Source organism: Sinohyriopsis cumingii, chromosome 8, assembly GCF_028554795.1.
Source record: "Sinohyriopsis cumingii isolate HCF-2022 chromosome 8, ASM2855479v2, whole genome shotgun sequence".
Lineage (NCBI taxonomy): Eukaryota > Metazoa > Mollusca > Bivalvia > Unionida > Unionidae > Sinohyriopsis > Sinohyriopsis cumingii.
In genome coordinates this window covers 45,798,352-45,870,440 of record NC_142968.1, presented here as the reverse complement: position 1 = coordinate 45,870,440, position 72,089 = coordinate 45,798,352, and the positions used below count along the sequence as shown (strand labels likewise).

Below are 72,089 nucleotides of genomic sequence, written 5' to 3'. Positions count from 1 at the left end.
AGAGTCATAGAATTTAATTCAATTAGTCGTTCTGCTACGCAGATGAAACAAAATTCGTCATATAATCAAGTGAATGATCGAACTTAAATTGCCGGCATGTCAGCATCACCTGGTTGCTTCCGGTCTTTTCTAAACCCTTGCTTGCGTTGCTGAATCTCTCTCTCTCTCTCTCCTCCCCTCGGGTCATCAACCACGCCTTGGCTGTATGCTGTCTTTTTCCAATAAGTTGTACACAGGTATGGAACTATTTCCAAATCAAATATAATGCTCAACCTAAATATTTTTAGGCTTTTCGTTCTGGGCTTGAACAATATTCCCACTCATTTTACGTCATATACCGTCTTATCGTAATTCAAGAGAACTAAGCTAATATGCACAATCGTGTCAACATGAACTTTATCTCTCTTTCCTACAAACATATCTGTCGGACCGTTATCGTAGTGGGTCCTAATTAAAATCCAATCATGCCTCCGTAAATGTGAGTTTAACCATCGCGACCCATCAATTTATTGCGAGCCTATCCCATACTTCAATCATACTGGTTACATGCTAACCACGACCAAACGCTCTGCGACAAAACATCTAAAAACAATTTGCACTCGTACACCCACATACTGACACTAAAATAATATTACAGATTATATATTATAACTCCTTCCAAAGAGGAATCGAACAAATGCTGCGAAATAACGGCAACTATCGCTTAACTCCAAGCATTCCAAACAAACACTCATTCCCCTCAAAATAGGTGGAACAAATGGTCGAAGATAAGGACTCGAGATGAACGAGAATTCACTCGTTAGGTCGCTAAGCAAAATGCTAATATATAAAGCGTTCGCCTTTACTGATTACTGCAATCTCACCTTTGTCCCTGTGGGTTCGAGTCTCGGGCTCAGCCAATGTGGATATGTGAGAAAGCTTGCCAATAGCTTTCCGTGCGCTGCCGGGATTTCCAATATTCTTCCTCCACCAGCTGTACTGGCCGTCATATATAACCTATCATGCGCTAAAAGAATAATGGCGTTAAACCCAAAAGAGCAACATATTTAACCCCCCAGGCCCATTCCATACATACTTAAAATATATATCACATGTAACATGGGGTGGATGGGTGGTAAGGCCGGTAAGAGATGAATTAATTTAGATAAGGTCAAACTTTTGACCACTGTTATTCTACAAAAGGCTAAATTATTTTAGACCACTGCAGGAGCAAATGTCTAACTGAAAATAATTATTCTGAAAGATTTGTAGAAATTGTAAATCTCAGCACTATACAGTTTTGCTAGTAATCATTCTATCCTTCATATAATCTGAGCTGATCCCCCCCCCCCACACACACACACACATGCTTCCCAACCAAACCACATTTTTCATTCCAATGTTAACACTATGACAGAACGTTCTGCACGGAATGACACAAGACCGATAAATGTTTTCACGTATTTTTTCTTCATCTATTTTTTGTTCTGAGTCTTCCAAAATAAGTGACTTTATCTATCAGCTGCATATTGTGAAACCAAATCTTTTGTTTCTCAGATTTTTATGTCGTTTCTATCTTTCTAATTATATGTGGCAAAATCCAAGCAAAGAGAATGAATATGAGAGGAAACAAGGACTACGGCAGATGTGAAATAATATTTGAAGGATGACCATTGACATTGATATAAATTTAGAAAAGGTAAAGATCCGTTTACATATAGAATAATAAAAATGGATTAAACATTTGCTATAAATAACCAAATAATATAGTCGAAGGTTTCTCAAAATAAACTAAAAGCAGCGGAGTGGTAGTAGTCTATTTCTGAACACAATGCCATAAAATGTTCTAGAGTTTCACTAATGTATCTACCAGACAAATCCTTTTCTAATTTTTACTTATTATAAGTTTCAATAATTGTATCATCTTTACGAATGTACATACGAAGTAAGTTTGAAAGAGACATTTAATAAAGCTATTGGTCTCCACCTTTTTCAACTGTTGTTTAGATTTATTTCCTTTCAAAATACGTGTAACTAAACCTTATTTTTTACTGGTGCTGTCTCATATCCATAAGTAATGGATCTGTCTCACCAGAATTTTAAAAAAAGATTATAAAGCCATTAGTCCTTTTTATTACCGTCCATTTTTATAATACATTTTAAAGCTTCTTCACCTAATGATTCCTTGTTTCTTTCATCGAGCGTTAAACCCCACAACAGCAACAACAACAAGCCTTCGAGGACCTCAGTTTCATTTAACAAAAGTACTTTTGCACTTTGCCCTTGTAACAGTATATGTCTACACTTTGTATACACTTAATCTCTAAAACAGCCTATGTATACATTTTATCTTTTTAACAGAGTATATATATATATATATATATATATATATATATATATATATATATATATATATATATATATATATATATATATACTCTATCTTTTTAACAGTATTTGTTTATTCTTTATAATTTTTATAAAGAGCTATTAAATTTTCGAGCAAGAGTTTCCTTTCCTGAATTTATGAAATTTGAGCGACACTTTTACAATTGCACACATTGTGGCAAAAGCAACCAGCACCTTAGCCGGAAGTGCATTAGTCAGAAATCGTCAGGCTAGTCTTGAGTATCTATTATATACTGGAGGGGGTGGGGCAAACATGTCACGTTGTTAGGGGTTTTGCCCCCACCCCATCCAATCCCTTCATCCGTGTACCGAAGCTCTTAATTTCATTTGTAACGTGCCACTGTGAAATAAAAGACTATACCAAATGTTCCGGTTTGAGCTACAGTGCGTGCAAATTTGGCATTAATTGCTATTAGTAGCGAAAATGAACAAAATTTTGTGAAAGATAAGACAACACGTTTAATTATCTGACGGTTTAATTTCTTAACGTCTATCGCACTAAATACGTGACTACTTTGTTGATTAGGTTAGTCATTCACTCGATTGCGAATATTTTATTTGCAAGTACATGACAGCCGTACGAATAGATACGTAAGTTATGTACACGGCGGACTTGCGATCGGTCTTTCACAGTTAAAGTGCACGACAGCCGTGTGAATAACCTTCGTCTGATTTCCAATCCTGCCACCATGTTTTATTGTGATAATAGCATTCGGAACACCGTGGCTATTTATGGGAGACAAAGCTATGCCTTAGATATAGATGGGGGCAGTAATTTACAGAAACACCACACAATCTGATCGCTGAAAATCTCGTCGCAAAATGAAACTGCAAACTCCAGCCACCTATGATATCTCTAATATAGGACTGGCAGTCGAGTTGCGAATGGAAATATAGTCCAAAGAGTGCGCAACTTCTCAGTTAGTTATTGTTTCCTCAATATCCGAGACCAGCCGTATAGACGCTCTTTGCACACATTCGAGGTTAGGCCCATAAATCAGCTCTTCACCCGTGATGATACTGATTTTCAGGTGACGGGCTAATATCGCATCTTCATTAAAAGCTGCGATTATCTGCATTCAAATTTGGCTGCATTATTGATGTATATTTTATACACTTACCGGTATTTCCCGTGGCTGTGCAGGTACCGTCGGCTGAAAGGTTCTTTTGGCGACGTGTAGTTTATATTTCCTGAGCAAGTCATATGTTTGGTGACTTGTAAATCCACCTGGAATAGCACAACCATCTGTCCTGTGGCCATTTTGAATTTCGCGCTTGATATGGCTGTTACCAATTACCGGTAAATGTCTAAAGTGTACGCGGGTTTGTTCCGGAATGATCTGCATGCAGCAAAATTGCATATTTTAATGAACAGGTGACATCATACCCACAACCTTGTCCATCAGTATCAACACAGATTTGTGGGATTGATTTATCGGACTAATTAGAGGTATCATTCGTAGGACTGACATCAAAGTTGTGTAGGGCGATAATGATTCAGCTCTTATGTTCAGTACTTATGAAAGCGGAACAGTCATAAGGTGAAGATCTTTGTATTTTAAGCAATCACATTAGAAAATGTTTGCATGCCTCTATTCAATTTTCATGAAATGAGACTGAAATGGCTTTATATGTGGTAGCCAGTGGTTAGTGGTCGGTAAAGAAGTGTACTCGGATGCGGGGGTGGGGGCGGGGCAATGGCGCACGCAAACAATGTGGGAACGAGCAAAACTGTATGGGAAAGCCTTTCCCACATATACATGGTGGTAGGGTAACAACACGCTGCCTAAATCGGACAGCTGATCGAAATGGGCCCACATCTTAAGTACAGCAATGCCGTGTCTTATATAACCCAAATTACACCCTTCAATATAATACTACACCAAATTTAGGAATAAAATGTTATTTTAGCAATAATTAATATATACGTATTTTTAATAATAAATATAAAAAACGGTATAACCACTGAAGAAAAAAAGATTAATTCTTTTTATTTCAAAATCAAACCCTTTGCAAAGTATGAAACTGTAGAACATAACCAGTAACACATGTGGAATGACCGTTGGTTGCCCCGAATAATTTGTGTGTTCGGACAAATATTTATATGTCCTCACGCCAAACCCGCTCTACTCCAACTGCGTTTATTTATATTAGTTCATTTGTAAGTCCTCGCCATGTGTAAAGAATGTTGATCATGACCTCTGTCAAGAGCAGTGATCGCGACGTTCGTTGCAGTGGAGAGATATTGAGGCTGTTTGCATGTAGTTATTTATAACCGATCTTCATGAAATGTCCAGCCATTAGGGCTATTGTGATTGACCCAGATGACGTCACTTCGCTATCGCAAAAACTGCAAATGACATGTGAACTGTAAACTGTGAAGGGTATGCTTAATAATTTAAAAAAGAAAACGGAGTAAATTTTCACATACTTGTATCATGTTCTTAAACATGAATGTTGTAGCATTGTTTCAATTCAATTAGACAATTAGGGAATCTGAAAACTGCATTTGTGTCAATATATTTAAGCAATAACAACCCGTGACTACACTGAGACGCTCTCTCTCTTTATATATATATATATATATATATATATATATATATATATATATATATATATATATATATATATATATATATATATATATATATATATATATATATATATATATATATATATATATATATATATATATATATATATATATAATGAACATAATTCATTAGAAAGTACATAATTCGTGTTATCTGTGTCCATATTTGCAATTTTTGTTTTGATTTTGTCTCAGTATGACTTCGTTGAGCATTTCGGTTGACTTATAAAAGGTCACCTTCCAACTTGTTCTTCACAAGGGTAAATTTACGATTATCGAGGTTATAGTAGTCCTCTTGCAGCATTAACGTAAAGGGGCATATTTTCTCATGTGGGTTTTATCTCATTTGTCTGCATGAAACAACCTGAACATGTTTATTTATCTAACAGCCTCTAGAAATACATACTTTACCTTGTCCCAATATATACATGTTTGACGTCAGACCTGTAGACATATGATAGTCTAGAACTGAAAGCTCCAGTGGGTCACGATGATACATTTTCGTGGTATCGGTATGAGATATGAGGTATGAGGCACCGCAGCGGACAAGAGCCAATCAGAACGTTGCTGTTGAAATTTTAATGTCTTATGTCCAGAATTCCAATTTCACGTGCTGTATTTTAAAAAAAAAAAATGTTTGTGTCTGTTGAATTGCACAGTAGTGCCTGAAAGATATATTTTTTATGTCGAGGTGTTAGACTGTGTCGTTTGAACTACACTGCGGTGATTGAAGTTTCAATGGCATCCGTCGAGAATTCCTAATTTACGTATTGGTTCAAAGAGTTTATGGTGAAAGTTCTATTTCATATGTTGAGTAATTAGATTTTATCTGTTGAATTCCACAGCGCAGGTTGAAAATTCTATGTCCAATGTCGAGTTTTAGATTTTTTTCTTCTGAATTACACGGCGGTTACTTAAGTTTTAATGTCATACGTCGAGAGTTTCAATTTAACAATGTTAAATCATATTGATTGTGCTGAAAGTTCCATTTCATATAATGAGTTTTTATATTGTATATGTTGAATTAAACAGCGGTGTTTGGAAATTTTCTTGTTGTATCTGTTGAATTAATTTAACAGCGGTGGTTGGACATTTTATTGTGCTTGTCAGAATTGCTATTTTTATACAGTGATGCTGTTGGTAGGCTATACATGGCAGCCAGTATAAATGGTGGATGAAGAACCAGGGAAACTCCCAGAAAGAACCATGGACTCACGAGAAGCTACTGGCAAGCTTTCTCACGTAACCACATTGGCCGAGCCCGAGATTTAAACCCTTTCAGACAGAGGTAAGACGGCAGATATTCGTAACGGTGACTGCTTTATACCTCTCAGCCACTCGGGGCCACATTTATACGGTGAAATGATGTGTTAGTTTTAAAATTAACATTACACAATGTCTACTTTAACAATTGCAAATAATATCGAGTATTAAGATACATCATTCATGTATTCAATTATGAGGCGCCATTGCCGTTCATGCATTTACAGTTTGAAAGTTACCATTCACAGGTCGAGAATCACTATGAATTTCTCTGCTAGAGGTCGCTCTCGTGAACGGACGGCGTTATTTTTAAACAAGGAAGCTGCTTCTCGTTGCTGTGAAATTCAATAGATGAAATCTAAATACTCACCGTATGAAATGGAACTTTCATCACAAACAGTTCCATTCAACGTGTGAATTAACGAATCTAGACATAAGTTATTGAAATTTCAACCACCGCTGTGTAAGTCAAAATACATACTGTAAAACGTCGACATAGGAAATAGAACTTTAAACCACTAAAATATAAAATCTCGATCTAAAAAATGGAACTTTAAGGGTATACAGTTTGATCCAACACGTACGTGAATTTGGATTTCTCGACATACGACATAGAAATTTCAACTGCAACTTTGTCATAGGACTAGCTTTTGTAAGTAAAGCCAAATAGCTTGATTGCGCTGCACCTCTAAAGCTACATGATTGATATTAAGGGCAAGTTAGATTACAATTTCGTATCTAGCTTGTTACTCTACCTACACAAAGTATGTACAAATAGTTATCAAGAAAAAAGTTAAATGATATATCGAATAAGACACAGTCTTTTAGATGGAAGGGTCCTGTCGTAGATTTGTAATGTCTTAATGGACCCCTAAAAGAACACTAATACTATTCCATTTCTTTTTCTTTCTTTCTTTCTTTCTTTCTTTCTTTCTTTCAAGTTCCGAATTTTATTCAAAATTAAGTATTTGAAACCCATGCTTATCGGTATGTCTGTGAATAAACTGGTGACTAATTAAGACGAACGCTTGTGAAACCAAAGTAAGGCGTTCTGGAAAAAAAATGGAGCTATTTTAGTTTCATAAAAATAATAATTAAGTTTCGCTCATTTTCATATTTAACTAGATGTGCTTCATTTTACATTTATGTATGGGGCCCCGAGTGGCCGAGTGGTCTAAAGCGCTCACCGTTACGGATCATTGCTATCTCACCTCTGTATGTGTGGGTTCGAGTCTCGGATTCAGCCAGTATGGGTATGTGAGAAAGCTTGCCAGTAACTTCTCGTGGGTCGGTGGTTCTTTCCGGGTTTTTCCCGGGTTCTTCCTCCACCATTATTACTGGCCGCTATGCTGAAAAATGACGTTAAACCCTACAACAAAAACAACAACAACAGCATTTATGTATCCAGGTAGGTAGGATTGTGTACACAGGTATTCAAACTTCGGACCAGCATGTCTATTGGTTATCAGACAGGTCAAGCAAGATCATTGGATTAATTATGTCATACCACGTAAGTCTTCTTGATTGATTGATAGACTGCACGAGTAAACAGGACACTATATATATATATATATATATATATATATATATATATATATATATATATATATATATATATATATATATATATATATATATATATATATGTTGATGTTACTATATATACCAAACACTTACAACATATAATGTAGGTATGTTTTGGACTGAACGAGCCTTTTGCTGTATCAACCAATGCTCGAAATTTCAGTATTACGTGCAGTTTGACAGTGATAGCGTACGTAAGGATGTATGTATGCACGTATGTATGTATGTATGTATACATGTATGTATCGACGTTCTACACTAAGCGAACCTTTTGCTGTATAACCCAATGCTCGAAATGCCAGTATTACGTGCAGTTTGTCAGTGATAGCATCGTGAGTCAATTACAAGCAAACACAGGCAAACATAATAAAGAGTTTACGGAGTAATTAATTGATAGTTGCTTGAGAAAACCTTTGTACGACAATAGGACCCGCCCATTTCGATAATTTTACAGTGTTATCATGATTTTGCCAATAAAGACCTAAAAGTTCGCTGATAAAATGCCCATATCAAGGTTATACGTAATGTGTTATGTATTACTTAGAAGTATACAAAACACCATGATGTCACCAAAAGCGATTTAAACAAGGCTTAGTCTGTTGCTGTGTAATGCTTTTTCCACCGTTTCACTTACCCAAAACATTATCTCTTCTCGCCTGGTCTGTCGGTGCTCATGATCACTCCTACCCACCCTGAAACTACCTTAGTTTCCTTTCCAAGGCCAATTGTATTTGCTTACACCTGCTTGTGGCAGTACTTTGCTTATTTTCTTCATCCAATGTTGGCTAGAGGCTTCAAATAATTAAGTTTCCGAAAATATATTTGTATTTATACTCTAGCGTAATGCCATTAAAAGGATTAAATGACATGTTGGATTAGAAACTGTCTTGAAGTTTAAAGTTTGTAGATTTTCATAAAAGATATGTTGATCCTGTTGCAAAAGAGCTTAGCATTTGTGTAAAAGTAACGGATTATAAAATTAAATGGTTGAACAGGCGATTTCGCTCGATTCTGATTTTGCATGTCTGTATGGCTTTCAAAACTTCTATCATTAATTACTAGTATGGCGTCGACTTCAAATCATTCTGCTTTCTCTACATCTTGTGCATTTTCCAATGTGACACATCTGTTTGCCAGATAAAACTTAACTTGTCCAATCAGAAATGCACGGTGGAGAAGTTTGGATGAGTCTGTTTACTTTTGGTCTTACAGAAATGTTTAGTTCCTTAGAGTATGACACTAATTTTATGAAACCTTGAAGAAAACCGTACAACACCCAATTTTTGGATTGCGCAAGATGTTGTCTTACAACCTTAAGAATATCTATACCAACGTTGGTGTTCTTGTTTTTTTATGTTTTTTTTTTACGGGTGATGGAGTGGGGATGGAGGCTACGAATAATTCAGTTGTGGGAGTCTTAGACATGAAGCTTTACTACAATAGGAGACTCGCAACACAATACTCACCATGCAATAAATACTACGATCCGATGTAATATATATATATATATATATATATATATATATATATATATATATATATATATATATATATATATATATATATATATATATAGGCTTTTAATGATAGTTTCTAGTGGCCTAAACTACAGTCCTCTTTTGTACCAGAGGTAGGCAAAGAAGGCACTAATTTAATAATATGGAGCAAACAAAGAAACTTCAGCGATCAAATTTTCTTTATAAAAGAGGCTTCTTGCTAGAACGAGACACTATTCTAAGCACCAAAATTTAAGTATTGCATGAGAAATACAAGAATGAGAACTTTTCTAAGTAAGAAATCAGCGGTTTTCTTGGAACAGTATCCCAACAACATCGTTTGCTTTATCTTTTCCACTGTGCTTGATGCGATTTTTCTTAGAGCTGTAATATCGTTATTTATTTAGGGCAGGCAATATCACAGAATGTTATGTGATTTATGTTGATATGTGATTTATGGGCTGGCAGGTAAGGAAATCATAGTAAAACTATTCCAAAAAAAATGGTTTAGCAGGAATCCTCGCCCCTTCTCCCCCTCCCCCCCCCCCACCCCCCGCCGTTAAACTCCGCCAAGGAACAAAAATATCGTCGATACATCAAGATATAAACATGGAGGAAGCGAAAGGGTTTCCAGTTAAAGAAATAACATTTACATATACACAAATATCTTTTCAATGGTATCCAGTTGTTGTTGCAATGTTAAATTGTGTCGATTCAACGTGCTCTTTTGTTTCACAATGATACAGTTTATCGTTGCAATGCTAGTCGTACACTGTTGCAAACGTATTCACCTACCGTTACAATGTTATTCATATATCGGTATATTAGTACTTGCTGTTGTTGCAAAGTGATATCTTATCGTTGCAACTGTATGATCACTGTTTGGGTGGTAATGTTTATGGGGAAAAAGCTCAATTTATATTTTTTTCTTAAATAATGTTACTATTGCACGGATTAATAAATACATTGAAGCAAGAAGAAATACGGTTCATTAGTGTTTGAATATCGTTGCACCTATATACCGATATTATTAAAAAATACCGTTGCAACAGTAAATTATATCGCTACAACGGCAAACTTTACCATTGAACAAATTACCATTGCATCGCAAAACATTAGTGTTCTATGTTTGGATACCGTTGCAAGTGTCACAGTAGTAAGTACATCGTATTGTTCAAATGTATTCATCAAAGAGCAGCAAATAAGTCATCTGAACAATTTGGGATAATTTTAAGTGGTAAAGCAACAAGGGGCCAACATAATGTGATTTCCACCATATTATAACTATATTTATCACGTGGCTAGTACATGATACGCCATTTTGGTAAGATTGTGTATGGAAAAGCCTGAGATGTTACGAATGTGATTTGGTTAGTGAATGTCCAAAACGTCTCGCGAATATAATAGAGATGAAAGGAATAATCCACATTAAGACATTATTAATTATTTTACAAATTTCGGGTGTCATTACGGTCAGCATAAAACAACTCCACTTGCCGCGCGTTTGAGACGCCTGTTTCAAACTGATATCTTAAAAAGATAATTTATTTTGCATATACTTGATCTGGAATACCTTATGCATCAATTAGAATTGCAATATACATGTACCAATTAACACTACAGGTCAATGACAGTCATATTTAGCAGGGGCGCCTGCAGAATTTTTTCATGAGGGGGGAGGGCGGCAAACATGAAGTGGTAAGCTATTTTACGGATGTAGGCCAGAACATATTTATATGTGAAATCCTGGAGAAGGTACGGGAAATCCTCTCCCCGCCCATATGTGCATGCACCCATGTCATTTAGTATCATTTGAATTTTACAGAACGAAGACGTTATTTTTATACAATTTTTTTTTACATTTTTTTGGGCATTTTTATATTTTTAACTGGCATTTTATACATTTATTTCATTGTGATAAATATATTTATATTGAAGTTTATATTTAAGGTATTGTAACTATAAAAATCTATATTTTCAGAAAATAATATCTTTGCCGATTGTTTACTTTTTTCTCTTTCATATTTTCTTAATATGTATGTCTTTTTAAAATAATAAGCATGTATTCATTATGTTCGAAAACAAAAGACATCTTTTCATGAAACATTTGTTCTAGATTGTGACTGATCCCACTTAGTGTCAACTGATATTTTTGTAAACAAAAATCTGATCAAAACCAGAGATGGGGGGAGTGTGAAGCTCATGTTACAAGTGTCGAATGACTAATTCCTTCATTTAATATTCTCAAGGTGTAATGAAAATGTCCTTTCCTTGATTTTCATCAAAGAGTGAATAACATCTCCGAGCAAACATAAAACTTGTTTGTATCTAGCATGCTTTTAGCACAGCTGTTGTGCGTGTTTCAGCAATTATAACCAAATAAATACAGATGAACTGACACCGTAAACGCAGCCATAAAGCTGTAAGAGATGAAACAGCAAACTCTTTATTTAAACAAGATAAATTATTTTCAGAGGTCAAGGGCGCCAACCTTCCTTTAAACTTTGCAAGACATGCTGCACCGATGTGGATTACACACACACACACACACACACACACACACACACATACATACATAAAACTATGCGCGCTGTAAATAATTGGTCCAAACCATCGCGGCATAATCGGTATAGAATTTTTCACGATAATATATTGTAGGTCTGAACTCAGGCAGCATATGAAGCGTTATGTAATTGTACACTTGGGATTGAATTAGTTCGTCTAACACAAACAGCCTTGGCTATAACAATCACATCAGCGTTAAATATTACCGCAGTATGAAAGTATGAACTATAGACATTACGGTCTTTGGTCTCCGGTAGTCCGAGTTTCCTCTGACCCTTTCCACCCCAGTTTTTGATATTTGGACATTTATGTTTGGGTGTAAGGTCAGAGCGCATTCCCTATCGAAAAGTTGGAATTCTCCGACACCATTTGGTGTCGGCATGGGGTAACCGCTTTCTAGCCAACCCAGTACATTTGAACGACATTTCATCGAGATATACCTGCGTGAAATCGATAGGAATGTGATTTATTTTCTCAGAAATTGCCACACAACATTCGTTATGTCTTTAATCCGCTGATACACGAGAGGAAAGTACATTATTGCTAAAATTTGACCTGGATCTGGCCATTTGTATTCCTAGTCGTGTGACTACACAACTCTCGCAATCTACACCTCAATGATATCAGAGGTCATACGGTCACGTGATATCAACAACAGACCATTTCTAGTGAAGGAAAACAAATCGAACATATAAATAAAAGTCATGTAATTTTTTATAGAAAAATGAAAAAACATAAACTTCTCAAAATATTTATTGTGAAAACAACGAGGAAAATCTGTAAATGTTTCAGAAATTTGAAGAAAACCAGATTCACTACGAATAACACGAGTCAATGTGGTAGTTTCATGACACCAACAAACAAAAAGCCATCGCTGACATGTGCTCAGTACTTCTTGAAAATGGTTTTCTCCACCCTGCTGCGATACCGACAGGTTTCTGTTCGTTGTTTTCAGAATACATATGTTGAGAATTAAATGTGCATTATATGTATTTACAAACATTAAAGTGACTTCTCTATAATATGTCCAAATTATGTGCACAACAATTTGGGAAATTTGTTTCTTGTCGATATCACGTGACTATATGACCTCTGATGTCGTAGGTTCCGAGATTTGTATAGTCATGTGACTCGGAATGCAAATGGCTAGATCCAGGTAAAATTTCAGCAACGACGTACTTTGGTCTCGTCTGTCAGCGCATTAAAGACATGACAAATGCAATGTTTACGATTGTTGAGAAAATGAATCATATTCCTATCGATTTCATGCAGGTATATCTCGATGAAAGGTCGTTCAAATGTGCTGGGTCGGCTAGAAAGCGGCTACCCCATGCCGACACCAAATGGTGTCGGCCAATTCCAACTTTTCGATAGGGAATGCGCTCTGACCCTACACCCCAACATAAATGTCCAAATATCAAAAATGGGGTGGTAAGGGTCAGAGGAAACTCGGACTAGGTCTCCGGGTACATTCCGGTGTAGAGTTCACACAGAAAGCAAACAGCAAGAAAAAAGTATGGACTCGTTGCAGTAAGGGAAGTGTCCTTAAGTTCGCGGCTTTTCTTGTTCCGTGTTTGCAAGGGGTATTATGAGCAATACTGAAAGATATTAGTCAGGCTTCTTTACTCGATTGTAATAGGCACGTCGAAGAAGGATCGTTTGTGCTAGTCGTACATGTTATGCAAATTAAGGCCCTTTATTAAGTAACCTCTTTTCAATGCATTTCTTCATGATGTTCTTGTGATAGTTAGCGGAAAAGGTACAAATTACTACATATTTTAATATTTGTCATTTCCTGATTTTATATACACAGTCTCAAACTTTATCGTCTTTGAATTCTATTCCTGTGTTCCATCGCAAGTTTTGGCAAGTACTTGTTCAAACGGACACAACATTTCGATTGTAACTGATACATTCGGGTCCATTATTCTTCAAAGACTAAAAAAAACAAACAATACGTCTCACAGCTACTCACAGTGGCACGTCCTTACATGCAATGACGTCACACAAGTATGGGACTGTACTACCTAATTTCGTAATTTGATCCTGAACAGATCGCAGGTCGTCACGTTTGTCAACTCTAACGGTCAATTACGTCCAAAGACTATAATTAAACAATCTTTTGACATATGTCAGTAGCTTAACAAAGTTCAAGTGTACTATACTTATATATGTTTGCAAATATATAAATTTATAATAAATGCCCATTACTTTCTTTAATCCGATGTTTTATGTCCTCCCCTATAGCCGGCTTTCGATCCATTATTAATCGTGCCTCATCATCTTCCGTCGAAAGTATTTATTTATCTAGCACTGTTGAAATTTGGCTAAGAAAACTCTACATCCTTCATGTGAATTCCAATTTGAAAAAAAAAAAAAAAAAAAAAAAAACATGCTTTGTTCCATGAGTGCAAAGTTGTTAAATTTCGAAAAATATTGTCGTCCACGGCGAGCGCAATGCTAAACGAATGCCACTTTTAGGAGACGAAATACCCCATATGCATGATAAGGTGCAGGGTTGTGATGTAATGTATAGTTTGACTCAGTCCTTTACAAAAAAATATTGACACTGAGATCATGACTTAATCATGTGTCCCAAACATGTCGGTGCCTCAATTTCATGTAACTTCGTTGCCTTGCATTGCAATGCAGAGCGATGAAAGCCGAAACGGATTAGATGACCCATGCTACCACGTACCTTGATCTAAACACAACTCTGTTCTCTTTAATCATAACCACGGTTATCAACACACCTGAGCAACAAAGTAAAGGTCAACCAGTATTCTTATCAAAGGAACTAGAGTAGACATGCGTTCATAAGACACCTCCCCACCCATTCCGGCCCATCTACGCCTTACATCGTACTCACTAAGTAGCTAACTCTTGTTACAAAATCCACATAAACAACTTTTAATCTAAAATTCTACAGACAATAATGATTTCTGATCTTTATTCTCTGATTCATTAATGTTCGAAATTCCTTGGAAACACTGGCACAGGTTGAGACAAATGTCATTGTGTGGTAAACAATGTCATATTCATGCCTTTTTTTGACCCTCCTTACTGCATACTTTAGGGACTTAACTATCTGATGACAAGAAAATGGCATTTGAGTATATTGCAACAGTACACCATGCTACGCAAGAGATTCTTGCGCAAATGTGGTGCGGTTGGTGGAAGTGCATTTAAATACCAGATAAATAATTCGCACTTTTTCTTCCTTCAGCACGGTTTCAGTCTCGGGATACAATATCTAACATGTTTGCAAATGGAGTTTTAGACAAGCATGAAAGTGTGCGATGGTTCTGTTTCGATATTTTGAAAGTTTATCGATGCCCTCAAATAATATTCATATTCATTATTTATTAATATCTGCGGCCCTGTAGGTCGATCAGAACCGAGGTGTGTTGCTGCGGTACCTAATAGCACAGCTGCAGTTTCAATAATTCGTAGTAAAATCACAATGTCAGAACGAGGGTTTGAACGCAAGACTACATGTTTCAGGTAGCGACTCTTTAGACCTCTCAGTCATAAACAAATATGTTTCACATGGTGAGAAAAGTAGTTTCTGTTTACGCAATTTCACTTTATTCTCCTCTCCCCCCCAAAAAAATATATACGCACACACACACACATATTTTTACACCGCTGTCTCTGATTAAGACATCCATGTCGGACGTACACACGAAAGTGTTATTTTTTCCTTACACAGAGAAACATATAGGCTATCGGCAAGGGTGAACCAGAACCTACATTAGGTCCAATTTTGGACACAAATCCAAGATAAATGAAAAATAACAAAAGAGAACTAAGATATCTTGGAACGCTCTTAAAAATGGCAATATTGGCGCAACTGTCATTTTTCGTTTGCCCTTTTCACTAGTATCATAGATCGGTAGTCTGCCATTTCTTTTCAGCGCGAAGCATTGACTGTGCGGTACGAACAGAGAACAATTTTAAATTACGATTTTTTTGCACATGTTATGAAATGGATCAAGTCATTTATAATGGCAATATAGGTGCATCTGCGTTGTACCAAAATCGCTATAGAATGCTTTTAATGAAGTCACAGCAATCATACAATACATACACTTTATCGTCCAAAACTGGCACGAACATCCTGAATACAGTACTCTTTCATATCAAGTATTGAAACATGTTCCGAAACAAATTCCGAAAACCGAAATTGCTAAAAAGCCAGATTTAACTACATGGTTAATAAACAACAAGTTGTATATGCGAAAAAAGAAATTATAGTTTAAATGTTGAATCTTGTATACATTCCGTTTCACTCTTCTCAACAACAGTATTATTGTTCTTATATGAATGAAACGGACACATCGATCACAAACCCTCACGGTAACTACTGTTTCAGCCATTTTGAAATTTTCTGGTATTTTTGTTGTTGGTGGTGTTTTTTGTTTCGTTCTTAGTTCTTCAAAACATCCCTGCTGGAACGTTATGATTGGCAGGCGGGTAGAGGGAGATATATGACACGGATGTCAACAGTGTTGTGGCTTCGATTTGGGGGGGGGGGGCATCAAATTACCTTCGAATACAAAATAAAGATATCACGATTAAGATATGCATTGGAAGTAATTTTGAAACGACAATACACTGTAAATCTTACCTATCGCTACGGCCACAAAATTATTGGGGTTTCTATGTTTCAAACAAATTTGCAGCTATTTGATTTTGGCGATCTGTCAATGTTCGTCGTATGCCCCAATACTCTGTATTCATTGTGTTCTAATTTTGCGAATATGGTACGTCCATAACTCTCTCTCTCTCTCTCTCTCTCTCTCTCTCAGGACCGATATTATGATCGAATTTGACTGGTTCAGATATTCCTATCTGAGCCAGCTAAATCTCGTTAGGTACAGGGGACTTGATGCTATGAGAGGCTATGGACTTTTCCCAACAGGTGTTTTCAGTTTTTAATTTCATATGACAGTTTTGACTGATAGGAAATGACACTCTTAAAATGATTTTTTTTTACAAACGACCAGGATGCTAGTGAAATTTCATGTAAAAGAGTTGCTATTATGTTTCCCCTTCCATGAAATCAATCCAAATTAAAGAATTTCTTTTATCTTGCCTACCGCTTATAATTGATAAAAATTTTTATGGTGTGCATTATCAATGACAAATATATGAAGATCTGCATTAACAATGAACTTTAATGTAACGACCGATGAATGTTATGTCTCGTCAACTTCGCTGAAACAGAATAAAGACGTAGCATATCCACTTTCGTAAGAAATGTACACTATTACAACCACAATTTGCAGCACATGGGTAATTAAATAAGTGACAAGGGTGACTGTCTGTCCATCCATCATTGTCTATGTAACTATGCTACATGTAATGAAAGCAACTGAAAATAATTCAACAGAGCACAAATAATACATGTATATCACTTTCACCGACATGTCCCTTCTGCCTGTGGTAATTTTCAATCTAACACATCCATACAATTTCATGACTGGATAATCAAACGTGTCTGTGATCATAAGGCTTACTTTTGACGATAGTTAAGTAGCACCATCCAGTAACAGGGTAACATTTAGAGATACGATCGGCCAGCGGCCATTTGGTATATTGAGGCACATCCGATACAATGCAGTCATAGACTCATATGTGTCTATGTACCAACGTGTTTCCGGCGTACATTGGCAGCGTAGTTACGATCTCTGACTACAGTGTTTTACAACTCGTTTTGCCCGCGTATTGCCTCTAGATTTAGCTCCAAAGATTTCAAATAGATATGTTCACAAATAGCCTTTTAGAACAGACACCCACCCTGTCCAGTTAAAAGTGTCTAATGCATGTCTACGAAAGCAATGCTGGTACGTGTCTGACTTGAGATAAATGTTTAAGGAGCAGATGACGGGCCATTTTTGGAATGACAGCGTTGTTATTGTATTTCTAGATCACGCAATTTAGTTTAAAATTGCCGTTTGCGCTATTCTGTAGATTAATCCACCCTCTAAACCACGCATGAAGAGAGATAGGAATGGAGTCAAAAGCCTAGATGCCAAAATTATATTCGGTTACGCTGCTTTCTTTGCCGTTATCTTAGTATCAGTGTTTCCCTTTACCCTCATTTGCGCTTCAGAGACCCCCACAATTTTAATTTGACCCCCAGTTTTGATACCAAAGTTTGTTTTTTACTCAGTCTAACCCCCAGTTTTGACACCAAGGAGATTTTTGACTCTCAGTCTTGCATCCCTAGGGGATACATTGCTTAGTATGGTCACTTTTTTCTCTCAAGACAATAAAGCTCCGACAGTCCAATATTGTATGGCACACTAACCATTGTGCATGTCACGTACACTGATTTCAAATTACAGTTAGCCTTCTTGTCTCACCGTCAGTTTTACGAGACTCCATTAAAAACAAATACTCTGGTGCGCTAGCGTGTCGACCGCCCAAGTATCCCAACCTCAACTTATTCCAATATTAATCCTTTATGGGCTGTTAGGAGCAAATATACTCTCTCTCTCTCTCTCTCTCTCTCTCTCTCTCTCTCTCATTTACGTGTTTGATTGGCTATGCATTTGATTTTTCTAAGAAAATTCGTGTATATTTATGTGTTTCTTTAACGTGTCCATATTATAAAATCTTGGTTAGACAATGGCCATGATGAGCCATAAGTATCATGAATCAGATGTTAATATCGTAGCACTGTTTGATAATACTCTGTTCCTAGATCCAAAATCGGAAGCTTACGTTTCATATATTCACCTGGAATAAACTGGCTGTCAAAATTTACATGCACAAGTCACCGCTCCTCGATTGCAAAGCATTATGATGACATAATATGTCACATTCATATTTGTGTACAAAATCTATCAGCTCTTTCTTGCTCTGTACGAATCCTGATGTTATTGATATTGCAGTATGTCATTACAGAAGAAAACAACCTAGGTGACGTAAATCACAAACACGCACACACACACACACACACACACACACACAATCTGAGTTAAAATAAGCCTGATAAAACAGAAAACCTTGGAAGTTTTCAGTTATTTATATTTTTTCCTGATTATTGAAGTTACAATAATGTTGCATGTATTCCACGTCTCAGTTCAACATATGTCCCTTTTTGCTATTCGGTCAATAACGTGCGTCTTCGTGAATAACTGGATAACATAATGTGTATATTAATTTGACCCACGACGTAGGTAACTTAATGGAATATGGGTAATGTTCTGTGAGTTCTTGTTGCATACAAACAGCTTGTAATTTCTTCGACTGACGGGTCCAAAGCGTTGATTGATTGTCTGATTCTTCTTGAACGATGCATCAACATATCAAAAGTTATATAATTCCGAGACAATACAGATTTCTCGTCCAGAAACACTCCGAGACGACAGACCCGACGTGGTCTGGGTAGTATTCGAATTCACGCCCACCTGTTCGAGAGTCTGTCATGCAAACAACTGAGTCACTCTGGCTTCCCTCCAAAGTGAGAGAACAAAATGTCTGATATCGGTACCAAGAGTTGTGGATGCTGTACTCGTTATCAAAACCGCTCCTGTGGCCTAGTGGTTAGAGCTTCCGCCTCGGATGCGGAAGGTCGTGGGTTCGATCCCCGGCCGAGTCATACCAAAGACTTACAAAAATGGCACTAACAGCTGCCTCGCTTGGCGCTCAGCATTAAGAGGTTAGTGTTAGGACTGGTCGGCCTGGTGTCAGGATAATGTGACTGGGTGAGACATCATGCTACATGTCTGCGGCATGATGCCCCAGTGCTAGACATCACTATGAACTGTCACACTGCAGACATCGTCACGATATGACTGAAAAATTGTTAAAGCTACGTTAAAAAACCCAAAATCACTCACTCTCTCACTCATTATCAAAGGATTTTTTTTTCTTCCAAAAGACCAAATCTCAATTCGAATATCAATTCCCCCTGCCCCACTCCCGCAACCCCTCCCCCCCCCCCGCCCCCCGTCATTTGACTTTTGAACTGACGCAGTTCCAAAAATGGAATAAAGGATAAAGGCAGGAGATTGGTATGGAGTTCATTTCCATCCTCACGACTTATAGTATTAGACACATCTAATCCAAAAGACCATGCGTCCACTGTGGTGCTTTACATTTCGTCATTTGACTGTTGATGAACTTCTCTGTAAACAGCAGAGACTAATACTCGAAAAGTTGTACCCAAGAAAAGTTTAGTTGATTTCCCAAGGTCCGAAAATATATCTTGTGGTCTCGATATACAGAATTTACGTGGATTTTAATCCAAATGCGCTCACTAAATAAAAAAAGTACAAAAGTACAATTGACGAAAAGATAGAAGAAAAGAATGAAGGAATACGTGAATGAAAACAACACAGAAAACTCACCAACCTCTCGTTTGCAATACTCCGCATCAACGTTCGTGTCTCATGTACATTGCTTTTGTTGTGCGTTTTTTTATGTTTTCAGCAAGACAGCCAGAGAAAACATGAGGTTTATTCAATTTATGCACAATAATGTGTTTATTACATTTACTGAACAGCTCCGGTGGCCTAGTGGTTAGAGCGTCCGCCTCTGATGCGGGAGGTCGTGGGTTCGATCCCCGGCCGAGTCATACCAAAGACTTAATAAAATGGTACTAACAGCTGCCTCGCTTGGCGCTCAGCATTAAGAGGTTAGTGTTAGGACTAGTCGGCCTGAGGTCAGGATAATGTGACTGGGTGGGACATAATGCTACATGTCTGCGGCATGATGCCCCAGTGCTAGACATCACTATAAACTGTCACACTGCAGACATCGTATCGATATGACTGAAAAATTGTTAAAGCTACGTTAAAAAATCCAAAACCACACACACACACATTTACTGAATTTTTTATATATATTACATAATACTTATTTATAATTTTAGAAACAAATGCAAAATGATTAAGTTAACAATGTGAAAGATGGATAAATGACATGGGCGTGTTGTCTTAAACTGAATGAATGGCGAATTCCGGTTGGTTTAAGCCAGGAATTACATCAATAATAAATTTGTCGTCATTTGTACGGTTGGTTAGATCTTAAATCACATGCTAGTTCCGATCCTTATATATAAACCTGACGCACGATTCTCTGATTTTTCTTGAACGGTACGTCATCATATTAAAAATTATACAATGCCCAGATAGTACAGTAGTGTTATGTCCAGAGACATTCCATGGCGGGAGACCCGGCGTGATCTGGGTAGTATTCAAATCCACACCCACCAGTTCGAAAGTCCGGAACGCTAACCACGGAGTCAGACTTGTACTATCGGTACCAAGAGATGTGGATGCTGTACGCGTTATCTAAGGAATGTTTTGTCCAAAAGACCCAATACTGATTCAAATCCTTTCTTCCATAGGCGAATCCCATAGGCACATTTTAATGACGTAGTTCCAAAAAAATGAACGTAAAGGAAGTGCTGAAGAAAGCTGTATTTATCTTTGCCGATTCAACAAGAAATATAGGTTATTACGACCACAATTTACTGTACAGGGGGTAAATAAATAAGTGACAATGGTAAATGTCCTTACAGCCTTAAGTTTATGTGAAACTGTGCTACATGTAAGAGAAAGAGAAATATAATATTCATTAAAGATTGAATCGTGCACGTGTACCGTCACTTTTATATACACGACCGTTTTGCCCTTGGTGATTTCAAATCTAAACACACCCGTGAAATTTCATGACTTGATAATCAAACGTATCTGTAATCATAATGACTTACTTTTGATGCCTTTGTTTTGGTGGTTTTTTTTTTTTTTTTTTTTTTGGTCTATCCAGCAGTAAGAAAGATATGGCAAAAAGAAAGAACAACAACAGCGTGCGTGCGTGCGTATGTGTGTGTGTTTGCTAGCACTTGCTAGCATTTAACAGCACGTCAGGAAAATTATGGATATGTGGTACCAATTCAAAGTAAAGTTATTAAAATGTAAATATAAAGAAATGCGCAAAGCACTTAAGGAAGTTAAATCCTTCCAAATAAACGTAAACATAAAGCACGACAAAATAAGAAACTGTTTAAGTTCGTTGAAATGTATATATAATTCAGGGCAAAACTGAAGAAATAATATAAATCCTCAAAGTAGTCAAAAATTGTTTCTCTTGGTGAATCATCATAGTGTTTCGTTGCTTAGTTTACATCTGACATCTTCTGACTCACAGGATGGATGTCAAGAAAACTGGACAAAAATGTGTTTCACCTCGATTGACATTGGCGGGATATGCAATCTGGTCAAGGTCAATCCACGCATGAATACATTGGTCAGGTATACATCTCCTATGCTCGATAAGCACAACACCCTGCCATTTGCTTTATACGGCGGAAGCCATTCTCCATTGACGGGCATGATGTTCCGATGCTTGTTTGTAGAACTTTCATTCTACATATTTTGTCAGGTATTTACACATGAATATTTACATACGAAACCGTTTTATGTTTAGTAAAATTGGGACCAGAAATAGTCAGCACAATGTGCAACATCGTGCAATTTAATGATATAACCACAAAAAGTGAGAACTCTTGATTGGTTGACTTTCATTCCACTAAACTGTTGATTGGTTGATCTGATTCACTGAGAACTGTTGCTTGTTTGATTTTCATTCACTGAGAATACTTGATTGGTTTACGTTCAACCAGTTGGATGGTTGATTTGAATTACTGAGAACCACTGGTTGCTTGATGTTCATTTATCGTGTACAGTTGGTTGGTTGATTTGATTTACTGAGAACCACTGGTTGCTTGATGTTCATTTACAGTGTACAGTTGGTTGGTTGATTTGATTTATTGAGAACCACTGGTTGCTTGATGTTCATTTACCGTGTACAGTTGGTTGGTTGATTTGATTTACTGAGAACCACTGGTTCATTTACCGTGTACAGTTGGATGGTTTGAGAAAACAAATTATTGGCTATATCATGCTTAGGAAATGGGAGCAAAGTACCTTTTCCAAAGACACACTGAAACATTCCACCAGGCTAGATTTTAGCGGGTATCAAACCCGAGATCCTTGAAATAACAGTGTGACGCTAAGTTAACTAAGTTACTGTTTCTCTAACAAGCAATTCGTGTTTTGCTGTTATTTAATTTGTTTGTATGTTTGCGTTTTTTAAATGGCAGTTTTTCAACACATTATTGATTATGTTATGCCGAGAAACACCGAGCAAAGTGACCTTTTCAAAGACACACAGAAACAACCTGCTGGCTTGAGCGAGTATTTAAACCGCGACCTTGTCATAATGACCGACGCCTTGCCAAATGAGTTGCTGAATCTCCACCATAAATGACTGCGAACAAGAAAATAATATAATTCCAAATTTGCACTATTTGTTTTGTAACGCACACACACACACACACACACACACACACACACACACATTATTTCATATTGATATTCGGTACTCATTGGCCGTGCCATGATTGGCAGCATAAGCTGCTTCTTCCAGTTCTGCGATCCCATAAAGCACTTAGATTGTGAAAATGATTCCATTGTGAAAGTGCACGGAACATAGTCCGAGGCAATGTTAAATACTTTTGTTGGTTGTTTAATTTGTTGCAACCGTTTGATGTGCCACAAATGTAAGAATATTAACGTATGAACAGTTATGAACAAGTTTTGCTGGTACAGCTAGTGCATCCGTTCGGTACATTTGAACTCCTGAGAGTACATTTGCCAAGTTATCATGATTCAGATGAGAACGTGAATTATACCCGCACCTATTAACAGTTAAGATGAAAGCACTTGCTCATTGCTTGGTTCATTTTCGCGTGTTAGAAATTTGTAATTATGCAATATAAACCCATGAACATGGGTTATTGCAATATTAACTACTTCAGTGCGATGCAGGTATGTGTTGGTCGATTACCTCTGGGCCCTGTAATCACGATCTGCAAGAGCTAAATATTTCAAATCGTTGTTACATTTCAGATATTTCTGCCGCTTAAATCTTTGCTAGCAAAAGAAGAAGAAGAAGAAGAAGAAGAAGAAAGAAAAAAAAAAAAACACGATTGAATCACGAAACGAAATTTTCTCAATCGTCTTATTATTCAAGTCTCTGCATACAAGTAGAAGTCAAATCTCAACACTGCCAAAAGACTTGAAGTATGGTTTTTAGTCTTGATTCAGATTTTGTCTCCAAATAGTTTCTTGACCACGTGACTATTTATTTTCCAAAGAATCATATTCTCTTGGCTAACATATGTTTATACCTTTGTCTTCAGTATTTTTGCTCAATGCCTTTCGCGGTTGGATAAGGATAACAACGGTAAGTTGTGTGAAGCACCGTGCTCAGGTTTTCGACAAATGTGATCCATTGAACCAATTCGATCTTTTCAGTAAAATAGACTATCAGTACAAAGAAAACAGGACTAATGCATTTTGACAGCATTACCTTTTAATCAGATAATTGTCTTTATTATAAGCTCGTTTTAGTCTCCATTAACTTTACGTTGTCAGAATTGTGCAGCATTTTACGATACTGAACGCCTAAATGTTGCACCTCGTTCACGAAACGTGTGCTTAAAAATTGTACTGTGTATTAGAAACTACGTAGTGAACAAACCATGTACACACATGTAGTAGACGCGTTAGGTTTTGGTTGATTAGATTTATTTGTGAATAAACTAAACAAGCTGTTTCGTCCATTTGAAAGTGTAGATGATAAAGCTAACCACGTGGACGAGTTCACCGAGTCAGAAACGAAACTTTCAAACAAGCAAACAAATGAACGTGATATATGCAATGCCAACAACAAACGTGAGAGACGCAGTAATTGAAACAAACATTCTGATCATTGAAACAGTTATTTAGGAGAATATTCGTATCTTTTCGCAAATAGAATGGTTTAGACTATGACCGGTGCTCCCTAGGGTCTATAAAAGTAACACAGAAAAGCATAAGGAGGCCAAGGGCTATCGCATATCTATCAGAGATGTACTATGTTACATTTGGTAGGAACCTAAGGGCCTCAAGGCCAATAACACTGGTCAACAGTGAAATCATTACTGACTTGAAAAGGCCCTAATCTGTAGTATTTTGGTGTGCCGAACACGAATATAACCGTGAAAAATTTGTATTGGCTCTCGTTTTGAAGATATTCATATACCTCATTTTCTATGTTTCACTGTGTAAATTTCTCCAGTAGGACTGCAGCAACATCCGGAATAATGATGTAACATTGCATAATACCATCATGCTCACATCATCCACAGTTGATTGCATCATTTTCTGATGCAATGCAATACTAATGCCATGCGGCTGCTGAAGTAAGTTGACGTCAGCAGTGTACTATACATGTGTAGGCCTATTATACTAATGCCAGGCGGCTGCTGAAGCTGACGTAAGCAGTGTACTATATAAAGCCCAATCAGATAGGTTCAGCATTTAAAATATTTTAGACGTTGTGCGAGACAGTTCAAGCTACTGTTACATAAAACTTATTATTTTATCCATTTACGTACAATAAAGAACAGTAATGCCTCGAAAGTGTGTTAATACCGCGGACAATTTTTGCTATATTTGTGGGGAAGTGACATTTGCCAACCAGAAGAAAAGTATCAATTCTCAAGTGAAGAAGGCATATCATCTTTACTTCGGATGCAAGGTTGGTGACCAAGACAAGCCTTGGGCTCCGCATATATGCTGTGCTACATGTACAACACAGCTTTCACAGTGGTTGAATTGCAAAAGGTCATCAATGCCGTTTGCAGTCCCAATGGTGTGGAGAGAGCCAAGCAACCACCTAAATGACTGTTACTTCTGCTTGGTTCCTCCTCTTTCCGGCGGAATAACGAAGCGAAAGAAGTCGAGAATAGTCTACCCAAACATTCCGTCTGCATTGAGACCAGTTCCACATGGTGAGGGACTTCCTATTCCAGAACCTCCAGCAGAATATTCTCTTGATTCATCTGACGAAGACAAAGGTGAGTCGACCTGTTCTTCTCCTGGTCCATCAGCATGCAGTGATCCAGATTTTCACTGTGGTGCATCATCAACCCCACACAGAATAACACAGGAAGAACTAAATGACCTGATTCGTGATTTGGACTTATCAAAGAACAAGGCAGAATTGCTAGGATCAAGACTCCAACAATGGAATCTTCTAGAAGAAGATGTCACAATTACTGCATATCGAAAGCGCCACCAGCAATTGGAGCCTTTCTTCAGAAAGGAAAGTAATCTGATATTCTGTTCCGATATTGAGGGCCTCATGAATGCTTTAAAAATCACTCATGACCCACAAGAATGGAGACTATTTGTGGACTCTTCGAAACTGAGTCTCAAGGCTGTGCTTTTGCACAATGGAAACATTCTTCCATCTATTCCAGTAGCGTATGCTGTCCACATGAAAGAGACATACGATAACTTAAGGCAGCTACTGAATTCCATTGAGTATAACAAGTACAGCTGGCACCTCTGTGGTGATTTGAAGGTAGTTGCCCTTTTAATGGGACTGCAGCAAGGATATACAAAATACATGTGTTTCTTATGCGAGTGGGATAGCCGAGCAAGGGAAATGCACTACATGAGGAAGGAATGAACTCACAGGCAGAATGTAGCCATTGGAGAGAAGAATATCCAACACCCAGCTCTGGTTGAGGCTCAGAAAATCTTGCTACCACCCCTTCACATCAAACTAGGTTTGATGAAGAACTTCGTGAAAGCCATTGACCGGACTTTGCCAGCATTCCGATACCTGCATGAAAAATTCCCTCGACTCAGCGAAGCAAAGATTAAAGAGGGAGTTTTTGTGGGTCCTCAGATTCGAGAGCTTTTCAAAGATGACCGGTTCAACAACTTGCTGGAAGGTGACGCGAAACAAGCATGGAATGCTTTTCGCCTAGTTTCTACAAACTTCCTCGGAAATGTTAGGGCAGAAAACTATAAGGAACTAGTAGAAGACATGTTGATGAAGTATAAGAAACTTGGCTGCAATATGTCTCTAAAGATTCACTTCCTTCATTCCCATTTGGATTTCTTTCCTAGCAACTGTGGTATTGTTAGTGATGAACACGGCGAACGTTTTCATCAAGATATCGCAACAATGGAACAAAGATACCAGGGAAAATGGTCCACTACAATGCTGGCTGACTACTGCTGGACACTCCTCAGAGATGCTCCCGAACAGCTGTACAAGAGACAGGCGAAGAAATCTAAGATGTAGTCAATGACTTGATTTTTTATAGGTAGGCTATTACAGTTGACCTTTTACTATTGGAATGCATTTCGTTATGTAAACATTAATTTCTTGCAGATTACAAAAAAACTAGAGCCAATTTTGCAATTTGACTGTCATATTCGTGTTCAGCACATAAAAATTGATAAGAATTGACTAATTTTATTTCAGTAACATGACTTTTGTAAAAATTTGTTGTCCAGTGTAAGCCAAGACCACGAAAAAATATTATTTCCGCTGGCAAGATGGACTGTCGCACAACAGCTGCTTTTCAATTTTCCGCGTATAACTAAAACTATTTTGATATAATAATAATAATAATAATAATAAAACTAATAATAATAATAATAATAATAATAATAATAATAATAATAATAATAATGTAGACTTTGTATAGCGCCTAATCTTTAGAAGCTCTAAGCGCTTTACAACATTACACAACACCTATAACATAAGAAAACATATATAATGATATGAAGAAAAAAAAAAAGGGGGGGGGGGGGGCCCGAATGGTCTAGTGGTCTAAACCGCTCTCCGTTACGGATCACTGCCATCTCACCTCTGTCAGCGAGGGTTCGAGTCTAGGATTCGGCCAATGTGGGTATGTGAGAAAGCTTGCCAGTAGCTTCTCGTGGGTCGGTGGTTCTTTGCGGGGTTTTACTGGGTTTTTCCTCCAGCATTAATGCTGGCCGCCTTGTATGGTCTATTGTGTGCTGAAAAATGGCGTTAAACCCCACAACAACAACAGCAACAAAAAACAAACACCGTGAAATTAGAAAACATAAAAACATGCTGAAAGTATTTAAGGTAGGAATCATTATTAGGTCTTTAAGTTTGTTCTTGCAGTCGAAATAGGTAAGTTTTAAAAGCACTCTTGAAGGGGATCAATGTGTCTTTGTGTTCAAGTTCAGTGGCAAATCGTTCCATATTGATGGGCCCTGGTACGCAAAAGAACGTTGTCCATATGATTTCGTTTTCATAGTGGGAATAAGGAGTATACGATTGTCAGAAGAGGAGCGTAAGTGCTGGTGTGTACACATGGATGAGGTCGGATAGGTATGTTGGACTGGAGTCAGTCAGTGAAACGTAGCACAGAGAACATATTTTGTGTTTGATCCTGGATCGAATGAATAGCCAGTGTAGGGTACAGAGCAGCGGGGAGGTGTGCTTTGATTGTGGTACTCTAAGGATGATCCGGGCAGCTGTGTTTGGAACTTTCAGAAGTTTCTAGAGTAGATATTGAGATGAACAAGAGAGAATTGAGTTACAATAGTCCAGTCTTGAAAGTACTAATGAAAACACACGTGTTTTAGTGTCATCAACTGAAAGATATTTGCGAATGGAGCTGATGCGTATCAGATCGAGATATGCAGCCTTGCATATGTTCATGACATGTTGGTGCAATGAGAGAATACTGTCTAGAGTAACACCTAGGTTTCGTACTGACTGTGTGAATTTAATGTTGGTGTTGCGGATATCTATTGTTTGTGGTAAATAATGTGAATGAGAACACCTTTGTGTTGTAATCAGAATGACCTTAGTTTTGTCATCATTCATCTGCAGCTAGTTACTTGTCATCCATGATTTCACTTCAGAAATGCACCTCTCTACACCTTGGATGGTAGCATCAGCTTCAGATGGGTGGCTAGATTTGTACATTTTGGTGTCGTCAGTGCACAATTGGTGGGACAATGGATGATGATCTATGACACTTGAGAGGGGATGAGTGTATAGAATGAACAGAAGAGGTCCAAGAACAGACCCCTGTGGAACACCACAACATTGATCAACTGGGCTGGAGTATATTCCTTTTGCAGACACAATTTGTGTAATGTTGACCAAGTAGGACTTGAACCATAGTAGGGCTGTATCATTAATGCCAAATATATGCTGGAGACGGCGAAGACATATATCATGGTTCATTGTGTCAAATGCTGCAGACAAATCAAGGAGGGTGATGACTGTAATCTGTCGCTATCCAACGCAGAGAGAATGTCATTAACTACTTTTAGAAGAGTAGTTTCAGTACTGTGGCAAGGGCAATAGGCAGACTTTACATTGCTAAAAAGACTGTTTGAATTCAAATGAGGTACAAGTTGGGATAGAACAACCTATTCTAAGATATTTTTTATATGAATGGGAGATTAGAATCTGGGCGGTAGTTCTTTAAATCGTTATGTTCGAGTGTTCGTTTCTTCAGCAGAGGCTTTACAATGGCAATTTTTAAAAATGATGGGAATTCCCCAGATGAGAGAAATGTATTAATAACATCAGTTAGTGAAGGCAATACTGGATCTAAGCACTCAACCAGCAGTGATGTTGGAATTTCATTAAGTTCACTTGACTTAGGTGCACTCTTCATCACGATTGTACATACTAAATCCACAGAGACAGGTACAAATGCTGCTAATGGTTGCCGCTGAAATTCTGTATCGTAACTGTATTGTGTCGACTAGTCAATTGAAATTGTCTTGTCAAGCTTATCTCAAATGGTTCGTACTTTATCACGGAAGAAATTTGCAAAAAAGTGTCCGGAAGGACGACTAGAGAGAAGGTAGGTGGAAGTGGTGTACATTTGTTCCTTGACATTAGCTTATTAGTGATTTCGAAGAGCTCTTTGCAGCTGGAACATTCCATGATCTTAGTAATGTAGTTGGCGAATTTTGTTGTATGGACTATGTTTGTGACGTTCTTCTTAGCGGCTTCATAGACTTGCTTATGAATAGCGAGTCTGGTGGAAAGCCAAAGCCTCTCAGCTTTACGGCGATCTCTGCAGTGCGAAGCTGGTCCCTAACACTGCTATAAAACGGAGAACACTTTTGAACTGATACTCTGCGCTTGGTGGCTGGGGCTTGTTTGTCGAGCAATGAACGCAGGCAATTATCGAGTTCGTTCTGCTGTAGGAGGTAAGCAATTTGTTAGGTTTGTTTTGATGTCATGCGTTAGTTTGGTTCTTTTTATCATATGGAGGTTTCTCTTAGTAGCAGGCAAAGTGGAGGTTAGGGACTGATACGTCGAGATGGCATATAATGCAGAGGTGATCTGATGCAAGTTGGTGGGATACCAGGGAGGACCGTTTCATATTATCATCGGGTCTATGAAGAATCCAGTCTAAAATGTGACCATGTTTATGGATGGGTTGGTTAACTGACTGTTTGTGGTTGAAAACATTAATGGAATCTAGGAGTTTTCATGTGTATAGATTTCCAGGGCAGTCAAAGTGAATGTTGAATCTCCAAGAATAATCAGGATATTATAAACAGAATAACATTATATTATTATGATGTTCAGCTAGGGATAGAAGAAACACACTGTAAGATACAGGTCATACATGGGGACTTTCCAACAGTGAGATGCAAGTGACAGGGTATAAACATGTTGTCCTTTGCTGGTAATAAGAACGGTAATAAAAATACTTAAATTTATGCACATTGAAGTTCCTCAAAATGTGCTTTCTTAGTTCTGCAAATCCGAATGATATGTCCTGCCAAACCTGATACACACTGAAACGGTACTGGAATTTCGAGAACATTTCTAGTTGAAATCTGTTCTCCTTAGTGCACTGAATCGACCCAATAATCAAGTCCATCATAATCAGAAGTGCAGAATTAAGTTCGATTAACATAGGAGCAAAATCCATATGCATTCATTTACGATATGACTCTAAATTTCAGTTTTATGCACAACAAAACGACAATTCTGTTTTCAAACTACCGGCTAAGTTCTAAGGTCGCTGGGCGGCGCTATTTACACATTAATATTGTTATCGTGTATTCATGAATATACGGTTGTGCATTTATTTTTAATACAGCATCAATTCAAATATTTTGTTTCCTGCAGTGTGTAAAAAATACACTAGACGAAACAAAATATTGAATTTATGCGGTATTAACGATAAATACACAACAGTAGATTAGAATAAGAAAATTAGTATATAATTAAAAGGTTACTACACTTGTATGGTTGTGCAATATTCATCTGAAGAAGAAAAGAAAAAAAACTCGTTCATATTTTCCCATACAAATATAGTAACCTATAATTATTACATACGCACTGAATCGTACACGACTGATCCGTTATTCCGCATCGCACACCTAAAATTTCAATATCGCACACCCAGCCTGGAACTACACTGTGATGCAAATTTTTAAAGAATTACATCTTTTTACAATCTATGTTGTCGAGATATTTTCAGCACTGAGGCAACTGCAGGAAGTGTATGTTTGATTATATTTTAAATTCTTGCGACTGTTCGAGTAGAATATAAAGAGAAGAAAAAAGGACAATATTTTTAGAATTTTATTTTAAAAAATGCCCAAATGACTGTTAAAAATACAAGTCTGCGTGTTAGAAAAAAAACACGTTTTCGTTTTCTTAATAATATCTGCTGAAATTATCGCCTTTGAGTTAAATGCATTAATAATTTCTTGCATTAAATAAAAACATGAAAAAAGAATTGGAAACTGTAAGTTAATGAAATTTCTGTGTAAAACTGAATTTATTTAATCGCTGTTAGTCTGTGAAATATGTCTTGGAATCGCCATATCTGCAATGCAGACAAACCAAAACTGCAACTGCAAAGTAAATGTCTAGGCTCCGAGGGGTTTTACAATATCTTTCCTAATTCATTTTTAGTATACATTTAAAATATTGAAAAGAATGTGTGAATAAAAATGGGATATGTAATAAGTACAAAACCACATAAGTGTTTTGTTAAGTTGTGTGTGTGTGTGTGTGTGTGTGTGTGTGTGGAAGGGGACTTCGTTTGAAACCGCGTAGGAACATATTTCTGGGCCTGAGGCATCGACATATTCCTACGCCGTATCAAATTCGTTCTTTCCGCCCACTTGAAACAAGCACATCTAGAGTTTTGTATATGTATACACGTTTTAATCCTTTAATATTGCAGATCACTCTATGTGATTTAGTGCGCAATCAACTCAATATGTGATGAGACCTTTGCATCAAAGTGCATATTTTATGTTTATTTGCGTTGAAAGACAGATGAAAGAAAAGAAAGAAGGAAAGACGGAAGAAAGTAAGATAGAAAGAAAGTGAAAATACACTACATTAGTACAACAATATCTCATGCCGTATTTAAAATACGGTAAATAAAATAGGCTGAATGTACACTAAGCGACGGTACAGGGTAGCCATGACTTTAAAACACGCACCATTTTGCCACTGCATTATTTTGTTGCTTTTTTTGTGTGCAGGAAAATAAGTTGGGTGGGGGGCAGAGAGAGAGAGAGAGAGTGATTTGGATTTTTAACGTAACTTTAACAATTTTTCAGTCATATCGCTACGATGTCTGTTGTTGTTGTAGGGTTTAACGACATTTTTCAGCACACGATAAGCTTATACATGGCGGCCCGTATTAATGGTGGAGGAAGAACCCGGTAAATCCCCGGAAAGAACCACCGACCCTCGAGAAGCTACTGGCAAGCTTTCTCAAATAACCACATTGGCCGAATCCGAGGCTCGAACCCACGCAGACAGAGGTGAGATAGCAGTGGTCCGTAACGGAGAGCGCTTTAGACCACTCGGTCGCTCGGTATTTTTCTTTCAGACTCACGGTAATAATTATATGGACAAATTGAAAGAAGTTTATATATATATATATATATATATATATATATATATATATATATATATATATATATATATATATATATATATATATATATATATATATTCTTTTGAGAGATTTTGCTATCTCCAACTGTAAATACCAGACATAATGTTTTGTGGGCGGAATTTCAGTCCTTGTACAAGCATCCTTACTAAAATTAGCAACCCATTCTTTAGGTGTTGTATTGAAAACACGTCTTTTAAGGATATGCAGATAGAAAAAGAAAATGTTCCGCAGCTCAAATGGTTTTCACTTGTATGAAGGTTGGGTCAATAGGTTTGGTCATTCACATTCATAATTTTAAGTTAGTGAATTGTTCATATAATGGTGATTGTTTATGTGTACTATGGGGAGCCGAATAAGTGCCGCGAGTCGTATTAGTCGATATTGTGGTCACATATAATAGATTACGTGTTGAAGCACACTCTGAACTCTGCCGCTAAATTAATGCCATTATTTGCACAGATACATCAATATGCGTAAGCGAAATTCTTTAATATATTTAGACAAGTCACATATATTTGAAAAGATTATCGATTGAGTGAGAAACAAATATGTCGTTACGGTGCGATAAGATAAAGACCACAATCTGAAGGTGACAGCAAGTGTCCAGCACATAGGTCAGTAATGGCATGTTTTGCGTATTCCATTACGGGACAGATTACATGGGAACATTTAAATATTAACCTATTAAGGGTATCGATGGATCGGATTAAAAGTTGAAATTGTGGTCATTCAAAGCGTGATGCATAATTATATCTAGCGGATGAAGACCCATTCACCTCCAAATGAACCTTTTGTAAACATTAGAGCGGGAGGGCGGGGTTCATTGTGTTTAGCGAAAAAAACAGGAACCATTCTCAGTCAATTACAGCCGAAGGGGGTGGATGTTGGTACCAATAATTTTAATTACAAAGCAACGAATTATTACTTCAGAGGGTTAAAATCACCGTATTTTAAACACAGTTTTCGAAATACTAGTATGTTAATAGTATATTTACAAAAGTACGTCAGTCATCATTTCAAATTATCTAATCTGTGCATAACCTGAAACCATTCCTACAAATTTGCATCATTACGTCCATTGATATCTCTAATTGACATATGGCTCTTTAATAGTCGACCTCATTCGTAAATAACAAAATGTGTTATCATTTTCAGACTTTCTCTCTTGTACCTTAAACCTATCTTCTTAGAAGTTAAATTGCGTGGTTTTAGTCTTTTTAACAAAATTTCGCGGCACAACGATTTTACATACATGGCAGTGGTCGTCTATCTAATCTACTTTAAAAAAAAAAAACAATGTGTACAAAATTGTCACAGAACAGACAAAAATGTAACGTAAAAATAATTCCTACTGCTGTATAATATATATATATATATATATATATATATATATATATATATATATATATATATATATATATATATATATATATATATATATATATATATATATATATATATATATATATATATATATGTAGATATATATACATAGATAGATAGATAACGGCGGTTTTAACGTAGATGAGGTTATTTGCACGTTTTCGTTTACCCTCAACATAAAATTATCAATCTTGTTTCGTTTTTAGTGTGTTCTACACGGACGTTTTGATCTTTTATTGAGATCATATTCTTTATTTGTCTTTTTGTATTAAAGAGGTAATCGATCACTGTTATTCAAGCCGGTTTATCTCGCATGCTACATCATTTGTATGTCAGAAACTGGGACTTGAGCGGTACAGGTGTAAAAACCCACGGTAAGTCATATTCATATATGTTGTTTGTTGAAGTTTCATGGCGCCAAAACCAGTACGACTAACTTATGCATGTGCGCCAGAATATAAAAATGATGAGTGGTAGCTGTAGTCATTAAAGGACTAAGCGTACATTTAAATAACATAAAAAGTTGCTAGTCGATAGTATTTGTACACACCAATAATCACTGTCATTTACAGAAATGTACAAGGTTGTTTTGCCGTGCTTGTATCACGCTTTGTCTACAATGATTAAAAGTGGAGGGATGTGCTAGTAAACACGTATGAAGGCCGTGTCATAATAACTTAGGCTCGTTATTTAAAAGCACGTATGAAGGCCGTGTCATAATAACTTAGGCTCGTTATTTAAAAGCACGTATGAAGGCCGTGTCATAATAACTTAGGCTCGTTATTTAAAAACACGTCTCTCACATTTGAATTACGTGTTTTTAAAGCATACGTTGATGTTAAAATAGATATTATATGTTTGTGTTTTTTTTTTGATAATAAATATTCAATAACTCATTGGATTCGGATCAATAAATACATGCAAACTTATGCGAGAAACCAAGAGAAAGAATTTAGTGTTCAGCCCACAGGTGCTAGACGCGAGCTTGATGTTGAGAAGTAAAGAAAAAAAAACAATAAAAAACAATAATCTAAAGGAACAAATCATACAGAGTCACAAAAATACCTTAGATTACCCCCATGACCATTTCTGACATAGCACCCTCTCTATCATAATATATGAGAGAAGGTACGGAACTTACAAATACTTCGTTCCACCCATGACCCTCAATTTACTTCTGCTGTTTCCGTACATTAAGGCCCACGACCGTACTAGATGGCTTGTTTTACTCCTGAGATATTTTTCTATCCATCAAGCCATGATTGACTTTTCTGCGTTGTACGAAACTGAAGTTACGGGCTCCGAAACGTGCGATTTTTGCGAATTTGTTCGTTTTGGACACGTGCGTGCACATGTGAAAACCACTACATGTACCATGTTTTCAACACTATGGTGCATACCTTCTTGAATTAAAGATCAGTGGCAGATGCAAAATTAAGTTTTTACTTACCATTAACTCGATTTAACTTGTCTTCTTCACTGCACATACATTGTATACATGCGAATCTTTTTTTCAAAATAGGTAAACTATGCGGCACACGTCAACGCCGAAATGTGATTGGCTCAAAAGGTTATACTTATTATCACATGAGCTCGGACTTGTCTGAGAGTAAAAAATCGCACGTTTCGGGGCCGTAACTTCAGTTTGGTAATCGCAGAAAAGTCAATAATGGCTTGATGAATAGAAAAATATCTCAGGAGTAAAACAAGCCATATAGTACGGTCTTGTGCCTTAAAAAAAAAACGGAAATATCAGAAGGATATTGAGGGTCATGGGTGGAATGAAGTATTTGGAAGTTCCGTACCTTCTCTCTTATATATTATGATAGAGTGGGTCCTATGTCAGAAAGGGTCATGGGGGTAATCTAAGGTATTTTTGTCACTCTGTATGATTTTTCCTTTAGATTGTTTTTTCTTCTTCTCAACATCAAGCTCGCGTCGAGCACCTGTGATTTAGCCATTTAATTTATAGTAAGGAAGGACGTGGCCTGAACTGAGGTTCCTTGAATAATTACAAACTACATTTTAAAATGCTTGATTAAAGTGAAAAGAACTTGTATTCATATATGTCGCTTGCGATCATGATTTTTGTTCTGTACAGCTTAAATCGTACAATGTCTCTCCAAACCATCAATAATCCGTCCAGTCATGTAATAATGTGTGTTTACTCCAATTAAATAAATGTACGAATACTGACTTCAAGTTATACGCCTCCCATAATACACCGCGATTTTAAAATTGTCCGTCTAACCCACTGAAAGACGTTAAGACTGTTATTAAACTATTTCACTCAGTTTAAAAAATATGCTTTACACCACTGCAATTTTTTTTTTATTTTTGTGTTAGGTTGTTTTTATATTTTTGTGTCATGAATTAAGTGAAATCAGTATGTTTGCCGAATAAGTTTTATTGTAAGCGTATGTTGAAGAGACGTAGAAATATTTTGTATTGTCTGTTGTCTCTCTAAATTCGCAAAAACACCAATGCTCGTGAAAATGTTGTATTTTACAGCATGTTATTCGGCAAACGTAATGATTTCACTTAATTCATGACACAAAAATATAAAAACAACCTATGTATATCATATATCATCTGGTGTTTTATTTACGCACAGTGTTCTTATATGGAAATAATGACTTTGGAATGAAGGATTGATTGATTGTATTTTAACGGCGCATCAGCACTATTAGGCTATTTACCGCCAAACAAAATGTTTTATGTATAATCTTTTAAAAATGATAAAATGTATCATATCGACCAACGATATCAAAATTAGAATGAAAGAGAGAGCTCATTTGAGTTACAGAAGAGATTTACAACACTCTATATCTTCTTTTAGAGTCCTATAGTCCTATCTTCCATTTACAACACGCTTGCTTTTGCTATCATAAGTCAAGTAGTGCATGCTTTCTTTACCATAACATTCAGAACAAATTTGTCCTGTACATTCCCGCCCATATCTATCCACATTCAACCCCACCCACCAACCGAACCCAAGACGGGAGATAAATTAAAGGTCCAACCTACATGCACATCCATGTTCCATTCTCTTAACATTGTTATCTCTAGCGATTTGCGAACATATGCATTTTATGACAAACAAATAAGGAACATGCAGCACAAAAAATTATGCTGTGCATTTTCTTCAAAAACGTGCGGGACAAAGAAAAGTAACAAACTGAAAGATCTTTTCCACGGAAAGGATAATATTTTTATAAGGTGAGAAGCACAACCTGTCCAGCATCTACGTCATTCGCGTGACGCAAGTGTGCATGACCATCTGATTATCAAGAGAGATTATTTAACTTGCCGGACACGTGACATGCAAATGTTAAATAATTTGCTGAGCAAATATCCTATGGAATTCTTTTCCATTTAGAAGATGACGACATTCAACCCATCTGACATTATGCCTGATGGTCAGCAATAATGTTCGGACTGTGTTATATTTTCCCGTAGAAGTTGAAATTGTTGTTATACAGTAGAAAATGATATTGTCTGCGATAGGTAAGCATTCGTCTTGTGTAATTAGATTTTTAATATCAGACGATGGACAATATAAACATAGAAAAAGACGCTAAATGTTTGAATATCGCATCACTGACATTGAGTTAATATCATATTGGATAACGGTTTCGTTCAGGAAACTACCTTAACTCCATGTCCAAAATTCATTCTCGTCTTAATTCTACTACAAGAAGAAACTGAGGAAGATACATTTCATTCTTACGTCAAGCTGATGCCGTATACTCCATAAATATGTCACGCAGTCCAATATTGTCTGCTGTCTGCTCGATCAATATGTCAGAGTCCAATATTGGCTGCCGTATACTCCAAATATATCTCGCACAGATACCAATACTGCCTGCCGTAAACTCCATAAATATGTCACACAGAGACCAATATTGCTTTACGTATACATATATTTTTACATGACCGGTCTTTTTTTTCAAATGACTTTCATCGACCCTCGATATCGCAGTTGTAAATTACCATTATGGGGTTTGTTTAGGATATATTAGAATTATATTCTTTGAATTTGCTTTGACAACGCAGCATTATGTAACATACATACATACATACATACATACATACATACATACATACGTACACACACATACATACATATACATATATACATACATGCATACATACATACATACATACATACATACATACATACATACATACATACATACTGGTAAAAATTACTTAAGCTTAAAAAGTTAAACTGTGTCACGGTCATTATGATACACCATGGGAGAAACCTTGTGTATTTTTAATACTTTTTATATATACTTGAAACATGTTATGGACCGATACCTTTATCTCTGGAGGGGAGAAGCCCACTGGAATTTATTCCCTCTTTTTCCTCATAAAAATAAGTTAGGTCCCGTTGTCGACCCATATGCCCTTTTTAATTAGTTTAAAAAAACGCAACCTTAAGAAAAGAAGAAAGTGCCCAAAGGAATAATCCTCAAATCCCACTCTTTTATAAGCATACACAACATTAAGGAAAGAAGAAAAGGCCCAAAGGAATAAATCACAAAACCCACTCATTTAAAAGTATCAATGAATCAACGAATCAATCAGTAATCAGCAATCAATTAGCAAATCCACCCCACCCATACACAAAACTTGAAAAGTACATTTTTTTAATAAAAAAATGTCCTTCATTTACCTTTTGCCCGTAATAGTTTCAAATGTGTAGACGACTAGGATTACCGTAACGTATTTTTGCCGATAGTTTAGTTGTAACCCCCAAAGACACTGTACTAGTCAGCTACATATAACTCGATAGGATTGGTCTGTCATCGCCTGCAGTTTCACACACACAATAAATCCAGTCCGATGTATCTGTGCTCGGGTATTGCCCGTAGCTTTTACTACAACAATAAAACAAAATGTTTGCACAAATCGCCAGTCGACCTACAAAGTATTTGGTGTATCTGCACATGCATTACTCACTGGTAAAATTCATGATGGACTTAAGACAGATGTCCAAAGAGAATATACTGTCAATCATACATTTTTTTTAAACCGTTGCTTATACGATTCATTTGATCATACATTGGCTCGTCTACTTCCGTAACGCCGAGAGATAACTTCGGTTGTAATTTTATGAATAGACAGCAATTGGATGGGTCTGGTGATTCGCCCCTTGTGAAATGCACCACATATTTTGCGACAGAAAAGCCCACAGCCATATTAAGACATAAGAGCTAGAGTGTTTTTGAATATAGTTCTCGATGTCGGCAAATGACAACCGATGTTTCTTTCTCCACTGGACGGAAAAAGAAAAGAATGTTCCGATTGCTACACAAAGCTTACATCGTACTTACTGGGTACAACCTTTCTATCAACCAAGCTATGAAAGTCAGTCCAGTGTTGTCAGGCACACCGTTATGAATGATCACAGACTGGGTTTTATAACAAACAAAGAGCTTGGAAAGTAAAGATATATATTATAAATTGGCGATTCAATTGAAAAAGTCTAACTGGTCAGCTTTTCTTAATATTGTTTTTAATAAAGACATTTTCAGGTAGTGAAATCTTCATATGACTAACGCTGAGAGTCTTCATTTCTGAAAACGAGGAAAGGGAAAAATAATGAATTTCAGATATTTGTTTGCAATTTCGCTAATTCATCCGCTGGATTTAAAGGCATGCGGAATAAGTCTGAAAAAAAACCCCATAAAACATTCAGCTAGAAAACCAGAGAGGAAATAAAACTGTCTCATTAGTATTGGGTAATTTTCTCAGTCAGGTCGGAACCTTATATACAGCATACGTGTGAGGGTATAAAATTCTATGGAGCGTAAACGTAATGATCTACGACTCAGGAGAATAACTATTCTTTGTCCAGCTTTAAGCCCCGTTGCTTCATAAGTTTTGTTATTTAGATTAAATATACAATGATTAGCATCGAGGAATAGCAGCAGCTGTAACAATTCACCTAAAACACTTTGTGTGCAATACCCCAGCTCCTATTATTAATACATGTCATAATGATCGTTTTAGATATGGACTTGACACATTTAACATCATAGTGTTACGAATCTAGGTCCTTAAAAACGTAACAGAAAGTAGTGAGACCAACAATTTAAGTAAAATCAATGAGCAAGATATTTCTGTACAATACAAAGTGAAAATTTAAGAGACACTTACATTATTGAGAATTAGATCCCAAATAATCCGAAATGTCCTATCACAAAGTCCAAAAATATAGAATGTTCCGAATGAATACCAACAGTCGTGAATGTTATGATGTACCACACTGATGCGGTCTAGGATGTCTTTGAATGAGTTCGCAATAATCTAAAATAGTGTGTTAGTTCAATAGTCAATGAGCACTTTCGTAATTCCAATGAATATTTTTAATAAATAATTTCTCTCGAATCGTATATGACAAACTGATTTAAAACAGGACGGAATTCCTTGTTTATCAAATTCCTATTTATTCACATTTTCACTTGACCTTTAACTAAAACGAATGTGAAGATTTCCAACGGAACAACATAGTCTAAGTGTAAGTGAGACTAACTGTGAATTATTGCTACGTAAGCATGATGTTTACAACTTACAATTACGGACAAAAGTTAAGTGCACAATATAAATTAAATATACACAACAATATCAATGGGGGTCGAAGCGATCGCTGAGGTGAATGCCTGGTTTTGAGAAGCAAAAATAAGTCTCAAATGTTTTCAAATGAAAGTGAAACATTTTAGCTGGTAAGAGCCTCAAACTTTGTCTCGAGAAAGGCAGATTTTTCTTTTGATCTCCCATTAAGTGTAGTTGTTGGAACATTTTGTTTGTCAGAACAGGGTACAAGGCAAAACGACCGTTTCTCGGCTAATTTAGATGCATTTTCGCTAGTTCACAAGCTGGACTTCAACGGGTGCGGAATAAATCGAACCGAAACATGATAAAACCAGACAGAGAATTTTAGTTCTAGGAATGGTGCTGTTTTTTTAGGGCACAGCAACACAAGTAGGCTATTTACTGCCAAAGCAGACTGAGTAACGTGCCTTGGCCAGGAACACACAACGGAAGCCGAACAGTTCTAGGATTCTAACCTGCACCCTTTCTGTATCGAGACCAACACGTTACCCACTGAGCTACTCTGGCTCCGTTTAATTTTTTGTTGGGTGGAGGGAATAACAAGAGATGTAAAATGTCTCAGTATTTGTATTTTCTCGTCGAAAGAATTGAATCTCATGTAGACGACATAAGTGTGAGAGTGATAGTCGTCCTTGCTTCAAGAATGAAAAACAGCCCGAGACTATTCATGTCTAATATATCAAATCTAACAAAGAGGACGCTCTGTTCTAATAACCTATATCTACTACGTCGCAGCTGCAATTGTATTGTGTACTCTCTTGGATCTAGCTAAGACGGGACAATGTCAATGACTCAGGTCACGTAGTCTCTCTCTCTCTCTCTCTCTCTCTCTTGTATAATCAAACATCGGGCAGGTGATGCTCATGTGGCTTTTTTTTGGCAGATTGGTCAATGTTGGCTATTGTTTGTTCCCAATCCGGTTTTTATTTTATGGAATTCGCTGAATTGAGCACAAAAAAGGATACAAATTACAAGTATACGGATTCAATGACTATAATGAAGTATAAACTTTGCATAATCACAATTCCCAAAGTAAACTTACTTAATCACTCCCAAAATAAATCTAGTCTTATTTAATGTGCGAGTGAATAGGTAAAATTTACACTTCAATAAATACGAAGTCGCGATCGTTTCGTCCGATATGTTTCGATTCATGCAATAGCATCGTAACCCACTCGGACATGCTTGGAGACGTAAATAAAATACAGAACAAGGTTGAAGGAAGGAACGTGGATCAGAACTCGCTTACCGTTCATCTATATGCACAAATGACCTGGACACCTTTTTAGAAATGCATGGCATGTACATGAATTATAATTATTTACTTCTTTATACCAAACACAACAAAAAAAGCGCTCATCCCTGTGCTGCATGTTTGGATACATAACTGTATGAAAGAGTTCAAAGAATAAAAGCAAGAAAATCCACAGTAAGACTGCAGGCATAGGCAACTTCCTGCTGGGCTCGGACGGGATAAAAGATTTTTGAAGAGAAGAAAAAAAACCCAACAACTCTATGATGTAAATTAACGGATAATGCCGGTTCAGTGACCACCTCTGGACCGTAGGGGAGTCATAATTGTGTCGAAGCAGTGTTCGAAACCATGCTAGGAGTAAACGCAATAATCACCCCGCTATCGTGTTCCATAATGCATGTACCCATTCAGCTATGCTTTCATCTCGTTTAGAGGATGGACCATTTATATATAACCAGGAAATCAATGGCTGGCTGGCTTTGTTTTCATTTTCTTTAAATCAGATAATAATCCTTCTTTCTTTCGTTTTTTATTTTTGTAACTTAGGTTTTCTCTTGCACTGCAGTAGTTCTTTTTTCAGTTTTCCTTAAGACAAATAAACAACGAAAACACTGTTATGAATGAAAACACTGTCATCAGTGATCATGGGTGTAGTCTGTTGTTAGTATATTTTATTGCTTTTTCCGTTTCTACCATTATCTGATTGAGAACGACAATAGTCGTAAGTTAGGCTTTCACTCTCAATTGACATCAAACTAATTGTGCATGCCCACTGAGGAATCTGAGCACAAAAATAATTACTGTAGGGTAGTCCTTTTTTCACAAGTTACTGTAATTGGACAATTTTCTTTCGAAAAGAAGATATTGGCAATGTTAATTACAGTGTCGACCATGAAAATGAAAATGGTGATGATAATGGAGACAACGATAACGATAAAACACAAGAAATGAAAGAATGAGACCGAAAAGAATTGCCACCATAGTCTAGATTTGGTGAATTTATATGTGCACGCTGTGGATGGACATACCAGCCAATCATTCTTGTGCGAAAACTACAAGAATAGCGTCGAACGTATATATATTTACACATACATACATACATACATACATACATACATATACCACAGCGTGGAAGGGGTGGTTATGGTCGCCTGAAGTGCTATTACATTTTTCAAGTTAAATAATGTGTGTAGGGTCTACTACAATTCCATTACTTTCTGAATATATTGGACAGTAATATCTTCCAAACCTAAGAGGGGAAACATGTTTCTATATACTTTGTTCTTTCCTTCCGTGCACGAAAATTCATCACTCATTTCCGTGGATATTACATTTACCTATCAGGATGTAGACAGCCAGCCGTTTTTGTTTTTAAATTTGATATGAGAAATTAATCCGCAGGTAAGCTGCATTTATGCTGGTGGCGTAATAACCTGGGATTTTGCCAATTATGTCATGTCCGATTTGTACCTGATGTTTCCTTACATAGAACACGAACTAATACCGTGTTGACCCAAATATAACACGTGCCCGATTACTGCAAGCACTGACCAGCATTACTGTTACGTAATACACCGGTAGATCAGAGCCAAAGCTGCTTTTATCAAGTTTTGGTTTTGTTCAAACAGCGTGTACCCCAATATGCCAGCACATTATGTGACATCAAACCTGCTGTGTATACGTCATTCGCAAAAAGGTTTGCGTTTATGCGCGCGTTGTGCATATACACAAATTCCCATGCACACATATTTCTTGCGGGGAAAAAAAGACATTGAAAACAACACTATCGTAAGTGGCTGAATAAGGCATTTTGGTGGAGCTATTTTGGCATCATCGTTTCCACTTGTACTTCTATCTGAATTAGAGTGACAAGAAAGATTAGATGCCAATGATTACAATACCAATGACTATTGCCATTGGCTTTGGAAAAGCAAGAAAAACATTACAAATGCACATAGGATATTAAGTGCTGGTAACCCGAACCAACGTACGTCCCAGAAATCGTACAACTGTCAAAGAAGAAGAAGAAGGTGATGATGATGATGATGATGTTAATGTTGATGTTGATGACGACGACGATGATGACGATACGCAAGGAGGAGACAAAGAGAGGAAGTATGATCTCTCTGTTGGACCATAGCCAAAAGTAAGAGTTACCGAGATACTAAAATGTTTAACAGTAAATTTTAACAATGAATGTGATGCAAATTGTACTTGAAAATGAAGTCAGATCATGTGCATGGCCGTTCATCGCTGCTGATAAACAGTTCTCTAACTACAATCACGTGTTTCTTTCATCGATGTTGCAGTGTTTACGACTTTGGCTATATTCCTGTGAGGAATTTCGATCTACGAAATTGTATGTAACGCTGGTTTATTCTCAGTTCGATGGAAACGAGATGGCAGACGCAGGGGCCGCCATTTTTAGCTGTAGGTTACTTGTACAAGAGCAAGATCTTATTTCTACTTGACTGTTATAGCATATAAACAAATCAATATTCATGTTTCAGCTTGGTAAATATTTGTTTACAGAACCAGTATATATCCATATTAGTCCATGACATGGGTAGGGTAGGAACAGAGACGACTAAATCCTGTCCGCCATTTTGTTTCAGTTCATTCTATAACTCATTATTTAACGACAGCCTGTCTTTCATATTACTTCTGCCCAGTAGTAACCATTAGTTACACTTTGGTAGAAACAGTGACGTCAGAAGACCACAAGGAAAGTCACCCTCACCCCACCCCCACCCCCACACAACAACAACAAAAACTTTCTTACCACTGAGCACAGGCCCGGCCCTAGGATGTGCGGGGCCCAAGACAGCAACCGATGAGCGCGGGGCCCCAAGCAAAAATTAAATTGCATTTCGGAGCTGGTTTCCTGGAAGAGCCGGGCCCAAGGTGGTCGCCTCGTTCACCTTGCCCAGGGCCTGGCCTGGCTGAGCAAAGAGGAAATATGTTCAGAGTTTGGACATCGCCAAAAAACATTTTACCGGTGATGTGGGTATAACGGTGTGTATGCTTTATGCAAAATAAATGAGATAATTGCAGCATAAAACACAGAGACACAGCCACACACACACACAGACACACACACACACACACACACTGTTCAAATGGATCAGGCTCTTACGAATATTTAGGTCTCCTGTCAGCTGCCTGCTGATTTTGCTTGACCTGTACTAGCTACTGCTGAAATTGTAAGACAATAGGAAAGTGCAGTCTTGCAAACCATAGAGAGCAGACGAATTTCACTATAGTCGGTGATCAAAGATAGCCCGGGTCATTGTATCGCATTATCTCACGAGGCTCAGGGTGGGAGCTTCGTCTTTGTGCGCTATATAGGCAATGGTGGATGATTCAAGTCAAGCAACCTACTTAGTTCTGTCATTTGACACTAATGATCCTACTTGGAGAGAAAGACCGCAAAGTGGGTCAAACATAATTACTAGATAACATATAAGACAATTGCAACAATTTCCTACGAAAGTCCCATGGCATTAGCCATCTAAAGCACATAACTGATACGTCTACCCATGATTCTAATAAATTACTGACAGACCTAAGATATCACTCTGCAATTATATTTATCTACAAGTTACTCATTGAATTACATAGCAAATTGCAATATGTTCACCTGTACATATTCTTTGAAAGATTGTTTTCTTCAGGTTGTTGTTATGGGTTTGACGCAATGTTTTCAGCACATGATATGATATGATATACATGGCTTCCAGTATATTTGGTGGAGGTAAAGCTGAGGAAGAACCACCGACCTCGGGAAAGCTACTGGCAAATTTTCTCACATACCAACGCTAGCCAATCCTGAGACTAGAACCCACGGACAAAGGTTACGTGTCAGAGATCTGTAAAGGCGAACTGGTTGGCTGATTGTGGATTTGATTGTGCACCAGCACTGTAAGACGATATAGGGCAAAAAGGTTATATGATAAATATTTATGCATCAAAACGTTATGAGTACAAAAACACAACGATAAGACGGTAAAGGTAATATATGAACATTTCCTACCAACGGGGATGCAAATGGTGTAGATAAAATATAATTAGAAAGATAAATTAGGATGATTAACAGTGTTATACCACATACCGCACTTGGAATCCAGGGTGGCCGAGTGGCCTAAGGCGCTCGCCTTTACAGATCACTGACATGTCACCTCTGTTCGCGTGTGTTCAGTCTCATCTTAGCAGACGGGTGGGGGGGGGGGGGGAGTTGCGAGAAAGCTTGCCATTAATTTCCCATGGGCCACTGGTTCTTCGCGGCCTTTTCCCGGGTTCTTCCACCAGCAGTTATATGACTGCAATGTATCGTGTGCTGAAAATGGCGTAAAACCCATAAAAATCAAACCAATTAAAACGCGTATTTCTTCTTCAGGAAGGCAACATTCTGGTATAGTACTGAATACGGCCTAGTTACCAGCTTAAGCTTTACAAAATGTTGTTTTTCTCCACTGTACGTTACTTGCCTTGGCACGGGTTAAGATAACTAATCCTAGCTGAATTGGCGTTGTTGTATCTGTGAAAAATATACGCAAACGTCACCTTCAATTAATTAGTCATGCAAGTGAGCATAAATACATTTATGGTTCATATAGGCACAGTTGCTACATTGGTATGTATGTATGTTCACATTAGCATATTATAGGCTATTTAGCACAGAGGCAACGAGTAGTATCAGATTGGGCGATTTAGATTTTGGTAACTGAGATGAACTCATTCTATAGGCTATGATATTACTTTTTTTATTCTGATCGTCGCACACGAGTGCGTGCTTTATGGGGTAATAAGCGATAATTCTAAAATTAGAGTGAAAGATGTTTTCAAAAATTCCAATTAATCATTTAAAAACTTATAATTACTACAACAGCGACAACAACATATATATATATATATATATATATATATATATATATATATATATATATATATATATATATATATATATATATATATATATATAAAACGCTGCCACTGGCGAAGCCTGCCAATTCCATCTTTGTGTATACAGTGTATGTACATTGTCGCTGCTGTCTTAAAGATAATCTTTGCACACACACTGGGAACCATTCTTTCAAGTGAACGCGTAGTTCACATATCGGTCACGTAAACGATTTTGCAAAATAAAATATCCTGGTCTATATACACTGACAAACAATTACTGGATTTGCACTACCTGTGCACTAATTTCATGTGTTTGGTCACTAACGGATCAGTCCCGTATCTGTTCACGAAGTCGTCAGTGGTATTCTATTTTTTTCAACACTATTTTGAACTCACCCATGCTAAATGTGTTATCCTCAGTAACCAATGAATAGAGTTTATTAATCGTAATGAAACTACCTCGTGATTCCTCGAAAAATTCCGAATAATTATGTATGTAGTCGTATCAAAATTAGCTTACTAGAGCCGCTAGCCACATTGGTTAATGCTGATATATCCCTGACAGCGAAATCCTACTGGTGTGCCTATATTGTTAGCTGTGATGACAGTTCAATCACTATCAATACCAACAATGGTTGCGGTGGTGATTCCACAAATAGCATCTTTCACCAAACAAAATGCGTTTCTATTTCGCCAGTTAAACGATTTTCATGGTAATTTAATTCTGCTGATGTTGTTAATGTTGTTACCCTTCGATAACGTTTATTTTTTAGCGCCGGAAACTTTAAGGATGTACCCTTTCTTCATTAAAATTCGTTCCCGACTGTCATAACATTCCCATCCATTGTAGTATGTTTCTTCTGTAGAAGGCAATTCTATTTCGTGCTCTATTTCATAACAGGGAAATACAGAGACCTGACGAATCCGCAGAACTTCAAAAGTGCTACATAGAACAAGAGGTGGAAACACAAAAGCAAGAAAAACACTGACGCTTTGAGTATCCTCGTTGGGTTTTGAAAGTATGTATGTATGTATGTATGTATGTATGTATGTATGTATGTATGTATGTATGTATGACTTTCTTTATTTCCTCTTCAAAAGAGATTTCATTCAGTTATTTGTCATTATTACACAATATAGATAGGAACATAGCTTAACATTAATGGATTTACAACACACTGGGTCCACAAATCACAAATGGGTCAATTTCCCTAATATACTGAACAAGTATAATATCAGATATCGTTTTCAAGTTCATTTGTTCTCTGTACTTGTGTATATTCCTTCAGCCACCACACACATGAATGCCTGCCATGACTGATCATCCAAAGATGTCCACTCTGTTGCCCAAAAGGATAAGTAATGAGTCATTGGCATCACAAGAAAGCCATCCTGAGTCTAGTATGTCTATTGCATCTATTATTTTTTTCAAACATAGTATTACGTTCATCATTTAGGGCTTGGCAGTATAGTAACATATGTTTGGCTTTGTCTGTAGTCAGTCTTATGCAGAGCTTATGTGGTCATTCTCTGTTGAAATTTACCACGTTGTTAAATAGGTAATGTTAGCGAAAGACCAAGTTTTATTAGGAGAACATTTACCAAGATTCCAGACAGCAAGTGGTTGAAGATTAGTATGGACACTTGAATAGTGAAAAAGTTCAGGTCTCATTTCAAATTTATATCTCCACAGTGATTCTTCGCCGTAATGAACTGCCGTTTCCTTGTTCCTTTTCCAGACTGGTTTCAGGACAGAATATAGGGTGTTCACGAGTAGGTGGAAGAAACCGCCAAGCTGGTATTTCAAAAGAACACGAGATATATCTTTACCAAAACGAACGCTCTCGCCTCGTGTATCAGGAAGTCAAGAATTCTTCTGTTGAATATAATTTTCCATGCTAGTGAACCATTAGCTCTGCAGATTTTATTGAAGAAACCTAATTTGATTTTATCTACATATCCCTCAACTGACCACAGTCCAAGACTGCGAATTGTTGTCTCTGTAGATAAGCGCTGATCAAGACCTATAATTCTTCTTGCAGATTTTCTTTGACAAACTTCTAGATCATATATCTATGACTGGCGTTGTTGTTGTTGTTCTAGGGTTTAACGCCATTTTTCAGCACAAGATAGGCCATATATGGCGGCCAGTATTAATGGTGGAGGAAGAACCCTGGAAAACCCAGGAAAGAACCACCGACCCACGAGAAGCTACTGGCAGGCTCTTCCACGTACCCACGCTAGCCGAGCCTTGGACTCGAACATACGCAGACAGAGGTGAGATGGCAGTGATCCGGAACGGTGAGCGCTTTAGTATGACTGGCGTAAATTGGACCATAATTCGCGTCCATATGTCATAGCAGATAGTACTATAATTGACCATATTTTGGCACTATTAATTGGACTCATTCTATCCTTTCCAATGCCAGTTCCAGCAATGGAATAAAATACTGACCTTCCTTTATCACAAGCATTTTTCACTTCAGCAGTAAAAGAAAGCTTTGTGGAGAGAGTAACGCCAGCATATATTCTAGAAGAAACTATATGAATCCTTTTATCTCCGAGCATGAACGTATATTTTTGTATGATTTTGTTTCTTCGAAAATATGACGATATTGGTTATATCAGCATTGTACCGGAGTTTCCACTTCGAAGGCATGAAGGCTGCGAAGTAAAACACACATACCATTAAATGATGAAGATAGCACGGTCGTGTCATCCGCTAGTAAAACACAAGGGATACTTAAGGTACCAATTTTTATTCAAGATTTTGTTGACTCCAGCAAGGATATTAGGTCATTTATCATCACTAAGAATAACCCTGCTGATAGCGCTCTTCCTTGTCCTACCCCTTGATTGACTGAGTATGGTTTCAAACGATGGCCGTTGAGCAGAACAAGGGCTCTTTCTTGAAAAGAATTTCGAATCAATCTCCACAGTTTTCCTTTAACTCTAAGATAGAATAGCTTATAAAAGATGCCATCATGCCATACCGTATTAAAGGCCATCACATTGTCCAGGAATGCAGCATACAAGTTTGAGTGACCGTCTAAATAATGGGCTATTCCCTCTTTTATAATAAAGGCTGCAGTGATGCCACTGCATTAGCTTCGAAATCCCTGTTGTAATTGGTGAGGGAAATTGATTATTTTACTAAAAAGAGTTAGCCTCGTCAACATTATTTTTTTCAAATAATTTTTGAAAAACTGGAACGATTGAAATATCTATAAAGTTATTCATATCTAGCCTGTCTTTTTTCCACCTTTGAAGATAGGTATAACATTTACAGTTCTGAAGTAGTCAGGATACGTTTCCAAGGAGGTGATACGATTGTACACTTTGCACAAAATAGAACTAATCGATTGACAGGCAAATATTAAATGCTCTGCATATATTTTATCATGTCCACATGATTTATTTTTCTTCAGCTCTCGTACAGCCTCTTCAATGTCTTTCTGTAATATGGTTTTACACATATCCTTATTTGCTCTGTCTTCAATTTTGGAATCCACAATATTCTTCATGGTGTTTCTAATTTCAGCTGTAAATGATTCATTAGAATGAATATCTGGTGTTTCAGTTCCTAAAGTTTTAAAATGCTGGCGCCACGCGTAACTACTCAAATGAGGGTCTTATATTATTTATCTTTCCACTGTTTAGTTCAGAGATATCTTGTCTCTGTCCCGTCTTATGCAGTCTTACTATTCTGTATAATGTCAATATATCCAGTTCTGCAGCTTTTTGTTCCTGGGGTCTTTTGCCTTGTTTAATTAGTTTCTTAATTTTCTTTTCGCACTTTTATATTCTGCTTAAGTTTTAAATTGTGTACCACGTGGCCGTTCTTCGTTATCCATAACGCTCGTTTTCTTCTCATCTCTTTATGTAGCTCAGCCACATTAGTGAATTTGAAGTAAGGTTTTAGGTGAGGCAGGAATGTTTTCTTTGGGAGATTTTTGTCAGCTGTATTGCGTAAAACAGGTGCAACAGTAACAAGGGCGTTTTTGTACATCTACAGTGTTGTCTAAAAGTAGCTCCCCTGAATTTAAATGTTCATTGGTTTCACTTCTGTACCGCTCCTGCTGTTATGTATGTATGTATGTATGTATGTGAGTGTACGCACGTGTATGTGTATGTGCGTGTGTGCGCACGTGTGTGTGTGTGCGTGCGTGCGTGTGTGTGTGCAAGCATGTATGTATGTCGTACGTGCGTACAAATGTGTGCATTATAAACAGACTGTATTAAGAAAACGCTGTCAAGGTTTGTTCTCGATGGTTTAAATATTTATCAAAACATTTGTGTCCCTAAAAGCCTTGCACTTTTGAAAATTGACTTCGCAAAATTAGAACAATTACACAGTTTTAAACATCAAAGTGTTCGTAAACGAGAGTGGAAAAAAGGAAAATAAAAGCACCGGTAATTCTTTGGATCGTAGACTGATAAGTTCTCCCAACAATCAAGGTCCAGCCATTTGCAGCCGATGATAATAAAGCAACACGAAACTATGAAAGCTGGTACAATCAGAAAGTTGCCGTTGAAATTTTTAATGTCATATGTTCAGAATTCTGATTTCACGTGTTGTATCAAAAATGTTTGCCCTTAAAGTTCCATTTTGTTGGTCGAGATTTTAGATCGTATCTGTAGAATTAAACAGTAGTGGTTGAAAGTTATATTTTTTATGTCAAGGTTTTAGATTGTGTCGTTTGAATTGCACGGCGTTGGTTGAAATGTCAATATCATATGTCGAGAATTCCTAATTTACGTATTGGTTCAAAGACTTTATGTTGAAAGTTCCATTTCATATGTTGAGTATTTAGATTTCATCTGTTGAATTACACAGCCCTGGTTGACAATTCGATGTCCAACGTCGAGTTTGTAGATTGTATCTTCTAAATTACACGGGGTTGTTGACATTTTAATATAATATGTCGAGAGTTTCAATTTAACATGTTGAATCACACTGACTGTACTGAAAGTTCGATTTCGTATGTCGATTTTTTAGATAGTGTGTTGTACTACACGGCTTTGATTGGACATTTCATTGTGCTTGTCAGAATTGCTTTTTTTATATGGTGAAATGATGTGTTGGTATAAAAAATAACATTACACAATGTCCGCTTTAACAATTTAAAATAATTTCGAATATTAAGATACATCATTCGATTATGTGGTGCCATTATATTTCATGCATTTACAGTTTTAAAGTTACCATTAACAGGTCGAGAATTACTTTGAATTTCTTCGCTAGAGGTCGCTCTCGTGAACGGACTGCGTTATTTTAAACAAGGAGGCTGCTTCTCGTTGCTGAAATCAAAATACTCGCCATATGAAATGGAACTTTAACAGAAACAGTTACACTCAACGTGTGAATTAGGGATTCTCGACATATGATATTGAAATTTCAACCACCGCTGTGTAATTCAAAATATACGCTGTAAAACGTCGACATAGGAAATAGAACTTAAAAACCACCACTGTATAAATCAACATATAAAATCTAAAGTCTCAATCTAGAAAATGTAATTTTAAGGACATGCAATTTGATCCAACACGTGATATTGGAATTCTCGACATACGACATCGCAGTTTCAATTGCAACTTTCCCATTGGACAAGCTTTTGTCCACTACGGCGCCTCATATGAAACATCACATGTAACCCTATTACCGGAGGCGGTTCATGCCCATAGCAAGTTCTATGACGTATCTGTGATCGGCAATTCAGATCGATTCGGGTTACGAGGTGGTTAGTTTGAAAAACGGTGTCATTCTGAGAAGGCAGGCTGGCTAAAATACTGTTTCATAATATTTAATTCTTATCTTTATTGAAAACAGCTTGGCAAAAAGCCCAAATAATATACCGGTTATATTTACGTAATTAGATTAAATACCAGACTGTTACGGCAATTAAATCAGTTACATAATCTTGAATCTTTCCGCTAGCGGAGAAACCCGTAGAATGTAATGCAGTGGATACATATAATCTAATTGTGTACATTAGTGGATGTCCAGCAATTCAGAGCTGCAACTACTGTATAATCTTAACATCTCAAGCCTTTATATATAAGAAATTTACTATATATATATATATATATATATATATATATATATATATATATATATATATATATATATATATATATATATATAGTCGTGTCGAGAACGAAACCTCGGATATAGTGCAATGCCATTTTGAACTATATTCGGAACTACTTTTGATTATTTGGCACAATATGACGGCAGAAGGAGGCAAAGTCACAAACGGGACATTGCCGGCCTTTTCTGTCGCAACATATGTGGTGAACTACGCTAAAGATCAATCACCAAAAGCGTCAACTGTATATGTATAATTACAACTACATCGGATGTTATTTTTTAAATTTATTTATCTGAAATGGCCGAGTGATGTTGATAATGTCCGCGCAACGAAACACAATGTTTGTTCTGATGAATGACTGAATAGTTACGACTGTGTGTACACATCAAAATAAAAAAAACAAACTAAAAACAAAAAACTATTGGCAACATTAGTTCATCGGAAAACGAAACATACTAGACCGATATAGGTTTACACTGCAAGGAAGCGTGTACCGTAGTTGATATATTGTTTATACGTCACGTTTTACTTACTCTTTTGAGCTGCGTTGGCTCAGTACCTGACTCGCCATCAGATGAATCCAGGCTCGAATTCTGCTAGACATATTCTCTCTATGTGCATGACACTTTGTTTTAACTGTTTTGACATGCTATAACATTGTATGCATCGTCATGTCTTCAAAACATCAACGGGTCAATCTACTTGTAAAATATGACGTACCCTTGAATTGTTAGCTACGATGTCATAGCCTCAACTTGATTTTGTTGTGGTTGAGGCTACGAACTGATCCCATATCATGTAATGGAGCAAAAAATATCATCACTAAAGTCAGAAAAACAAACAGTGTAGAAATCAACTACATAAGTATAATCATGCTGTGAAAGAAGTTTGGCTTATTTTGAATTTATTAAGCCCTCATACGATAAAATAAATTGGCATGGTTACTCTAACCTTATACTGCCCGCCATGACAGATAACGCGAGACTCTCGCCGTGACCCCTTTTCTACGTAAGGCTTGCCAGACCATATTTTGGATATTCTACGCTATATTATTATCAATTAAGTGCGAATAATCGCTTCTTGGTGAATTTCAAAGTTGCCGATAAACCGTATTTACTTTTAATGCGCAAAATTTCTGACCCAAACGGCGCCAAATTTTTACTACGATTTGTTTACATTTCCAAATAAGGCGTCAATGTCCTTATATGGCACACAAACAAACGAGGCTGAGAACGGAAGTAATCAGTATTTGAAATAATATGGCGGACGATCTAAACGAAAATATCGGCTAAAAAAGGTAAACGAGATTTTTCAACTATTTCTACAATGATTTTCGATATTTCCGGTATTAACTAAGAGGACTACTCAATTTATTGGATTATATGCAAGGAATATGTTTAAAGTGTTATTATTAGGCTAAGAGAGCGCCGGGTGTGGATCACACCCGGCTTGCTCCATTAACACGTATATGCTCATTTTAGTACCCTGTCCACGAGGTACGAGTAAGGGTACTAATATTAGTACTATTGAATTGTGGCTTCCCTTTTGAACAACAATTAAGGGGGTTAATTCTTCGAGCATGGAATAGATGTGACCAAACAAGCAGACGACAATGTGCAAGTCGCTGATACACTTGATGTCTGTTAAACAAACTCTTTTTCCCTTATGTGCACGAGAAGTGATCAAAACGACATTACTGTGCCAATTTATTGGATTCTAGTTTTGGATAAAGGCTAATATTAGCTTATAAGATCCAACCTAACTTTACTCTATCTTTTCTTTTCTTGTTGGTTTAATTGTTTTTTCTTTATATGCCAATGCAAGTAAATATCTTCAATTTTACTAATACGTCATAATCACTAGTATTTATCCAAACAGGTGCAGCTTTTTGATTGGCTTGCTTATTTGAAGACTTGAGTGATTCGCTTTATATCCCTTAGGTCCATTAACATCAATGAGAAGTATATTGTTGTTCTGGATATTTAATGAAAATAGCAGGTTGATATTTATTTTCCAGATTTTCCATCATAAATTCTACGATTATAGCATTTTTAGGAAGGAATATGGAGAGGAATTCACATGTTATAAAGAGACTCCTCACCCATATATGTTCAACAAGTTTCCAATTAAACATGCAGTGATCGTGAATCTAAGTAAAATTATCAGTGTGATTGGAAAACTAGGATGAAAATTTTTAACGTCTTTCACAGTCGGACATGAGCAGCAATCTCAAAATTACAACTTCATGACATAGTTTTTGTAGTGCATTCATGACAATCTTGAGAAATACATTTGATATCAAATGAAGTATTTTGTTTTCAAATTTGTTCAAAATGTTTTGCATAGCACATGGCGATTGGTTTAATTTTTTATCCAAAATCCACTCCATATTCTAATTTTACTGCTATGCACATGTACCATTTACCAGCACGACAATGAGTGACTGTTTAGCAAGATGATCAATAGATTTGTTTTCACCGCATGTAAATAAACGAGCTGCTCTGCTTTAACGGTCAAGTGGTGAAGCCAATAGAAGTAGTCCTGCGTGTTTATGTGTGTATATTCGGTGAGTCTAGAGGTTACATTGTTCGATTTTCCTATAACCTTTGCTACTCGTTTTAGATATCTGGTCAGTTATGCAAAAGGTCAGAGCGTGCTCCCTATTGGAAAGATGGAATTTACTCAAACCGCGTGCTATCTGCATAGAACAGTCGCCTTAAATATAGGTTAGATACAATACTTGATTTATTGTATCGAACTCTAGCGGTTTGGTATTGATATGCAATGGTTTCTTCTTTCACATACTAATTAAGACACAATCTATAACTTTAATAAGCCAACATATGATCCACTCTTTGCGAACAGTATCATCGTCCAAGCAAAACTATCTGCTTTGTCACATGATCACCAAATCTAGAGACATCTGTATTCGATCAATATCGGCCTCGTCCTTACATAGATAGTTGGTATCACATGATCCTTTCACGTGAACGTCACGAAAATGCGCGCCGCTGATTATGATTATGCTAGAATGAAATGTGAGAAATAGAGTACGGTGTTCATTTTGCAAACACGAAAATGAAACAAAATAAGTTTGGTTTTTATGAACGAAAAGATAAATGTTCTACTTGATATCAGCAAATGGGGTTCTATACAATATCGCTAAATTTTACTAGTCCCTGATCAAGTTGAATAACTTATGCCCCTAGCATACGGTTTCAGAGAATTCCATCTTCTCGAAAGGAAATGGGCCCTGAGCGTCCAGTCAAACATAACTTTTCAAATATTAAACTTTCGTTGGGAAAGGTCAGATAAAACTTGGACTAGAGTTTACCTTGAGTACGTTTAAAATTGTTGCGGTAGTGTGTATTTGTCCAGTGAAAGAATTCGGAAGTATTTATTTATTACTGCACGATAATTATATTTTATAACTCATTTCCGACTGATACTCTGGCTTGAACCAAAGTGTTCTCCCTCAGTCGATCACAATAATGTACACGATTTTCTTACTTTAGCACAATTCAGCATAAAAGACGATTGTCCTATCGGTACAAACATATTTATGCCTAAAGCCTCTCCAAGACTTGTAGTCCTGGGTTTTGACATATAGATCCACTAAAACGTAAACTTCGTTACAAGTACGTCTGTTACTAAATTTAGACAATTACACTCTTGACCTTTATTAATACAACATATTCGTAGCACAGACGCGCGACAAGTATCTTCCAAGTGGGATAATGTCAGGGGCAACGCAACTATTAACAGCACCCATCTGCCGAATGATAGCCTCAATACATACACTTGATATATGTCGGTATAGATGAATTAATTGATAATCAAAATGTATTATATATATATATATATATATATATATATATATATATATATATATATATATATATATATATATATATATATATATATATATATATATATATATATATATATATATATATATATATATATATATATATATATACACAACTATTTGATCTATGTGGCGAGAACGGATATCCTCTTCTTCGTTCACGCATCCGTCTTCTATCCGCTTCTTTGTAGCCATTAGAGAGGAAACTTATGCTTCCTTGTCAAGTGATAATCATTTCGAAAATGATTTCGGTCTTTACCGATTAATGACGAAAAATGCAGAGCGGGTTCCTCTTGGTAACATTACGGTCTAAACAAGGACAGTAAGCCGTCTTAGATATGTCTTGTGTGTGTTTAAAAAATAATTTAAAAAAATAAATAAAAAAAATAAATAAAACACAAGAGAGCTTATAAGCTTCCAGAAATCACTACAGATAACATAAATGGATCACACGACCGAGGAAAACATTATTTATTCTATAGTTGAGTGTGTTTTGGAGATTTCGGTGTTAGATTACAACCAGCTCTATCTATCAATATGTTTGAATACATTATTTGATACCTGTTCTTTGTGAGCAACACGCACACCTCATTTCCACTGTTCCTTGCATTTGGTTTCTTTTAGGTAACGGCTTTTATTTTGCCCGTATGTTTGATTGCCTTTTAGTTGATTGTTTTTAAAATCGTTGCCTTGCATCTTAAGTTCGGACAGGCATATCCGTTGACGAGGAAAATAGATACTCTATGTACTCGCTTGTTAGTCGGATCCGACTCCCCACAACATAGACTCTGATCTGTCGTTGCATAATGTGAAGACAGATCTAGGTCTGTATTGTTTGTCCTATTCATTATAATGATAAAAAAATTAATTGACCCAGAAATGCGGACGCATAACTCCATTCTGAGATCCGTCTTTTTTAAAATCTTTTTTTTTTTGTTGTTTTGTTGTATAGACACCACAGACAATCAGATGTTGGTAATCAGTACAATTGAAATACAGACATTCCTATACTGCAGTTAATTTCTATTGTTTATACAAGGACCTACAGAAGAAAATCACTATTCTAAAAAATGTATTCCTTTCTGGGGCCAGTAAATAAGAGTTTAAGTGATATGTGTAACGTGTTTCTTGTTATCTAACATATATCATTCTATTATATTCCGTATGTCTGACTCATTTGAATATGGACTGATTTTATATATTTCTAATTTAGTTTTATTTTTAAGTGAAATTTAATGTACCAATCATTGGCATATGAATTTATTCCTGACTTTTTTTTAACGCGATCTTTTGAGGGAATTAGGGAGAATATCTGACGACTTTTCTGTAATGAGGGAATTAGGGAGAATATCAGACGACTTTTCTGTAATGAGGGAATTAGGGAGAATATCAGACGACTTTTCTGTAATGAGGAAATTAGGGAGAATATCTGACGACTTTTTCTGTAATGAGGGAATTAGGGAGAATATCTGACGACTTTTCTCTAATGACGTGCACTATTTTCTTGCATAATTAGATTACTAGATTATACATCAGTACCTATCAACATATGTACATTCTGATCTATCCATTTTTCTATTTATCCATCCATCCATCCATCCATCTAATCTTATCTAATCTTACCTTACCTTGCTGGTTGTTGAACAGATTTGAGCTTTCGTGCAGGCGTTACAACTGTATTAGTCTTTCTTGCTTTTGTTAGCGAAGACCAATCACTCAAATCTATGAGAGTACGTAAAAAGTACAAGGTATTGCAGCAATATTGCATCATCTTAAAGTTAACTGTTGCATCATATGCATGTACATCGACACAAAACAGACATAAACTTTCAGATGTAAACATCAGGAATCATCTGTCTAGGTGGAATTCAATTTTGGTGGTTTAAGTAAAAAATTAAATTTTAAGTTATGAGCGTCCCATTTCCCTACAGGTTTAAAATGGTTTTCTTGGATCTCTGAATTCATGGTTGAATATATGTCGGTACCCCAGAAATAATAGCAAATGCACGGATGCATGGTAATTTTTGTTCCCATAGAACACACTGGATATTATTATGTTACGTGTTTAGGCTATAATAAACAGTAATACAAGAAAGAGTGAAAAAACTAGCTTTCAAAAATATAATTTATTTTCCTGGACAACTTCTGTAAAAATGAAAAATATGAACTTCGCTTTTAAGAAACAAATCCAAAAATAATCCAAGAATAATACACAAATAAAAGTTTAGGAGTCCTAATAATAAAATGTTCTAATGATTTCAAATTCGAGTCCCGACGAAGAATCCAAGATGGAAAACGATGACGTATGCTATAACCTTTAGTGTGTTGAAGTTTACAGTTCCTTGTAGAAACAAGGAATATCACTCCGGTTTAGGAAATCTGAATACATTGTTTTTTATAAGTGCTGTCTTTTTTCAAGAATCTCACATGAGTACACGTATTTTCCAGGTTAAAAGAAATAATACTTTTGAATCCAAGTAATTTTAAATAACTCCAAAAGGCACAGCAGTCACTTCCAGTGGAATAGCCCAAATGAGATTATTTCTCCAAAGCAAAGTTTATATCGTATCCTAAAACGCAGTTTCGAAAATTGACATGTTACGAAATCGAAAGGGGGGGGGGTCACATGATCGTGTTCATATCACGTACGCTAATCATGACCCTAACGAAAACCAATCATTTTACTCTAAGAAATAAAGAAAAATTTGTTTACATCTTAAATCACGTAGTCCCATCATGACTTCAAGAACAACCAATCGTTTTAAAATAAAAATAGAAAAATAAAAATAGAACTTATTTACGCGGTTGCTACTAATTGTGAATCTAGGTCAGGATCTATGTCAACACCTGGTGTTTGCTAAAAACGAACAGTCAAGATCAAACTATTTTCTAAAAAAGTATTAATTTCCTAACAAACGGAACTACATTATTTTAACACACAACGAAATGTAAAAGAAGTAATAAAACGATTTTAAAACTTACAAACAATTAAATCAGAAATAATTAAGTCAAATATACAAAACAATATAGAACACACTGGATATATATTGTCACATTTAAAAATCTTGCATATTTTTTTCATGTTTTTGAACTTTAGAGATTAATCAATACCGTTCGTTTCTCACTTCATAAGTTGCACTCAACTTTGACTAGTTGTTCACTGAAACACTGCATTTATTTGTATTATTATTTTCCTCGTCTTGTAGACACGAATTCAAGATTATTGCTTCGTTTATCGTGTCCACGTTACGCCTGTTGCTTATTAAAAATGTTATGATTTTAAAAGGATAGACTTATACGTTTCAAGTTCCATCAAAAGAGCTACCGGACACAAATATTTGGGTCAGTATAACTCGTCAGATCTGATATAGTCTAAATAAATAAATAAATAAATAAATAAATAAATAAATAAATGTTTATTAAACTTTGTCAGATCTGGATAAGAATAAGAATTCATACAAAAATTTCATGTAAAACATGCCCGCTATGATCCGGGGATCCTTTTTCCTGCGCCCTTGATATCAATTTGTAAATTGGTCGTGTTACTACTACTACTACTACAACAACAACAACTACTACTACTACTAATAATAATAATAATAATAATAATAATAATGCAATATTTTTAATTTACAAGTCATTTTTTCTAATGAAGGATTTATACGTTAATATCCCGTAAAATACCATTATTAACGTCTAGTATAAGATATATAACAAAGAACTGACAATATTTGATTAAAGTATAACTGAATTTGTTTTATTAAGTAAGAGAGACAGGGTAAGTTATCGGTTCACCTTATCGAAACGAAACTACTTGCGAGACCAGCTTTTTAACGTATATATGGAGACGGGTATAGTTGATTATGCCTAAAATAAACATTTACGAGAAATGAAGTTCACGGTTTAAAACGAAATAATTGTCTTGATACAAAACCCTGTCCCAAATCTAAAATAAATTTAAAATTTACCTGTGACATTAACATGTACTTCTATTGTACAAGTTCTAATGACTGGTTCCATGTATTTTAGTGCATGGAGATGTCATGCAGAGCTCACGGAGGAAGAGGACAAGCGGAGTTCTAAAAATGAACCTACTAACCAATAAACAACCAAACACCAGAGGAAATTAATCATCTTTAAGTGTATATGTCACGAAATACGTTAAATCTATCACCCCATATTCTCTCTCTCTCTCTCTCTCTCTCTCTCTCTCTCTCTCTCTCTCTCTCTCTCTCTCTCGGGGCCCCGAGTGGCCGAGTGGTCGAAAGCGCTCACCGTTACGGATAACTGCCATCTCACCTCTGTCTGCGTCGGTTCGAGTCTCGGATTCTGCTAATGTGGTTATGTGAGAAAGCTTGGCAGTAGCTTCTCGTGGGTCGGTGGTTCTTTCTAAGGTTTTTCCGGGTTCTTCCTCCATCATTAATACTGGCCGCCATGTATAGCCTATCTTGTGCTGAAAAATGGCGTTAAACCCTACTGCAACAACAACAATCTCTCTCTCTCTCTCTCTTTCGTCTTAAAAGGGGTGCAGCGTATGCATGATGCGCTCTTCTCTATGCCATAAGAGGTTACTCCAGGTATATTGGCTTCCTTTTATTTAACGGCAATTGTAACATATTACTAGCCAAAATAAAGTCTAACCGTTTATATGAAATATATTAGTCTTACCCATTCTTGCCTTTATCGTTGTTTTTAAGCCTTTTTGGGTTTGATTGTGTTTATTTGTTTGGTGGGGGTACAATATCTGTATCATTTAAGTTTTGCTTGGTTTTTGTTGCCCCTGTGGTCCTAAACTTAGTAACAGAAAGAAGCAAAACCAGCAATTGTTGTAAACTCTTACATATAATTTATTTCCCTAGAATAAAAAGGAAAATTTAAGAACTTAATCATGAATTATATCAAAACTAATCCTAAACGTTCTGTAACAAGTCCCAAAAAGTGTTCAGAATGAATTCCATGTCTTCTAATGCGCTGATGTGACAGGAGTCGCAATGTATTTGCTTTTTCTGGTATCGTAGTCCTTCCTGGTGACTTTGGCAGGATTTTTGCTTTCCCCTTTCTCGCTACCTGGCTTTTGTTTGCATGAAATATCCAGGATTGTGATGATGTGCCGTTAAACCTCATCAATATTTGTCCTACCTAGCTACGCATGCATGCATACATCCATCCATCCATCCATCCATCCATCCATCCATCCATCCATCCATACATACATACATACATACATACATACATACATACTGTAGCGGAAACTCCTTCAGCTACACTACCCCGAGTCTCGCTATATCGGGTTCTTTAGAATAGGTCTTTGTATTTTGAATGATACCCTGCTGCATCTGTCTGAGGACTGGAGCTCCAGAGTGCGGAAGATTTCTACTTCAGCGGGATACCATCTTATTCCGGGTTTCTTGCCTCCGTCTGGGTCGTCGACTGGGTCACTGAGCCATCGACTGAGTCGTCCTGTGGTCGCCAACTGGGTCGCTGACTGGGCCGCTCAGTCGTCGACTGGGTTGCTGAGTCGCCGACCGGGTTGTCCTTCAGTGTCGCCGACTGGGTCACTGAGTCGTTGACTGGGTCGTTGGCTGGGTTGCCGACTCGGTCGTCGAGTGAGTCGTTGAGTCGCCGACCGGGTCTTATTTATGTTCGCCCACTGTGTCTTTGACAAGCTCGTGGTCGCGCGATGTTACTTGCTCAAGACCAATAGAGGGAGAGACGAACAGTACGAAATGATGAGAGAAGAGATATCTCCAGTTAAAATTTGCATTGTTGCAAGGTCGTTATTCCAAGATTTTCTCGCTTCTTGGACGATCCGTGTAGCGCTCGTATTCTGGTCGCCGAAAGACTTTGTCCCTACACTTTTGAGATTCCCTAGCCTGACCCTTTCCTGTTCTGCGAACTACGACCAAATATTTTGATGGCATACGATAGTGATGTTCTATTAAACTGCTTATAATTTATTAACATCTTTTTTATCACACTCGCTTCTAGTACCAGTTAGGATGAAAAAGTATGATCCGGACTCTTTAATTGCGAAGTTTAAGTATAATAAAGCCAGCCCATAGTAATGAAAAGAAATCGGCCTATTGCTTTGGTGTCAGTTTACCCGTCCGTTTCGCTGGGGGGTGGGGTGGGGTGGGGCGGAATTCCTTGGGCTATGATATATGTAGTTACTACAAAGTATTTGTGAAGGTAGGTCTGATAACAGTTTGGTGGCCCCATCATCCACGTATTATTTTGTCGCAGACTATAGTATTACCCGCTTTCGTTGATTTCGGCCAGGTTCGCAGCCTCGCAGGTTCAAAACAATATCTTGAAATTCCAGTTAGATTTTGGAAAATCATAATCTTGCCCAGGTGGACCTCAGCAACAACAACCCGACTGGAAAACTGGGTCAAATCCGCTTTAGTGGCAAACCTGCTCAGATCCATAGAGCCGCGTCGGGTTGAGTAGCTACCATAAACGTTTTACATACTATTAAGTCTATTTTCGAAGTGACAAGTCAAATCAACATGCTTCAGCAACAAGGTTCCGCATCATGGCTTTACCACTCGATTTGCAACCACATATTCGAATAAAACATATGTAGACTACTTTGTCCGCCAGGTTTAAATAATGTTCAAGTGTCGGTGCAAGCCCGTACAAGAAAAAACACAAGAGAAGATATGTTGTTACCTGGTATGCAACCTAGCGAGCTGTCGAATCAAATTTAACGATGCAGCCTTCCCTTTGCGTGGAATTATCGATGCAAGTTCATGCCGCATCAGGACACCACACGGAAATACCTGTCTTTACCACAACGAGTAACTCAAGATTTGTTAATGGAGACCAGGCCTTTTGCGAGTCGTATGTCCTATTCTTTGAAAACGTGTCAGGTTCAATGAATAGTTTGAGAAAACTTCACTAGTTTTCCACAGACGTGGACCCTCATTCGGCCAGCACGCCCTCCTATAATAGCATCGTATCAGAGAGGATCACATCAATGATTCGGTTAATAGGTGACAGCAGGCAGATTATTAACGCATGCATGAACGCACACGAACTGCTTAACAGCTTCTACGGGTTCCAACGAGAATAAGAATCAGATACAATTTAGTGAAGTCGAAGTTCTGCGCCCGATCCAGATAATAATAATAATAATAATAATAAACTATCTTTAACGAGGATAACACATCTGGTCATGGCTGACCTATCTGCCATGTGGTCCTCAGTTTTTGTAATAAAAAATAAAAATAGAAGTTCATGCACATAACCATGTATCGCCGCACACTCATTCGTACATATTTGACATGAATGACTTTGTGTGACTATACTGGGAAACATACAAATATATATCAATTATGGATATGATTTTAAAGTTTTCTATTCAGAGCTTTTAATATGTCATTCCAGCTGGTCTAGAAGGAATTTCTTTAATGATATTTTAAAAGAAGCAAGGGAAGTTGAATTACGTATCCTCATTGGTAAGGAATTCCATACAGTAGGTGCTGATACAGAAAATGAGCTTTTGTAATGATTGGTTTTCGACCAAGGAATCTGGAGATCGTTGTTTGTCGTCAATCGGAGATTACGCTCAGTATTCGATGATCTTAGTTCAATTATGTTAGAGATATAATCTGGAGAAAGACAGTTTAAAGACTTGTATGTCATGATTCCTTTAAAATAAAGAATACGTTTTTGTATAGGTAGCCATTTCAGACGTGAAAACAACACATTTGAGGGAGTCATAACAGGAAGTTTCAGTATTATTCGGGCTGCCCTTTTCTGGAGTCTATCAGTTCTGGACAGATTATAATTTGATGTGTTTCCCCATATGGTACAGCCGTAATCTATCAGTGGTAGTATATAACCCGAAAAATAAATTTCAAGTGATTGTGGAAGTAGAAATTTTGAAAGCAATTTTAATAGAGTTATTCTTTTGACTACCATTGCAAATAAGTGATCGATATGCGCATTCCAGCTGAGGTGTTGATCAATGTAGATACCAAGAAGTTTATGATTTTTGACAATAGATACGTCTAAGCCATTTTGAGTTAGAAGTAAATCCATGTTAGTAGATAGACGCTGCCTTGTTCCAATTGTCATACATTTCGTTTTAGAGATGTTAATATGCATTTTGTTTTGATGACACCAAACTGATATATTGTTGAGGTCGGTTTGAAGTTTATTTTTAATGGAGTCTAGAGATTTATCAGACAAATGCAATGTCGAATCGTCAGCGAAAAGATCTGTGTTAGCGTGCGCTGGATACAAGGCTAAGTCATTGATAAATAGTAGAAAAAGAAGAGGTCCTAATATATATCCTTGAGGAACACCACTTAAAATATGACTTGGTTCGGATATATGTTTACCCGTGCAAACAACCTGGTGTCTGTTTGTGAGATACGACGTGAACCAGGCAACTGAGTTTGGAGAAAACTTGTAGGCTGAAAGTTTTTTAATGAGCACCGAATGGTCAACCAAATGGAATGCTTTTTTAAAATCAAGGAAGATTGCACCAGTAAGTTCACCTGATTCTACTGCTAGTAGCCATTGGTCTATAAGTTTTGTCATTGCAGTCTGACATGAATGATTCTTTCGAAAACCTGATTGTGATCTATGGAGGAGTTGGTACTTGTCAAGATATCTGAAAATATGCTTTCTGACATGTTTTTCCATAATTTTTGAAAGTACGGATAGAACAAATATGGGTCGATAGTTGGATGGGTCATTCTTTTCATTTCCCTTATAAATTGCGAATACTTTTGCTAACTTCAATGACTCCGGGAATTTATCGGAAGTGATACTACAGTTAATTATTTCTTTCAACGACTCTGAGATTGATAAAGCCGACATTTTCAGAGTTTTGGGGTGAATTCCATCAAGACCAGCTGATTGTTTGTGTCAAGTTGATTTATAATATCAAAAGTGTCATTTATTGTTATTAAGGGAATGTTGAAACTAACATGATCGGGTACCCTTTCATTCACGAATTTAGTAAGTTTGTCTAAATTAGGCTCTGTATTCTTAGACCTGTCAAGCGTTTGGGAGATATTAGTAAAAAAATGGTTCAGCTGGTTTGCAATATCGAGCTCTTCAGTATATTTAGTGCCATCAACTATAATTTCACATGGAGCTAGAGGCGCAGGTTTCGTTGAAGTTAGATTTCGTAAGTGATTCCAGATGGACCTGTTATCGGATTTTGATGTGATGGCTTCTTTGAAAAAAAAGCGTTTGTGTTTTACAATGATTGATTTGACTTTGTTTCGCCATAAACGATAGTTTGTGATATGCACCTGCAGACTGGTTATTGTCGAAGTCGTGACAAATTTCGTCGGTGGGTTACTGATCACTATTCAACAGTAGAGAAAGTTCAGACACTCATAAATTGTAAAGTACCATTTTATTTCTGGTCTGTCTTCCATTTAACCGATCCATAAATTGAAATGTTAGGAACACTTCAAGATTTCCTCGACGTTCCGCGAATACAATATTATAATTCTGGGTTTAACTTGGAACAAGGACGCCGTGCCGCCAGGTGCAGGTGAAACCTGCGGGTTGTGAAAAAACAAACTTGCTAATACCGCAAATACCCGACATCATTTGCATGATTAGTTGCGTCCTTAAGAAACATCATAGACGGGCCAGTAATCATCCCTGTATCTGGGTCAGATAATCGTTCTAGCATTGTCAGCATTGCTCAAACTTAGTTCGATTTCTTTTCCATCGACGAAATAACGTCGTTAATGAACAACGCCATGATACCATAGATGGCAAATCCAACCCTATCGTCACGTTCGCATTTGGTATTGGGACCATATCTTTGTACAAGTTTTCCATCGATTTCCAAGAAAGCTTCACACGGAAGAAAACATGTCATGCACTTGTAATTCTTTTCCATCTTTTTGTTAGGAACCCTACCGGGTATGAATAACAATGAAACTATATTTTACTTTGATCTAGTCAAAGGAGGGATTGAATATTTCAAATTTTCCTATTGTTTACACATTATCGATTCCGTCTATTACCTCTTCGTCACCACTCCGGTGGCTTAGTGGTTAGAGCGTCCGCCTTGGATGCCTGAGGTCGTGGGTTCGATCCCCGGCCGAGTCATACCAAAGACTTACAGAAATGGCACTAACAGCTACCTCTCTTGGTGCTCAGCACTAAGAGATTTGTGTTAGGACTGGTCGGTCTGGTGTCAGGATAATGTGACTGGGTGGGACATCATGCTACATGTATGCGGCATGATGCCCCAGTGCTAGACATCACTATAAACTCCCACATTGCAGACATCGTAACATGGCGAATTTCTTAACATTTTGTTAAGCAGTATAAATGTTCTTCAACTTAGTATGTGTATTTATAGGCCGATAAATCAGCCATTCACCCGTGAAGATATTGATTTTCGGGTATGGGGCTGATATCACGTATTTATTAAAAGCTGCAATTATCTGCAATCATATTTGGCTGCACACATATAGGTATATTTAAACAAATATTTAACACACGGTATTTCTCGTGGCTGTGCAGCTACCGTCGGCTGAAGGGTTCTTTTGGTGACACGTAGATTATATTTCCTTTGCAAACCATATGTTTGGTGACTTGTAAATTCACCTAGAATAGTATAACCATCTGTCCTGCGGCCATTTTGAATTTTGCGCTTGATATGGCTGTTACCAATTACCGGTAAATGTCTAAAGAATACGTGAGTTTGTTCCGGAATGATTTGCATGCAGCTAAATTGCATATTTTAATGAACAGGTGACATCATACACACAATATCGTCCATCAGTATCAACATAGATTTATGGGGTTGATTTATCGGACTAGTGTGTGTAATGTTCTCAAGGTGAACATACTGAATGTATTAAAGCTCTCTCTCTCCCTCTCCCTTCTCTCTCTCTCTCTCTCTCTCTCTCTCTCTCTCTCTCTCTCTCTCTCTCTCTCTCTCTCTCCGTGTTTGTTATTGGCCTAGGGCGTCAGGCTTTAATGAGCTATAAATTAGACGGATATGAATTTTAGTTGGGGTTGAGGGTGGGCGTCAAAGTCATAGTTCATTCTTGGGCCGGCCACAGTTGTGAATCACCACTGAATCAGGGGCCCCGAGTGGCCGAGTGGTTTAAAGCGCTCTCCGTTACGGATCACTGCCATCTCACCTCTGTCTGCGTGGGTTCGAGTCTAGGATTCGGCCAATGTGGGTATGTGAGAAAGCTTGCAAGTAGCCTCTCGTGGGTTGGTTGTTCTTCCCGGGGTTTTACCGGGTTCTTCCTCCACCATTGATACTGGCCGCCATGCATAGCCAATCGTGTGCTGAAAAATTGCGTTAAACCCAACAACAACAATAACAACCATTGATTCAGCCCATGGGCAGTTATGACAACTGATATGGATAAATAACTCCTACCCGAATTTTAACAGGATTGTGTTTTTCATGTGTATCCCCCACGGAATCCCATCGCTAATTTAAGTCACGCATATCGATGTCTGTTCTTTTCAAGCAAACAGATCTTATTAGTATTCCGATTCATACGGTTCCAATTTTTTATGCAGGTTGTATAAAGTGACATACATAATAGAACATTTATTGTAATTATGGATCGCTAGGTTGCAAGTTATGTATGCTTGCGTAAGCAAACAATTGAATCACAATATATACCAAAGAACGGCCAAGGGCATTCTGACGTTTTCATTGCTCAATTCAAATACAATAGTGGGGGTGGGGTATACGAAAATAAAGACATTCTTTATATTTCTTTTGATCTTCGTTTCGCTGACTTTGGATAAAAGTTCTGATATAAGGATAGGGCGGGCGGGTAAACGCGCATTCGAGTCTCCGGGCTACTTGCGTTTGTGCCTAGACCCAAGCTAACTATGTAGGTAATTAGAGCACGATACAAGACGAAAAGGAGGTGCACGAAGACGGATGTATGATTTGTATTTTAACGTAGCTTTTACAATGTTCCAGTCATATCGCTAATATGTCTGCAATGTGGCATTTTACAGTGATGTCTAGCACTGGGACATCATGCCGCAGACATGTAGAATCATGTCCCGCCCAGTCACATTATCATGACACCAGGCCATACCAGTCCAAACACTTACCTACTAATGCTGAACCTATAGCGAGGCAGCTGTTAGTGCCACTTTTTTAATAAAAGTCTCTGGTATCATTCGGCCGGACTACCAACCAGCGACCACCCACATCCGAAGCGAATACCTGATACCACCTGATACGACAGCGAAAGTAAGAAATAAGGTCTCCTTATATACGATGATGTTATATTTTATCTGTGGATTCTTGATACTATCATTCGGTGTTCATGTCATAAACCATTATATCCGTTTTTTTGGGAGAAGGCTGTGGCGTCACACCCCTCCCCCTCCAGACTGAATGAATGATTTATGGTATACAAATTATGTATTGGCAAATTCGCCATTTCCCCCACCTCCATCCCCTTTCCCGGTTGTACAGAAATCGATTTGCATTGAATGATTAAGTTTGGAAGTTTTATTAATGTTAATTGGGGGTTTGTTGTTGTGGGTCAGGGACTTTATTGATAAATGTACCTCCCCCCCCCTTTTTCAGTGTGCACAGATATAACATATTCTTATAGAAAATGAAAGTTGCTTTTTATTTCTAGGAAATTCCCACCCTCCTCATCCCGTCCTACCCCCCCAACCCCCCCCCCCCCCCCAAACAAACCCCAATCCAAAAATTATTTCTTGGTGAATCACTTCCACCCTCACCCCACTCCATGTGTGTCGTGGGTAGTGAACATATTTCATTGAGAGTGCCCTTGAGGGAATTTTCATGGGGCCTTTTCAATCAGTAGGTTTACCACATAAACTATTTTAAAATTACCATGTTTACCAGATAAACCATTAAAATAATCACCATGATTATCACATAAACTGGTCTGAAAGCATTAGGTTTACCATATAAGAACACTCAGAGCAACTCCGCCATTGCTGGTCCCACGCCCGAGTGTAAAAGGAGGAGGGTTGGGCGTGGGGCTAGCAATCCGACCCTGTAAAACCCAACTTGCTAAAAAAAGACACTAACAGAAGAAAAACCAGAAATTGAAAGCCTGAGGGAGTAATGGTCTTCTTCTGGAAGATTTATGATGCTATGTGGTGAAAGCCGCGAGCCCGCGGAAGCCATAAAGCAGACCACCATTCTATCAAACAGGATAATTAACATCGCAACATGGAATGTGAGGACAATGCATGAGGCAGGAAAAACAGCACAGGTAGCAACATAGATGAGGAACTACCATCTATCCCTACTGGGCATTAGTGAGACAAGATGGACTCAATCCGGACAAAGAAGACTGACGACAGGAGAGATGCTACTCTATTTGAGGACATGAGGAAGATAATGCGCCTCATACACAGGGGGTGGGTTTCTTGCTGTCGAAGCAAGAATATAATGCATTGTTAGGATGGGAACCACATGGGTCCAGAATCCTTACGGCAACGCTTAGGATAAAGAAGGAGAAAATAAAGATGAACATCATACAGTGCTACGCCCCAACAAATGACGGTAAAGAAAACAGACTACAGACTATACTACAGAACTTCCGAGACAAAGACACCAACATCCTCATGAGTGACTTCAATGCCAAAGTTGGGTCAGACAACACAGGGTATGAACAAGCCATTGGGATCCACGGCCTAAGCGAGATGAACGAAAATGGAGAGAGATTTGCAGACCTTTGTGTACTGAACAACCTGATCATTAGGGGTACCATCTTTCCCCACAAGAGAATCCACAAGAACACATGAATATCACCAGACCATGTGACAGAAAATCAGATTGACCACATCTGCATAGCCAAGAAGTTCAGAAGATCCCTGCAAGATGTGAGGGTGAAGAGGGGAGCAGATGTGACATCTGACCACCACTTAGTTGTCGCAAGGCTGAAACTTAAGCTGAAGAAGAAATGGATGGGCACAAAAGAGAAGAAAACAAAGTATAACATCAGCCTGTTGAAAGATGCAAATTCGAAAGAAGAATACAGACTGACGCTTAACAACAAGTACCAAGTGCTACAAGAGCTTCTTGAAGATGAGGAAGACAAAGCAAACAACAGATGGCAGAACCTTAAAGAGGAAATAAGATCAACATGCCAAGAAGTACTAGGCCTCATAAAGCACCGACAGAAAGAATGGGTTTCAGCCGAAACATTGCGCAAAATCCAGGAGCGTAAACAGAACATAAGCAGCAGTAGATAGACAATAACTAAAAACGTAAAGGTACCAAAAGAGTACACTGACGCCCACAGAGAAGTGAAAAGAAGCATCAAGATAGACAAGAGAAACTATGTTGAAGGAATTGCAGCAGAGACAAGAAGTGGAAACATGAAGAAGCTGTATGACATCACCAAGAAGCTGTCCGGCAAGTACAGCAAAACAGAGAGACCCATAAAGGACAAGCAGGAAAAGACCATAGCAAGTGCAGAACACTAAAGTAAGAGATGGGCAGAACATTTTGAAGAACTGTTGAACAGGTCAGCCCCACTAAATCCCCTAGAAATAAACCCAGCCAACGCAGATCTCCCCATAAGCGGTGACAATCCCACCAGAGACGAGATCAGGAAAGCCATCACCCAGCTGAAGAATGTCGAGTATGAGAAGGCATTCGACAGCGTGGACCGAGAGACACTCTGGAAACTTCTTCCCCACTATGGCATCCCAACCAAGCTGGTGAACCTGATCAAGAACACTTACAACGGAATGTCCTGCAGAGTCATTCATGCAGGACTGCATACAGACAGCTTCCTAGTGCAGACTGGCGTGAGGCAAGGCTGCTTGCTGTAGCCGTTTCTCTTCCTTTTCGCCATCGACTGGATTATGAAGACATCCACCAATGGGCGTCGAAATGGGAACCAGTGGATATTGTGGAGTCAACCTGAGGACCTGGACTTTGCCGATGACCTAGCACTCTTGTCCCATAGTCAGCAGCAAATGCAAGACAAGACCGACGTACTGGCAGCCACATCAGCACAGGTTGGCCTCAACATCACAAAGACAGGACCAAGCTCCTCAAGCTCAATTATGCCAGTAGCAACCCAGTCACACTGCTGGGAAGTCCCCTGGAAGAAGTGGAGTCCTTCACGTACCTGGGCAGCATTATCAACCAGCAGGGTGGCACAGATGTCAGGGCAAGGATCGGAAAGGCGAGATCAGCTTTCATACAGCTCAAGAACATCTGGAGCTCCAAAGACATTTCCTTAACTACCAAGATCAGACTGTTCAACTCCAACGTGAAGTCAGTCCTAC

At 37.4% G+C, this 72,089-nt stretch overlaps 1 long non-coding RNA gene and 1 other non-coding gene across 2 annotated transcripts; both read left to right on the top strand.

The window, feature by feature from the left end:
- Window positions 1–20,405: 20,405 nt before the first annotated feature.
- Window positions 20,406–20,479, top strand: Trnaq-cug (transfer RNA glutamine (anticodon CUG)). Its single transcript has one exon. It is a non-coding gene; the product is annotated as a tRNA-Gln (tRNA).
- A 22,658-nt stretch (window positions 20,480–43,137) lies between these two features.
- On the top strand, window positions 43,138–61,463 carry LOC149793419 (uncharacterized). Its single transcript, XR_016422787.1, has 3 exons — window positions 43,138–44,112; window positions 47,770–47,887; window positions 60,858–61,463. It is a non-coding gene; the product is annotated as an uncharacterized LOC149793419 (long non-coding RNA).
- The last annotated feature ends 10,626 nt before the right edge of the window (window positions 61,464–72,089 follow it).